The sequence below is a fragment of the Vulpes lagopus genome, chromosome 11, assembly GCF_018345385.1.
Source record: "Vulpes lagopus strain Blue_001 chromosome 11, ASM1834538v1, whole genome shotgun sequence".
Lineage (NCBI taxonomy): Eukaryota > Metazoa > Chordata > Mammalia > Carnivora > Canidae > Vulpes > Vulpes lagopus.
This window is the reverse complement of record NC_054834.1, coordinates 75,018,817-75,082,927: the sequence shown is the minus strand read 5'-3', so window position 1 is coordinate 75,082,927 and position 64,111 is coordinate 75,018,817. Positions and strand designations below refer to the sequence as shown.

Below are 64,111 nucleotides of genomic sequence, written 5' to 3'. Positions count from 1 at the left end.
CTACTGTTCTTGCCCTCTCCTGAGCGAGCCATGTAGGCCCAGGTCACTGTATCTCAGCAATCTTCTTCTTTCTGCTGAGAATGTTTGTTTGTCCTCTCCTCATCCAGTGTTGACCCCATTCTCTCACTATTCTTCTCACTAGTCCAGCCCCAAGTGGTCACCTCCATGAGGAAGCCCCCCTAAATAGTTTTATGGCCAGGTCCTCCCTCTTCTGCAGTTCCACCACACTTAGTACCTAGCACTTTCCTAGCCCACCTCGCAACGCACAGACATCTACTTGTAGAGATGTTTGTCTCAACAAGAGGAATGAGGCCAAAGGCAAGAATCTGGTCTTATACATTTGTTACATTCCTTACTGGCACATAGTAAGTGTTCAGTGTTTGTTAAATAAATTAATGGGACTAGCAAAGGGAACATTTGAACTAAATCCAAACAATAATGTCATTTTTAGCACTTGTTGCAAGGCACAGGAATCTCTGGGAATATCCAAAGAAAGACTAGAATACTGGAGACACAGGGGCACCCAGATAGCTCAACTGGTTAAGCATCTGCCTTTCGCTCAGGTCATGAGGCCCCATGTTGGGCTGTCTGTTCAGGGGGGTGCCTGTTTCTCCCTCTCCTGCTCCCGCAGCTTGTGCTCTCTCTCTCTCTCTCTCTCTCTCTCTGTCAAATAAATAAATAAAATCTTAAAAAAAAAAAAAGAATACTGGAGATACATAGAATCACTCAGAAGCCCTCAATTATCTCAAATTTGTTCATTTTGGTTAATTTTAGTAAAAAAGGATATTATATATATAAAGTTCTAGTTACCTAGATGATTGAAAACATCTGCACTTACAAGGTGGCGGTGTTGTGGTGTCTTGATCTTCATTTTTTCTTTCTGTGGCCTCAGTGGAATGCATCTGATATCCCAGGAGAAAAATGTAATCCAGCCAAAGAACAAGTCTGGTTATTTGGTTCATAATTTACATACCGTGCAATGCAATCTGAGAGACCTACACAACTGTCCTGACCTTGTGCCTGCATAGGCTTCCTATAAGAGAAGCAACAATTTCTTGGTCCTCAGAGAATCACCGGAGGAGGTTAGGAGTAGACTATCTTGGGAACGTAGAGATCTGGGAAAGAAAATAAACATCATTGCTTTTTGGCATTTATGTTCTTAAAAACTTGCCATGAAGTATTCATTCAACAAGCTTTACTGAATAGATGGAAGGGTTATTACCCAGCCTCATTCCTCATCCCCTAGGCAGGACTGCAGTCCTTGCTTTGGCAGGCTGGGAAACTGAATAGTGGGGCTTGTCTAGTAGGAACAGAGGGGGCAGTTCATGAGAGTGGTTTCCAGTGCAACTCTGAAATCAGGCTGCCTGGGCTCAGGGCATGGCCCTGGCAGTTTCTAGCTGGTAGAGTTGACGGAGTAATAGTTCCCATTTCAGAGAGTTGTTGGAAGGATTAAATGATAGACAGCATGTAAAGTGCTTAGCATGGTGCCTATGAAGCTATTTAGATTATTATAAGTATTTAGTGAGTGTTAGCTGTCATCACTTGCCAAAAAGATTCTACTACTAGGTTTGAGCCTTCTGAAGCTTATCTTTACAACTCTGCCCACACCCAGTACCTCTACTTTATTGTTCAACTATGGGATCAGAGTTCCTAGAGAATGGAAGAAAGAGTAACCTATAAACTTCTGATCAATAAATAAGCAGAAATAAAAAGGCAAGGAGAAGAAAGCAGACTACATATACAAATCAGCTGGTCATGTGCAATGACTCAAGCATAAAAATGGAAGTGGACTCTCAATGGCCATGCATGAAGGGAGAAAACAAAGGGACATGTCTTCAAACTACTGAGGGAAAATTCTATATACCTAGACAAACCTCAAGAATGAAATAAAGACATTTTCAGGCATTTGAGGCTTCAAAAAATATATTAAGGAACAGGGTAAAGTAGTACAGCAATTTCTACTAGATGTGAAATAGTATTGACACAGGTAAAGTCACTGAATGTGACTTTAATTCATACCACAAATACATGCTGAATGTCTACTATGTGTTGGTTAGACAGCAGATTAGTACAGATAACCCAACAGGTACGTATTGATTTCCCCATGGAGCTCACATTCTAGAGGGGAGAGATAATTAACAATGACAGAAAGCAGGATGCCTGGGTGGCTCAGTGGTTAAGCATCTGCCTTTGGCTCAGGGTATGATCCCAGAGTCCAGGCATAGAGTCCCAAGTCAGGCTCCTTGAAAAAAGCCTGCTTCTCCCTCTGCCTCTCTCATGACTAAGATTTTATTTATTTATTCATGAGAGACACACAAAGAGAGGCAGAGACATAGGCAGAAGGAGAAGCAAGCTCCATGCAGGAAGCCCAATATGGGACTCCAGGATCACGCCCTGAGCCAAAGGCAGACGCTCAACTGCTGAGCCACCCAGGCGTCCCAATAAATAAAATCTTAAAAAAAAAAAAAAAAAAAAGCTTAAAAAAATTTAAAGGTAAAAAAAAGAAACAACGACAGAAGGTAAACTCTGAGTCAGTAGGTGATAAGTGCTACAGAGAAAGAAACCAGGGCCTATAGCTCCAACTTCAAGTACATAAGAACTACAGTGGATAGAAGAATGAACTAAATGACACCATCTGGACACAATCAGATAAATAAAAAAATGCTGGACATCTATAAGCAAATAGGTTTGAATTCTTTTAAAAGTCAAAGTTGTTGGGCAGCCCAGGTGGCACAGCGGTTTAGCACCTCCGTCAGCTCAGGGCATGATCCTGGAGTCCTGGAATTGAGTCCCACGTCAGGCTCCCTGCATGGAGCCTGCTTCTCCCTCTGCCTGTGTCTCTGCCTCTCTCTCTCTGTGTCTCTCATGAATAAATAAATAAAATCTTTAAAAAAAAGTTGGATAAAAAGGAATGGAGAAGATTAAAAAAAGCATAGACCACTTTTTAGAGAAATTCTGCTATAAAAGGAATGTATTCATTTCCTAAAGCTGTTATAACAAATTACTACAAACTGCATGGCTTAAAAAAAAAAACAGAAATGTATTCTCTCTGGAGAATAGAGTTCTGGAAACCAAAAGTCCAAAATCAAGGTGTTGGCAAAGGCTACACACAGTCTCTACAAGTCTCTAAGGAAGAATCCATTATTTAACCCTTCCAACTTCCAGTGGCTCCAGAATACTGCTTGACTTGTAGCTGAATCTGCGCAGCCTCTGCCTTTGGGGTCACACGGCTTCCTCCTCTTCTGTGTGTCTGATCTTCTTTATCTCTCTCTTACAAGGACACTTGTGATAGCATTTAGGGTTCATCCCCAGATTATCCAGAATAATCTCTTTATCTCAAGATCTTTTACTTAATCACATATTTTGCCATGTAAGGTAATCACTCTTCTGCCATACGAAGCAATATGCAGAGGCTCCTGGGACTAGAAAGTGAGTATGTCTTTGGGAGGTCACTTTTGTGCCTACCACAGGGAGCAAGGAAAATAGGACAGTAGGTAAAGGGGAATGTGGAGTCAAGAGAGGTTTTGTGCTTTTTCAAAGATGAGAGCAATTACAGCATGATTATAACTGATGTAGCAGTTTGCTGTATGCCAAGGTTTATTTGTTCATTGTGCTACTCACTTTCACCTAGGAAAATTCATAAAGGAAATAGCAAGTTACCTTCAAGATGAAAATCAGGGCTACCCTTGAGAAATCAATTAAGAACAATCAAAATGAAATGGAGACTTTTTGTCAAACTTGGCAGACTGAACACACACATACATTTATCTCCAAACCCCACCAAGATGAAAATAAGGGATAAATACAATATAAAACAATAAAGAATGAAGACCATCAATTAACAAGTCCTATCAGTGCACACGGAGTAAGATCAAACATTTGAGGAAAACCTCCAACACACACACACACACACACACACACACACATACACACACATGAGAAAAGGGGGAGGAGAATTCAGGGGAAATAATATGAAAAGCAGAGCACTTAGAAACAAAAAAAGAGAACATGTACACAAAACAAAAACAGAAATGCCATATAGAAAAAGAGAAGCGATCAATGAACAAGGGATTTGAAATTAAAAAAACAAAAACAAAAAATTCTGGGATGCCTGGGTGGCTCAGCTGTTGAGCATCTGCCTTTGACTCAGGTCGTGATCCCTGGGTCCTGGGATCGAATCCCACATCAGGCTCCCTGCAGGGAGCCTGCTTCTCCCTCTGCCTATGTCTCTGCCAATCTGTGTGTCTCTCATGAATAAATAAAATCTTTAAAAAAAGAAAAAGAACAAAACTGCAATTATAAACAGCAACATTCAGAAGTTAGAAGAGAGTGGGGAAATGACTTTACATTTTCTAAGGGGAAAATATTTCCAACCTAGAGTCCCATAACAGCTAACCCTAGTAGCTCTTCATCCCATTCCCTCCTCACAGATTCAGATGCTTTCCCTTCCTCTCAAATTTACCCATTCAACATCAATATGTTATGCTTGGCTCTAATTGCTCCTCTTTGTCTTGCAATAAATCGATCAAATATGAGAAAAGAATCAATATTTCAGGCAGATAAGGTATCACAAAGTTTACCTCCCATGGTCACTTTCTCTGTGAAGCTCTTAGCTAATGTGGTTGGCCAAAATGAGGCTGGCTGAAAAACAAGAAAGAGGGAGAAGATCTAAGATCCAGGCAGTAGGAGATCAGATCCAACACAGAGGAACAGAGAAAAGTGTTAAAGGCCCAGGAAAGCAGCTATGGAGCAAGCCTAGAACACAGTCACTCTACATCAGACCCAGGGGACAAAGGACTCAAAGAAAAAAATTGCCAAGGAACAAATGAAATCAATGAATTATCATTAGGTTTCACTACATGAACAAAAATATGGCATCAGGTTCACAGATCTGTTGGAGACTGTAGGGAAAATCAGCAAAGTGTATGTAGAAAACTTGAAAAACATGACCCTATTATAAATTTGTGTCATGACATTTATGATATAATGAAGTTTCTACTCAGAAATATTATAGAGGGGCAGCCCGGGTGGCTCAGTGGTTTAGCGCTGCCTTCAGCCCAGGCCCTGATCCTGGAGACCCGGGATCGAGTCCCACGTCAGGCAGGGTCCCTCTCTCTCTCTCTCTCTCTCATTAATAAATTAATAAAATCAGGGATCCCTGGGTGGCGCAGCGGTTTGGCGCCTGCCTTTGGCCCAGGGCGCGATCCTGGAGACCCGGGATCGAATCCCACATCAGGCTCCCGGTGCATGGAGCCTGCTTCTCCCTCCGCCTGTGTCTCTGCCTCTCTCTCTCTCTCTCTGTGACTATCATAAATAAAAAAAAAAAAAAAAAAATCTCTTTAAAAAAAAAATTAATTAATAAAATCTTAAAAAATAAAGAAATATTATAGACTTTAAAAGTACATGGAGGGGCAGCTGGATGGCTCGGTAGATTGAGTGTCCAACTCTTGGTTTCAGCTCAGCTCATGATCTTAGGGTCATGAGATGGAGTCCCAAAACGGGCTCCATCCTGGGAGTGGAGCTGCTTAAGATTCTCTCTCTCCCTCTGCTCCCCACCCACACTCTCTCTCTCCCCACTTAAAAAAAAAGTATATGGAGGGAAAACAGTGAAATATTTCTTTCATCCGAATTATCTATGGCTGCTTTTTGTCATTTCTTACATCCCCATCCAAGAGACAAACAGGATCTAAGAGCCTAAGTTTTGGGATGCCTGGGTGGCTCAGCAGTTGGGCACCTGCCTTTGGCTCAGGTTGTGATCCCGGGATCCCGGATCGAGTCCTGCATCCGGCTCCCTGCAAGGAGCCTGCTTCTCTCTCTACCTATGTCTCTGCCTTTCTCTCTCAGTCTGTATCTCTCATGAATAAATAAATAAATCTTAAAAAAAAAAAAAAAGCCTAAGTTTTGACATTGATGTCTTGACAGTAGGCACTTAGGGAGTCTTCTCTGTTCCCTGGGATGAAAGTGGATGATGGATGGCATGTGAAAGTCATAGAAGAAAGCTCCAAAAGAAACTTACACAAGGGGGAAAGTCCATGTGATTAGATGAATAATTAAGTCAAAGATGGAAACAATAATAACACAAACCATTGAGGTAACTTCAAATCGAGTATGAGCAACTCATATTTGATGTGTGGAGGTGAAGGAAACCCATGGAAATAGTGATCATGGTGAGGCAAGCCCAGCAATTATTCTGGCTACAGAATCATCTGGAATATTCTGGTCCAGATATACAGGGCCCTGTGAGAGGCCTGTCCCATTCAATTGTAAAATTGACTTACATGGGAAGAAGGGCAAACAAAGAGTAAAGGAAAGAACTTTAAAACACAACTACATAAATCATTATGATAGGACTTGACTTCTTACTTTTTTTCCTCATTTCTTTCTCTTCTCTTGCTTGGGTCACTTTGGAGCCCCTCATCCCTTTTCAGGATCCTCTCAGAAGTGTTCTTTGCTCACTATAGCTTGCATCTTCTTTCACAACCTTATCTACCCTTTATCCTGCTATAATTTCCCATTTTTCTCATTATGTTTTCTATCTTATAAACCCAATCACAGTTTTTAAACTAAATCCTCTAGCCCCTCCCAAACCCATTTCTCAAATATTTCAAAACAAGCCCTTCAGTCACAGCTCTTCTCCAAAATAATCTCTACCTTTCCTTGACGTAGCAACACATTATCATCTTTTCATTCTCCTCAAAATGTTTCCATTTCTCTCTCACTCTTCTTCATTTCCTTTGGTCCTAGCCTCCACCTTCATCCTGAAAAGTTCTTCATTCCCATGTTCTCCTTTCCTCTCTTATATTTACTTATTCAGGGCCATAATTCTCTGTTTGGCTCTAATTTCTCCTCCTTGACTTACAACACTTCCTCTATCTGCCTCTCTTTTCTTCCTTAGCTTCAATCTTTCATCTAACTCATTCACTATCACCTTCATCTATAACCTCTCTCTCTTCCATAGAAACAGATTCATCAGCTGTATCATTCACTCCACCCAAGACATCCTCCTCAACCACCACTTCCCCCTTGGTCCCTTCTAGCTCTTCATCACTCCCTTCCACCCTTTCCAAAGGAATTTCCATCTCTGCATCCGTAACTTTAATCAATTTTTCATCACCAGCAACTTCTACTACTCTTTCATCTGTCTCTTCATTTATGCTTCCCATCCCTGAATCCTCCAGCTTCTCCGCACTTGACTGCAGTTTATCTCCAGTGGATCTCAAATCGTTTCCACTACTTTCCAGCTTCTCTCCCCTGGATCCCTGCTTCTCTCCACTTGACCTCAGGTTCTCTTCACTCAGACTCAGCTTCTCACCACTTGATCTCAGCTTCTCTCCACTCAGCTTCTCTCCATTTGACCTCAGCTTCTCTCCACTTGACCTCAGTTTCTCTCCACTTGACCTCAGCTTCTCTCCACTTGACCTCAGCTTCCCTCCACTTGACCTCAGCATCTCTCCACTTGACCTCAGCTTCTCTCCACTTGACCTCAGCTTCTCTCTGCTTGACCTCAGCTTCTCTCGACTCAGCTTCTCTCCACTGGACCTCAGCTCCTCCTCATTCTGTCGGAGTGTATGTGGTCTGGATCTCAAGTCCCCTCCTTTGGTCCCCACCCCAGTAAGCTTCAACCTCTCTTTAAACCCAGACCCCCTCCTAGACCCTTCGGTAGTCCTTGCTATCTCAGATTCATCGTCTATTTTGCCTCTAACGTCTTCCTTTCCCCACAACTCCTTTGCGGTATTTTTCCGCAAACCTGCTGAAGCCTGTAATGCACTTGCTACACTGTGCAGTAGCTTCACATCCATCCTTTCCTGATTCTGGCCTAACTTCGCTTTCAAGACCATCTTTTCCACATCTTCCAGACCCCAGTACTCAGAGTCAAGCTTTGGGTCCCACATCCTGGACTTTTGCGTATTTCTACCCAGGAGCTCCATTCTCTTCCCGATCACAATGAGCCCGTTCCAGGGCACCCACAATTTTTCTCGCAGCATCTGCGCCCCTCTGCTTCTTGGCTCCAGATACCACCGCCCGTGGACCCGGGCCTGGCACCGGGCGCCCTGGCCGCCGGCCTTGCCGCGTCTCTTCACGGCTCTGTGAGGCTTACCCCGCAGCTCTCGCATGCCCCAGAGCGAAAATTTAACGGAACCCCCTTCTCCCAGACATCAACCCTCACCCTAGTCCCTGGCCCACTAACCCCCCCTCCTCCCCACCCCCGCCCCACCCTCCCACCCTGCCCACCGACCCGCCGCCTCGCCCACCGCCGGGAGGGCGCGCCACTGGGCTGGTGCGCACGCGCAGCTCGCGCGAGGCGGTTGGAGGGCGCCGCCGGGAGACGCGGTCCGCGGCCGGCGGCCAGCCTGGGGGCGGGGGCTGACGTGGCTCGCGACCTCCGTAACCCCAGGGCCCCCGACCCCAGCCCTTTGCGGTCTCGGGTTCCCGGCCCTAGGTTCCGCGCTTCCTCCTAAAAGCTGGGGCCAAACACAGGAACGATAGGCGCTGCAGCCAATGGTGTCGCTCATGGCGAACCTGATACCCAATCGAAAGGCGTGGCTGCGAAGGGCCGGCGGGAGCCACGCCTGCCCCCAGGTGACTCCAGGCGGGGAGGGGAGAGCCGCTCCGTCAGCTGGTAGGGTCCCGAGCCTCGGGCCCGCTCCCGGGGACGAAACTGCTGGAGCGGGCCGGCATTGGCCAGCCGCGCAATACTCGTGTGCTGCAGCCAAGAAGAAGGGTGATGGAAGGGCGTCAGGCTGGGAAGGAGAGCAAGGTAAAGGAAGGATGCAAACCCTCTCCCAACCTCCATCTCACTCCGTGATACCCAGTGATGGCCCAATCAGGGAGTTGGGCGTGTGTGCGTGTGTTCGCGCGCACGCGTTGAGCTGGAAGAGACCTGAGCAAGGGGATACGGGGGTGCGGCGCCTCTGTGGCACCTGCGTGGGGGCTGGCGAGGATGCCAAAGGAGGCAGGGTTTGCCTTTGCCCTGACAGATGTAAAGGGACCTGTCACTGCCACTCCTTTCCTCGCCAGGACCAATTAACTCATGATTCTGGCTTAATGGGGAAGAAGAGGGGAGAGGGAGAGAGACTGAGAAGGGGATGGAGTAAGTTTCTCCTTTGCCAAGGTAGGAGGAATCCAGTTCAGCACTAATGCCTTCACTTGTGTATCTGTGTTCATTTAATCATAAGATCATTAATTCTTCACTTTTTCCTCTTGATTTCATCCAACAAATACTTATCGAGCATCCTTGAGTTCACAGAGGTGCACACTTTTGAGAGTTGGAGGCACGTGCAAAGTAGGCTGTGGCTGAGGATAAGAATGGAGTAGCTGTGGTCCATACTTAAAGTCCCATCTCCCTCAAGCAGTTACCAAACAGTACAGGTTAGAGTAGAGATACTAAGGCGGCAGGAGGGAGACAAGGGACTTAGGGGCCCATTTACCAGTGAGTCAGATTGTGTGTATAAGGGGCGATTTGCAGTTGGACAAAAGGGGAGGCTGCCCTGAGGATGTCAGAGAAGCCAAGAAGTGAGGAGTGGGGTTCAAGTGGAGTTTGGAGAGGTGAGAGGGGCTGAACGACACAAAGTATGGAGTAGGAAATATCAGTTTCAATGTTTATATTCATATTCCTGGTTAATATATGTAAAATGCTTAGATCAGTGCCTGGCATATAGGAAGCTCAAGTAAAAGTGTTAGCTATTATATCTGACTATTTAGACAAGTCATTGTTGCTGTTGTTGTTACTGTTGTCATATGAGATGTGTACTGGGCTTTTAAAAAAAAAAAAAACATTTCATTTATTTATTCATAGACACAGAGAGAGAGGCAGAGACACAGGCGGAGGGAGAAGCAGGCTCACTGCGGGGAGCCCGATGTGGGACTCGATTCCAGGACTCCGGGATCATGCCCTGGATTGAAGGCAGCGCTAAACCGCTGCACCACCAGGGCTGCCCTGTACTGGGTTTTCAAACTGATGGTTGCATCCCCAAACTTTGTAGGTGCCAGACTCTCTGACAGTCCACTATTAGATCTTGTCCTCTAGAGTAATCATTGCCTTCTTTAAGACTCTCCTTTAAATAGAGAGAAATGGAAAGAATACTATGAAGATGTAAACAAAAATAGAAGAGAAAATGAAATAATATAAAAAACATTTGAAAAATTTGACTAACAGAACGCAAGGAAAAAAGAGTAAAGAAACAACAACAACAACAAAAAAAAAAACAGATGAGGCAAATAAAAAAACAAAAAGCAAGATGGTAGGTTTATAGCTTATGTCAGTAATTACAGTAATTATGAATAGACCAAACACTCCAATTAAAAACATATTCAGGCGGCGCCTGGCTGGCTCAGTTGGTAGAACATGCAACTCTTGATCTTGGGGTTGAGAGTTTGAGCCATACCTTGAATGTAAGGTTACTTAAAAAAAAAGTTCGACTGGATTTTTTTCAGATTGGATTCTTTTTTTTTTTTTTTTTTTTTTTTTTTTTTTTTAAGTAGGCCTCATGCCCAGTGTGGAGCATGGTGTGGAGCCCATCATGGGGCTTGAACTCACAATCCCAGATCAAGACCTGAGCTGATGGGCAGCCGGGGTGGCTCAGCGGTTTAGCACTGCCTTCAGCCCAGGGCTTGATCCTGGAGACCTGGGATTGAGTCCCACGTCAGGCTCCCTGCATGGAGCCTGCTTCTCCCTCTGCCTGTGTCTCTGCCTCTCTCTCTCTCTCTCTGTGTCTTTCATGAATAAATAAATAAAATCTTTTTTTTTAAATTTTTTTTATTTATTTATGATAGTCACACATAGAGAGAGAGAGAGGCAGAGACATAGGCAGAGGGAGAAGCAGGCTCCATGCACCAGGAGCCTGACGTGGGATTCAATCCCGGGTCTCCAGGATCGCGCCCTGGGCGAAAGGCAGGTGCTAAACCGCTGTGCCACCCAGGGATCCCAATAAATAAAATCTTAAAAAAAAAAAAAAAAAAAAAAGATCTGATCTGAGACCAAGATTCTGACACCTAACCAACTGAGCCGCACAGGCGCCCCTCAAATTGGATTTTTTTTTTCAGATTGGATTTTTAAAGGACAACTATATTCTCTTAAAAGACACATGCTTTAGGGGCGCCTGAGTGGCTCAGTTGGTTAAACATCTGACTCTTGATTTTGGCTCTGGTCATGATCTTGGGGGATTGTGGGATTGAGCCTCTTACTGGGCTCTGTGTTCAGCAGTGAGTCAGCTTGAGATTCTCTCTCTCTCTTCTCCCTCTACAACCCCCTGCTTGTGCATGCACATGTGCACACACTCTCTCTTAAATAAATAAGTATTTTTTAAGAGACATACTTTATAAGGACACAGAAAGAATGCTAACCAAAAGAATGCTGGCATGGCTATATTAATTTCAGACAAAGTAGACTAAGACAAGAAGTATAAGAAATAAAGAGGGACATTTTATAATGATTAAAGAGTCAACTGAACAGGAAGATAAAAATCCTAAATTTGTATGCAACTAATAGCATTGTTTCAAAATATGCAGAGTAAAAGATTACAGAATTAAAAGGAGAAATAGACAAACCCACAATTACAATTAGAGGTTTAACACAACTCTTTCAACTGTTAGAACAAGCAGACCAAAAACCAAAAGAAAAAATCAGTAAGGATTTTGAATCCTTAAAATTTTTAAAATACCATGATTAATTAACTTGATCTAATTGGTTTAATTAGAGCTCTGTACCTAACAACTGCAGGAAACACATCCTTTTCAAGTGCACTGGAAACATTTACCAAAATACATTATATGTTAGGTTATAAAGCAACTATCAACAAGTTTTGAAACATTGAAACCAGACAGGATGAAATCTCTGTCCCAGTAGAATTAATAAGGAATCAAAACAAAAAGATAGATTCCAAAATATTCAGAAAGTAAGCAGTGTGCTTCTAAGTAATTCATAGGTCAAAGAAGAAATTATAATGAAAATTAGAAAATTTTTTTAAAGATTTATTTATTTATTTATTTATTTATTTATTTATTTATTTGAGAGAGAGAGCACAAGCAGGGGGAGCAGGAGAGGGAGAAGCAGACTCCCCACTGAGCAGGGAACCTGATGTGGGACTTGATCCCAGGACCCTGGGATTATGACCTGAGCCAAAGGCAGACTCTAAACCAACTAAGCCACCCAGGAGCCCCTAAAATTAGAAAAAATTTTTAAAGAAATGAATTTGAGGGATGCCTGGGTAGCTCAGCGATTGAGTGTCTGCTTGAGAGTTTGCTCAGGGTGTGATCCCGGAATCCCGGGACCAAGTCCCGCATCGGGCTTCCTGCATGGAGCCTGCTTTTCCCTCTGCTTATGTCTCTGCCTCTCTCTCTCTCTCTCTATGTCTCTCATGAATAAATAAATAAATAATCTTTTTAAAAAATTATTTTGAAAATATGATAAACCTGGAGATGCAGCTAAAGAAGTATCCAGGGGAAATTTATACCTTCAAACGCATTTTTTAGAGAAGTTGAAAAGTCAGTGATCTACATTTCAATCTCAAGAAACTAGAAAAAGAAGAACAACTTAAATCCCAAGAAAGTAAAAGGAAGGAAATAATAAAGAGCAGAAATCAATAGAAGATAAATAAACAAATATAGAAAATCAATAATGCCAAAAATAGTTTGTTTAAAATACTAATAAAAATTGATAAGCATCTAGCAAGACTGATAAAAGTGAGAGAAAGGGAGAGAGAAAGAGAGAGAACAGGAGGGAGACTGAGAGGGAGGAAGGGAGAAAATGTTAATTACCAGTATCAGGAATGATCAAGTGCACATTGGTAGAGATGTTTCAGCCCTTATAAAGATAAGAGTATTTAAGAACAAGTTTATGCCAACAAATGAGAGAATTTTGATAAAATGGACGAACTACTTGAAAAATGCAACTTACCAAACCTGAAATAAGAAACCGAAAATCTGAATAGTCATATATCTATTATAGGAAGTAAATCTATAATTAAGAACTTTTGCAAAAATACCTTTCTGAGCAATAAATTTCACAAGCATTTAATGCTTCTTTGAAGCATTAAAGGATGACTAATACCATTCTCATATAAATTATCCCCAAAACAAAGAGAAGGCACAATTCCAACTTATTTTAGGAGGACAACATAACCTTGATACAAAAACCTGTCAAGAGGAGGTGGACAATGATGGATAACTGAATATACTTAATACCAATATATTGTATACTTTAAAATGGCTAAAATGAAAAAAAAAAATTAAAAAAAAAATAAAATAAAATGGCTAAAATGGTAAATTTTGTGTTATGTATATTTTACCACAAAAAATCCTGTCAAAAACATTAAAAGAGGGGCCTGGGTGGCTCTCAATTAAGCAACTGGCTTTGGCACAGGTCATGATCCCAGGGTCTTGGGATCAAGCCCTACATTGGGCTCCTTGCTCAGCAAGAAACCTGCTTCTCCCTCTCCTGCCTGCCATTCCCCCTGCTTGTGCTCTCTTTTTCTCTGTCAGATAAATAAATGAAATCTTAAAAAATAAATAAATAAAAATACAGGTTAATCTCTCTTGTGAACATAAATGGAAAATCGCAAACAATATTATCAAGTTGAATAAGCAGTATGTAAAAAGATAATACTTTGGAGTACCTGGGTGGCTCAGTTGGTCCAGCTCTTGATTTCTGCTCAGGTCATGATCTCAGGGTTGTGGAATTAAGTCCTGCATTGGGCTTCATAATCAATGCAGAGTCTGCTTGTCTCTCTCCCTCTGCTCCTCTCCTTAATCAAACACTCACGCTCTCTCTCTCTCAAATAAATAAATAAATAAAATATTTTAAAAATTAAAACTAAAAAACAGAAACTAAAAAATACTTCATGATGAAGGCCTTATTCCAGGAATGCAGGGTAGTTCAATATTTGAAAATCATTAAATGAAATTTGGGACATATACAGAAAAACCCATTTGATATTTCAATAAAGGAAGGAAACATTGATAAAAATCAATGTTCTTACCAAACTAGGCATAGAAGGTGGTCTCATTAATCTAATTCAGGTTTAATCATCTTCAGGATTACATTTTGTTTTGTTTTGTTTTTTTAATTTTATTTATTTATTCATGAGGGACACAGAGACAGAGAGGCAGAGACACAGGCAGAAGGAGAAGCAGGCTCCATGTAGGGAGCCCGACATGGGACTTGACCCCAGGTCTCCAGGATCACACCCTAGGCTGAAGGCGGCACTAAACTGCTGAGCCACCGGGGCTGCCCCAGGATTACATTTTGAATGCATTCTCTCTGAGATAAAGACAAGTCAGGGATTTCCTTTTTCACCATGTCACCATTTCTGCATTGTACTAGAGGTTCTAGCAAGTGCAATAAGGCAAGAAAAAGAAATAAGGTATACGGCTGGAAAGGAAAAACTAAAACTGTCATTATTTTATAGTATAGGATTGTATACAGAGGAAATCCAAAATAATCTACAAACTATTAAAAGCAGTAAGAAAATATAGCAAGGTTCTTGGACACAAAGGTAGTATATAAAGATCAATTGTGTGTTTCTACATACTAGCAAAAATAACCAGGGGATGAAATTTTTAAAAATGTTATTTCATTTTTTTTTAATTTTTATTTATTTATGATAGTCACACACACACACATACACAGAGAGAGAGAGAGAGAGAGGCAGAGACACAGGCAGAAGCAAGCTCCATGCACCGGGAGCCCGACGTGGGACTCGATCCTGGGTCTCCAGGATCCCGCCCTGGGCCAAAAGCAGGCGCCAAACCACTGCGCCACCCAGGGATCCCTAAAAATGTTATTTCAAATAGCAACAATAATTTTTAAAAAATCATAAAATACCTAGGAGTAAATCTAACAAAAGATATGCAAAACCTTTACAGAGAATACAACAAAACATTACCGAGAAACATTAAAGAATATCTAAATAATTGGGGAGATATTTCATGTTGATTGGAAGATTCAAAATTGTAAAAATGTCTATCCTTCCCAAATTGATCTGTAGATTCAATTTAATCTCAATCAAAATCTCAGTAAGTTTTGGGGATCCCTGGGTGGCTCAGCGGTTTAGAGCCTTTGGCCCATGGCGCGATCCTGGAGTCCCGGTATTGAGTCCCACATCGGGCGCCCGGCGTGGAGCCTGCTTCTCCCTCCTGTGTCTCTGCCTCTCTCTATATATCATAAATAAATAAATAAATAAATAAATAAATAAATAAATCTTAAAAATTTTTAAAAAAAATCTCTAAGTTTTTTTTTTGGTTGGAAATTAACAAGCTGAGTCTATAATTTTTCAAAAGATTTTATTAATTTTTGAATGAGAGCGAGAACACAAGTGGTGTGGGCAGAGGGAGAAGAAGATTCCCCACTGAGCAGGGATTCTGATGTGGGACTTGATTCCAGGACCCTGGGATCATAACCTGAGTCAAAGGCAAACCCTTAACTGACTGCGCCACCCAGGCACCCCTGAGTCTACAATTTTTTAAAAAGATTTTATTTATTTACTAGATACAGAAAAAGAAAGAGAGAGAGAGAGACAGGCAGAGGGAGAAGCAGGCTCCATACAGGGAGCCGGATTAGAACCCGATCCTTGGTCTCCAGGATAACGCCCCAGGCTGAAGGCGGCACCAAACCGCTAAGCCACCAGGGCTGCCCAGGAGTCTACAATTTTTTTTAAACATTTATTTTTTTTAAGATTTTATTTATTTATTCATGAGAATACACAGAGAGGAGAGAGAGAGGCAGAGACATAGGCAGAGGGAGAAACAGGCTCCATGCAGGGAGCCCGACGTGGGACTCGATCCCAGGTCCCCAGGATCACCCCTGAGCTGCAGGCGGCGCTAAACCGCTGAGCCACCAGGGCTGCCCAAGGAGTCTACAATTTATACAGAAATTCAAAGACCTATAATAGCCAAAATGATTTTGAAAAAGAACAAAATTAATTCTATCTGATTTCAAGTTTGTCAATTACAGGAATCAAGAGTGTGATATATCAAAAGTGCAGACATATGATCAGTGGAACAGAATAGATACAGAACTGATAACATTTATGAAATCAGTTTATTTTCTTTTTTTAAAGATTTTATTTATTCATGAGACACACACACACACACAGAGAGAGAGAGAGAGAGAGAGAGAGAGAGAGAGAGGCAGAGATACAGACACAGGTAGAGGGAGAAGCAGCCTCCATGCAGGGAACCCAACATGGGACTCCATCCTGGAACCCCGTGGGATCATGCCCTGGGCTGGAGGAGGCGCCAAACCGCTGAGCCACCCAGGCTGCCCTGAAGTCAGTTTATTTTCTACCAAAGCAAATAAATACTCAAAAGATTTTTTTTAACACATCAGTGCTAAAATGACTGGCTATTATATGGCAAAAATGAGTCATAACCTATACCTGACACTGTATACAAAATGAAATGAAAGTGGATCTAAATATAGACCTAAATATAAAAGCTAAAATTATTAAATCTAGAGGAAAAGAAAATATATTATCTTCATGACCTGAAGGTAGGCAAAATTTCTTCGAGAGTACACAAATATCCTTAATCATAAAAGAAAAGACTGATATGCTGGAGCTTGTAAAACTGTAAGCAATTAAGAGAGTGAAAAGGCAACTGAAAGAGTAGGAGATAATGGCAACACATATAACTGGGAAAGGACTTGTCTCCAGGTTATATAAAGAGTTCCTACAAATCAAAAAGAAAAAGACGATCTTATTTTTAAAAGGGGGGAGAGGAGGATCAAAAGACTTGGATAGGCACTTTATAAAAGATCTCCAAATGTGGGATCCCTGGGTGGCGCAGTGGTTTGGCGCTTGCCTTTGGCCCAGGGCGCGATCCTGGAGACCCGGGATCGAATCCCACGTCAGGCTCCCGGTGCATGGAGCCTGTTTCTCCCTCTGCCTATGTCTCTGCCTCTCTGTGTGTCTCTCTGTGACTATCATAAATAAATAAAAAATTTAAAAAAAAAAGATCTCCAAATGGGCAATAGATACATAAAATGGTGTTCAATGTCATTTCTCACCAGGAAATACAAGTTAAAGCCACAATGGGCAATTACTATACCCCCATCAGTATGGTTAACATAAAAAGGACTAACAATTCTAAGTATTGGTGTTGGCAAAGATATGGTACAACTGGAATTTTCATACAATACTGGCAGGAATATAAATTTGTACAATCACCTTGAAAAACCGGCAGTTTAAAGCATTTAAACACATGCCTACCCTATAAAAGGCATATGCAAAAATGTTCATGGCAGCTTTATTCATAACACGCCAATCTTGAAATAACCTAATGACTACCAACAGTAGAACAGATACATAAGTTATGACATTCATATGAATACAATACAGCAATGAAAGAGAATTACTGCTGCACTCAATAATGTGGATGGATCTCCCTAAAGACCATGGATACAAGAGTGTATACTGTATAATTGCACTCACATGAAGTTTAAGTTGAGGCAAAAATAATATGTGGTGAGAGAAGTCAGAATAGTTGTACATAGTGTGTGCCAAATCTGTGCCAAAGCCTGTGAGAGGAGAGACTGAGGGGATGGGAGAGGGGCACAGGTGCCAGTTTATATATTGGGAGCTACACTTGAAGGGAGAATGGCTTCTTCCTTTCACTTGGCACAGTGGTATAGACATCGTAGGTGTTCAATAAATGTGTGTTGAAAAGCTCAATGCAAGGGACACGTGGGTGGCTCAGTGGTTGAGCATCTGCCTTTGACTCAGGTAGTGATCCTGGGTCCTGGGATCGAGTTCCGCATCGGACTCCCTGTGGGGAGCCTGCTTCTCCCTCTGCCTGTGTCTCTGCCTCTCTCTGTGTGTCTCTCATGAATAAATAAATAAAATCTTGAAAGAAAGAAAGAAAAGAAAAGAAGGAAAGAAAATGGGATCCTTGGGTGGCGCCGCAGTTTAGCGCCTGCCTTTGGCCCAGGGCGCGATCCTGGAGACCCGGGATCGAATCCCACGTCGGGCTCCCGGTGCATGGAGCCTGCTTCTCCCTCTGCCTGTGTCTCTGCCTCTCACTCTCTCACTGTGTGCCTATCATAAATAAATAAATAAAATTTAAAAAAAAAAGAAGGAAAGAAAAGAAAGGAAAAGAAAGGAAGGAAAGGAAGGGAAGGAAAGGAAGGAAAGGAAGGAAGGAAGGAAGGAAGGAAGGAAGGAAGGAAGGAAGGAAAGGAAGCAAAGCTCGGGATCCCTGGGTGCCTCAGCAGTTAGAGCGTCTGCCTTCGGCTCAGGGCGTGATCCTGGAGTCTTGGGATCGAGTCCCGCATCAGGTTCCCTGTGAGGTGCCTGCTTCTCCCTCTGCTTGTGTGCCTGTGCCTTTCTCTCTCTGTGCCTCTCATGAATAAATAAGTAAAATCTTAAAAAGAAGAAGGAGGAGGAGGAGGAGGAGAAGAAGAGGAGCTCAATGCAAGAATGATCTAGTAGTTTGGTGCCTCATGGATCTTTTCTCTTTTAGAGAAATCCATGTGTTTTGTTGACAAGCCAATGCCTCTTGGCACTAAAAGCAGCGAATGGAGTGGTCTCAGGATCCCCTCAAAAGGGGTGAGAACTTGTTATTGAACTCACGTTAGGCCCTGGTGAAAGGGTACCAGCTTCTACCAGTAACCAGTTGGGGAAAAGGTGAACGGGTAGTTGAGAAAGTAGTTGGGGTTTGGAATTTGAGAAACTGGGTTCAAATCTCGCCCTGCCACTTTGCAGCTGTGTGATTTGGGGCAACATATTTCACTTTTGGAGGTGTCAGTTTCCATATCTGTAAAGCAGGCAGAATTCTGCCTCCTTCTAAGGATGAAAGTGTGGAGTAACTGGAAAGCCCTGAGCAGTGACTTACCAGGATCCCTCCAGGGGTGGCCACCCCAGGGCATTGAAGAAGCAATGCTGCTGAGCTGGGCTTGGCAGGAGGACGTGACATCTGCGGTGAGGATGCAGTAAGGGGCTGTGGTCAGCCATGTCAGAGGCCTCCCCTCCCCAGCAGCCCTCCTCCGTGTCAGTGGATCTGCAGGGAGACAGCTCCTTACAGGTGGAGATCTCTGATGCAGTGAGCGAGCGGGACAAGGTGAAGTTCACCGTTCAAACCAAGGTGAGGCTGCCAGGGGAGTGAGAGGGCAGTTTGGACAGCTGCCTCAGGAGGCTTCAAGAGCTTGAGAAGCCTACTTCCCCCAGCCTTGCTAGCCTGGGGTGGGGGGTGGGGGGGAGATGCCAACTTGTACTTTGGGCCCTGTTCCTCAACCTAGCTCCTGCTCCCTGCCCCATGGAGAAAACAAGCATCTTGTCTAGTCTCCAACTGCCTTTTGCCTCCAACACCAAGTCCTAAGCATCCCCCATCCTTCGTCCTGATGGAAATCACCAACACCTGAACCACCCAGGCCCACCTTGGGCCTCACCTGGGATGTGGGGTTGGGGAAGCCCCACAGTGGGTGCTCAGGATAGTGCAGGGTTTGGAAGGGGAGGACAGACACCTCAGACAGGCTTCCTGGCTTCCAGAGCTGCCTCCCTCACTTGACCCAGATGGAGTTCTCAGTTGTGCGACAGCATGAGGAGTTCATCTGGCTACATGATGCCTACGTGGAAAATGAGGAGTACGCCGGTCTCATTGTGAGAAAGGGCTAGGTGGGCCTGGGGCAGGGAGGGGCAGCCCTGGGTGCTTGGGTGGGGGTGGAAGACTGGGCCACACTTCCGGGTGTGGGTGATGGCCTTCTCAGCAATGAGAGAACTGCCAGCTCTGTCCTTCCTTTGAGCAGATCCCCCCAGCCCCTCCAAGGCCAGACTTTGAGGCTTCAAGGGAAAAGCTGCAGAAGTTGGGTGAGGGGGACAGCTCCATCACGAGGGAAGAGTTTGCCAAAATGAAGCAGGAGCTGGAAGCGTGAGTGCTACTTTCTTTCCTTGTCTATGATGAAGCTCCAGGTCCACTCCCCCCTCCTGGGAATCCCTAGATTTCATCACCTATGGTTAGAGACCCTGATCTCTGACTCCTGGGCTTCTGAGGGGAAGGGAGCAGGATAATCAGAGGCAAGGAGGGCCCTTCAGCTGCTTGCCATTTTCTGCAGGGAGTATCTTGCCATCTTTAAGAAGACAGTTGCAATGCATGAGGTCTTTCTGCAGCGCCTGGCGGCCCACCCTACCCTGCGCCAAGACCACAACTTCTTTGTCTTTTTGGAATATGGCCAGGATGTGAGCTGGGCCAGAGCACTGGGGTCACTCTTGGGGGCAGGGGGCTGGGTGCTAGATGGGCTCAAGCCTCTGTCTCATCAGCGCCATAAGTGGCATGAGCCTGGGGTGAGAAGTGCAAATGCCTACCCCAACATCCTACTCTCTGTGTGTGCGGCAGCTGAGTGTCCGAGGAAAGAACAGGAAGGAGCTCCTTGGGGGATTTCTGAGGAATATCGTTAAATCTGCAGATGAAGCCCTCATCACCAGGATGTCAGGGCTTAAGGTAATCCCTGGGACCCCTCTGTGGATTAACCCAGGACCTCAATCTGCAGCAAAGATGGAGGCCCAGGGTGGTTGTGGGAGGGAAACCACTGGTGGGGCATGGCCTAGAGGAAAGTTGTGCCACCCCTTCGTGTCCATGGCTTCCATGTTCCTGCTGACTCAATATAAGTGGCTCCTGTCTGGCTCCCTTAGGAGGTGGATGACTTCTTTGAGCATGAGAGGACCTTCCTGCTGGAGTACCACACCCGCATCCGGGACGCCTGCCTGCGGGCAGACCGTGTCATGTACTCCCACAAGTGTATGCAGAGCCCAAGGGGCCCTGGGTTCTCTGTCCCTTCTCCTGGGCATTCCTACTTCCTGCAGGGAGAGAAAAGAGCAGGACACAAACACCAGGGGTGGGGCTTGATGTGCAGACCAAGAGGGGTCTGATGGAGGGCTGTTCCCAACAGGCCTGGCAGACAATTATATTCCTATCTCTGCTGCACTGAATAGTCTGGGAGTACAAGAAGTCAACCAGCTGAAGATGTGAGGACTCCCTCTCACTCCTGTCCTCTCCCTATGCCTGTAATACTGTGTCTGCCCATGAGGGGTCACTGTGGAGATATACTATCAGCTGTAGGTGGGAGGTGCAGAAGTTCCTGCTGGGATTTGGGAAAGGGAAAATTTCCCCACTGCAGGCCATTGGGAGGGGGAAAGCGCTAAAGAGAGGGAGGCTTTAAGCAACACCCCTTCAAGACCCCTGCCCTAACTCTTCCCCACTGCCTCCTAGGAGCTTCCTCAAACTGGCAGAATTCTTCGAAAGGCTAAGGGTGAGTCCTGCCTTCGGTATTGGAAGGGCACCCTATCAGTGATCCTTTGCAGAAATGAAAATTTGTCCTCCTGAAAGAGGAGAAAGCTCCAGGATCATTTTGGAATGTTTGGTGAAAAGCTGGGCCCAGTGATACCCTGGACTCCCCTTCAGTTTAACCCTAGTTTAATAAGATGGGAGTAGGGACAGGGATACAACTTCAGGTGTGTGTATGTGGGGGGGGGAGGTAATGGGGGCAGGGGTGGGAACCAGGCCTGGCACGGCATTTACAAGGATGTGCCACGTGCCTCTGGCAAGCTGCACCGCATTGTCAACATCCCACCCCAGACACACACTTCCTAAACTCTTCTGAGAGTCACTACAGTGTGCCAATCTTTCTCAGCTGTCTATTGGATCACATCTCTTCTCTGCTCAAGGCCCTTCAGTGACCCTGCCAGTCCCAGAAACTGCCCTTAGCTTGCATTTTAGGTTTGGGATCCAAGTGCTCCCATTGATTTCATGGTTCCCTGAACACTTAGAAGGTTTGCACACCTGCACAGCCTTTGGCTGTTGTCTGATTCCTACTCAACCCCCGAGATCCAGATCAGAAGCCATTCCTCTGTGAAGTTTTCCTTGGCCTGGTCTGAACATCAGGGTTTGACCTCAAGTGGTTATCAGGTGACTCTCGGATATTGAGAGGAGAGCAACAGCACCCCAGCCCTTAGCTTCTCCTCTGCAAGCTCCCTCCCTAGCCTCCAAACTTCCTGATTCAGAAGCTGGAGGGCCGAGTGGCATCTGATGAGGACCTTAAGCTGTCAGACATGCTGAAATACTACATGCGAGACTCACAGGCAGCTAAGGTGAGATGTGGCCCCAGAGCAAACCTCAGGCCGGAGGACAAGACTGAAGCAGCAGGGGAGGGCAGGTAGATGAGGCCTCGGGCAACAGTGATCCTGTGTCCCTGCTGACCCTAGGACTTGCTGTACCGGCGGCTCCGAGCACTGGCTGACTATGAGAACGCCAACAAGGCACTGGACAAAGCACGCACCAGGAACCGCGAAGTGCGGACTGCTGAGAGCTACCAGCAGCGATGCTGCCAACGCTTCGAGCGCCTCTCCGACTCAGCCAAGCAGGGTAAGTCTCATGGCCCCAGAGCCTCAGCAACTGGGTTGCCTACCCTGCCAGGGTCCCCATTTCTCCTCCCTCCCCTCTCCAGAGCTCATGGATTTCAAGTCCCGCCGTGTCATCTCCTTCCGCAAGAATCTCATAGAGTTGGCAGAGCTGGAGCTCAAACACGCCAAGGTGAGCCCTCCACCCTCACTATGGTCTCTCGCTGCCTTTCTGCCACCCAGTCCCAGACTCTAGGTTCTTACCAAGTGTTGGCAAGCAGGTGTTGGGGAAGGAGGTCTGGCAGCCCTGAGCAGCCATTGACTTTTCAGGGCTGTTTCATCTTGGAGCAGGACCCTTCCCTCCTCATTACTAAGCCCTGAATAAATGGCAGCTATTATTGCTGAGGATAGGAATGTAAGGAAGGGGGTGGTGACAGGAGCTAGAAATATGGAAAGAACAGCACTCTATCAAGGACCTCTCCTCCTGTGCAGGCCAGCACCCTACTTCTCTGGAACACCCTTCTCACCCTCAAGGGGGAGCCTTAGAGCTGCCAGAGCCTGTTGTGGGCCCTTTGGAGACAAAAGTCCCCCAGATTTCCCACAAGATGCCACCTTCCCCACCACAGCAGCCACTAGCCATGCCCCATCATCTCCCAGGGCAAGCCCAAGCCCCACCCCCACCCAAAGGTGCCAGGTCTTTCAAGAGAAGATAGGGCAAAATGAGTACCAGACTTGGCCACAGGTAAGAACCCCAGCCTAGGGGAGGCCAGGGGCCTGGACCTTTCTCTTCTCCTAGAGTCTGAGGGGCAGCCCTGGCCCACCCTATCATCCCCCCTACCCCCTGGAGTTTGTCCCCAGCCTCTTCAAATAAAAAGCCTGGTTTATATAGCAAACAGGCCTGTTTGTCCTGACTTCCCTCAGCGCCAGGGCCCACCATTTACCTTTACACACTTTACCAGGGCACTATGGAGACCAGACCCTGGGCACCACTCCTGCAGTATCAAAATACCCCTTCCTCCTTTCCTCTTAAGAGATACTGGCAAGCTCCAAAAAACTTAGGAACCAGCTTTAACAGGATGCCTTTTTTTCCCCCAATTTGGGCGAGGAGGTGGGGGAGATAATAAATCCTGCATTCACACCCTTAGGTTGAGAATTCTAGAATACCTTTAACCTCCTAAGCAAGTGAAAACCCAAAGTACAGGTTGGAGAGAACCTGCAGCTATGCTGGTAAAAGGCTTGTGGGGCTCCAGCCAACACCCTCTTGGTTAAATACAAGGAGGTGGAACCCAAGACACTTGGGTCTGAAGTCCTGGGCTCCACCTGACTCAGCCCCACCCTGGACTCCAGTCACATCTGCAGAAGGCCAAAGGCTCAACTTGGCTTCTGACTCATAGAAGCAACTGGACCCGGCCCTCTTAGAGGAGTCAGTCATCCATGAAAGCAAGCAGACGAAAACCAGAGAGAACCCCAAAGACAGAAAAGTTCAAGAGGAACTCTGTACTTGCAATCTCACAGCCTACCCATTAGGCAGGCCTGAGCATGGGGTCAGAGAATAGGCCTCACTGCCCAGCTGTCCACCTGGGTAAGAAGTTACAGGGGAAAGAGTTCAGGCAAAACACTTCTGCCCAAAGGGCTCTTGCAGCCAGCAGCAGACACACCCTCATTCAGCTACCTCCTATACCTCCTAAACAGTTTGGCCCCAACTGAGGCACCACCTATGAGTGGTGACCATCAGGAGACTTAGCCGATCTCTGGGGCCCAATGAAGGGGGTGGATGGAGGCCAGGTGGATAGATGCTCCTCATTACCTCAGCAGACCTTCCCCCGCAAGATCCCTTGGGCCCCAACCCTGAAACAAACATCCCATTAGTGAGCCTTTTTATTGTTGTGTGTGTTGTTGTTTTTTTTTTAATTGAAGGTCCCTTACTGGTCCTGTTTCCATGAGTGCCAAGACCAGGGGAAAAGGGGAGGGGAACCAGGTGGCGCAAAGAAGGGTCATCTCCACAACATTCCATTTATACACAGAACTAAACAGACAAGCACAGAGTCACTATTGCGGTTAGAAGTTGGCAGCATGGGAAAAGGGAGGAACAGGTGAGGAACTGGGGTGTCGTTAAAAAAAATACAGGCCCCCCCCAAACTGGGGTGCCTGGGGGGAACTTGGTCTGCTTCAACCCAAGAGGAATCAGAAGATCAAAAGCGGTTTGGGAAAGCCAGAACCGTCAGGGATAGAGGGAGGAGGAAGGTCCAGGGGGTGAGGGGGCTGTTTGGCAACTGGGGTGAAGGGATTGCCCTCCCCCTGCTGGGATCCCCCCAGCCCCTCCGGTCTGGCAGGAAGGGGGCAGCCTGCAACCCCCATGGGCAGGTCTGGGGCTGCCAGATGCTCCAGGCAGGGGGCTGGAGGGGGCTCACAAAGGCTTGCCCTCCAGAGAGATGACGGCACTGCCCCCCAGTTTCTCTGCCAGGGTGCAGCGGTCCTTGACCTCCTCGTAGCAGTTTGCTTGTAACTCATGCTTGATCCCTGTGAGGAAGAAGGGGAGCATCTGTGAGCAGGATGCATTGGGGGAAGGGAAGTCAGGGCTGGGAAGGAGCCAATCAGAACAGATGGAAGGGACAAGGTTACCTTCTAGCAGGCAGGGAAGAGGAGGAGGAGGAATCTCATATACCACGGCATTCATCCCACCCTGCAGCCAAAACCTGAGTGAAAAGGTGCATGGCACCAATGCTGGCCCTTACCAGTCAGCTTTTTCTTGATGGCATCCTTGGAGCTGGCATAAATCATTTTGCTCTTAAGGGGTGCAGACTCAGGTGCCCTGAAGGAAAACAACAGAGAATATGCAACAAAGTTCCCTCTCCAAGTCTAGCAAGTGCCGTCAAATAATAGAGAACTTCAAGAAACCCTTGAGCTGGTCTCCAGCATTCAAGCTTTTATCAAGTTCCTCATTGACAAGTGTTTTGTTACAATACCCTCCCTCCGAATTCCATTAACTGGGAACCACAGAGGTTCCCATCCTAAGAAAGTAGGGTGGGGCAGAGCCAGAGCAGGTAACAGGAAGAAAGTGCCTGCAGAGAAGCTCACCAGAAGATAAACACCAGGTCCTCCTTCTTGCTCTCCTTGGTCTCATAGGTTGCGTCATAGAGGGCATAGCGGCAGTCCTTGTCTGGTAGCATCTTGACAAAGGTGGCGTAGGGGTCATCTACAGTCTGGCCCACATCACCTACCAGGATCTCCTTGCCCTCCTCGAGGATGATGTTCTTCTTGTCCTCGCTCAGGCAGAAAAGAACTGCCTTCTTGCGCTTCTTCACCTCCTCGGGTGTTGAAGACTTACGCACCTTCATGTCATTGAACACTTTGATGACACCATCAGAAACCGCCACGCCAGAGGCCTGGGGGACAAGCCACATATTTTTCATGAAGGAAAGACTTCTGGACGCCCCCTGAAGTCCCTCCTTTGCAATCTTAAGAAATATACCTCGGATGCCAACAAGTTCTCAACCCGAGGAGATCATTAATCCCCTTCCCAAGACAAGAGTCACTATTTTCCACCCAAACCACTGTCCAAGGACCAAATGAGACACAACTCCAGAATGGCAGCCACAGAAGAAACCTCTTATCTAATTTAACATAATTCCTCCTCATCCAACACTTTACAGCCTAGAAACTGAAGATCTCTGAGAGGCAGAACCTTGGCTTTGATGTGAGCCCAGAATCAAAAGAATCCATAGGCTATTGACTCAATCTCAGCTTTAGGGTAACAGTGCCGACTTAAAACTTCACGGATAGGAAAAGGAGACCCAGGCACCCAGGGAATAAACACCTCTTCTGGAAACAGAACCAGAACGCCACAATGGCAGGGCACAAAGAAATTTAACGGTTCTCGTTAAATCTGTCATAACTATTCAGTACAGTTGTTCACAAACCATCCTTTTTCTTGGGTTTTCTTCAAAGCAAAAATCACAATCTCCAATTAAAACCATAACCAGTCTTATGGGAAAAATGTAGGACCTAAAGGTGGCTGACAGAAGTCAGCAGGTCAAACCCAAATGCGCACCGTCCTCAAGAGCTCTTTTAACGTCTATTTTGGGTCGTGTTGGGTGGGGACACGATAGCCAAGAGAGGGGCTACTGACCAAAGGGAAATATGCCGCGCCCCCCACTCCCGGAACTGCAGAGGAAGCCGGCCACGTGACTCAGCCGCTTCCGGAGTAGGCGGGAGAAAACGTTCGCCTGGGCCCGACCAGGACTCGGAGAGAAAGCAGTACCTGGAGGCAGTAGCACCCCCGGGCCTCAAGACCGAAGAATCGCTTTACCGACCGGCGTATCTGTCCCCTCCGCTGCCGGTCGGAGGATGGACAAGTTACACAACCTTCAGTTCTCGTAGCCCTGGGGCTGAACACAGGGGGCGGGGTGGTTTCCGGGCGGTGCCCGCCTGGGTCACTTCCCTAAACTCGGCTCCACCCTCAGGCCCCATCCGGGAAAGCCGAAGGCCCCGCTTGTCCAGGGCTTCGGGCCCAGTAGTGGGGCCAGTGCGTGTGCGCAGGCGCCAGCCGACGGTGCCTTTCCAGCCTTTGCCGGATGTACAGAGCAGAGAACCCAGATCGCTTCGTGGGCTCCCTCGCAGGGCCGTGATACCTCCGCGGTGCAAACCTGCGGCTCCGGTGGCGTGGTGCAGGCTTCTAATCCTCAGCGCTAGCACGCAGACCCCTCCGCCCCCGCATCCCCCCTTGGCCCTCTGCCCCCGCCCCTCCTGGGCGCAGACATCCCTGCCACCTGCTCTCAACAGACCCGCCAGCCGAGGGAGGGTGACGCGGAAACAGGAACAGCCCTTGGGTGGGGCGCGCACGCCGAGACCGCTCGCGCGCTTTTCCTTCGACACCCCCGGGAAGGGTTCGGATGCCGCGTGCTCCGCCGAACGCGCGCCCCCGTGAACCGACTAGCCTCAGCGCGCGTCACCGGCTGCTCCGCGAGGGGCGGGCGCGCGCGCGCGCACCACAGACCCCTCCCCCACCGCCGGTATCCGCGCGGGCGCACCAGCGCGGTGGGGGAGGGGAAAGGAGCCCAGGGGGCGCGCGAGCGACGGCCGAGCTAGCCCTCCCCAGCGCCCTCGGGCGCGCACGCGCGTCCCAACACTACCCGCCCCTCAGCCCGAGACCCTTATCCCGCCCGGGGCGCTGGGGGAGGGGGTGCAGATGTCGCTCCCCCGTTCCTTCCCCCGCGCGCAGACGAGCGACTTGCAGACGCCTCCCCTCAGTCGCCATGGCCTGCTGCTCACCATGTTTCCGGAAGCGAAAGGGAGACAGCAAAAAGGGTCAGAAGAGATGAGAGCCGCTGCAGCTGCCGCCGGGATCCGACTGAACGCGGCCTCTCCCGGCCCCTTCCGTTTAGTAGGAGCCGCACAATGAGGGGCGGGGCGGGCTTCCGGCGCTCCCCCCACGGGGCGACGGGAAATGAAGTCCAAGGGTCCTGCGCCGTCTTTTTGGCCAGCCAGCCTCTCAGGGCCCTATTACATGCTGGGTAACGTAGTTCGAGACAGCCAAGGGGGGCGGTGCTGTGGCGCGGAGAGCACGCCCATTGGTCCACTTTTCCAGGAAACGCTCCGCTGGGCAGAGGCCCCTAGCTCTAGGTAATGTGACCCGAAAATGAGCCCTCGACTTCGCCGCTCTTTAACCGCCACGAAACTGTTTCTTAAGATCCATCTTGGCACCTTCTGGCCTGAAAATTTTGAGTTTAGTATTTTGCTTTTCTGAACCGAAGTAACTATTTATTGGCCTGGAATCCAGTCCTGGAGCAAGAGGAATCGCAAGTGTAAAGCGTGTTCAACCCGATAAACAATTCGTTGGGCACCCTTCATATGCAAAGCCACTCGTTTCCTGAGAAAGACCATATGCAACTTCAATAAAATTAAAATAAGACACAAGAGAGACTCTACAAGGAAGTCTTTAAGAATATAGCTTTGTTCTTGTTTTAAAGATAGATGGCAAATTCACGAAACGGGTTTATGTCAATATAAAGACTGCGCCTTTTACTAGACACGGTGAAAAGAATAGATATTAAGCCAGACTCGAATCACGTCCTCTAGTTAACAGTCATGCATACGGTTAACTTAAAACTCGGAAAAATTAAGGCACAGCTGTGTTAGCTTAAGTTTCTGAAAAAGAAGCCGGTGGGGACTACGGAAAGTTTTCCTTGGCCTCGAACAACGACCATGCCTTAGTCTTTGCCGAAAGGGTCGCAAATCAGGGAACTGAAGGCCTAGATCCCATCAGCGGAATAAAGAGTGTAAATGAAGAGCTGGAAGCCCGGTCTTCAAGATCCGGAGTGGGGGACTTCGCAGAGCATGCTGGGGATTGTAGTCAAGGACGTCCCGCTGCATCGCTCACCCTCCGAGTTCCCGGAAGCCCCAGGTGGAGGTCGCCGCTCGACCCACAGCCCTGTAAACGACCCTGCCAGAAAAGGAGACTGGCTCCACTTTTTTTCAAGCCTCGGAGTTTCCAAGAGCAACGAGGAGGGGCAGAGAGACTTCGAAGTTACCCTGGAGACACGCTCCCGCCCGCCCCTAGCCACGGGATGCCCTAGATGTCCTTATTAGGACAAGAGACTAGAGGGGGTGGGGCCAACCCGCACACTCGATGGAGGCTCCTTATAAGGCAGCCTCGGGAGGGAGGCGGGAGTTCGGAGCTGGCTTGGGCGCGCGCGGGGCGGGGGCGGGGGGGGGGGTGCGTTCGCGGCTGGGCGGAGTCTGGAGGGGCGGGCCTAGAGCTAGGGTGCCAGCCTCCGTACTCCTCGAAGGCCGCAGACCATCTCCTCGCGACTTCAGTATAACAGCTGGGTGGAGGCTGTCACTCTCTGGTGACATCTTCAAGCCGAACTCAGCTGTACGTGTCCCTCAACCTGGGACCCTTTTGCATAAGCCTAAACCTAAACTTCCTTGAGAGTCTCCCACCTCCAATGAGTTACAAAAATGACTGTGTTCTCCCCTTCCACCTTTGTCCGGGCCTTTACCTTCAGTCTGCTCCCCTGAATCTAACCACGTGCCCATCTCAGACCCCCACCTCGGGCTGAGGCCCAGCACCTCCCATTTGCCCCCCTTCTATTTGCCCTCTGTTCCCTTCTGTTCTCCTAGCTTTAACCTTCCCTGAAAGTCCCAGACTTCGTGCCCTCCCCCACTGCTGGATCTCCACATCTCCCCGCCCCTCACCCAGCTCGGAATCACCATTTCTTCAGAGTCCTTGAGCTCCTCCTACATTACCTTTGTATCTTCATCCCTTATACTTCTTTCTAGATGTCCTTCCTACAAATATGCCTGCACTTACTTGCCCCACCCTCCACCTCTTGGGCTTTTCAGAAGCCCAGCGTCTCTCCAGCATCCTCAGCAAAGGTGAGACAAACTGACAACCTCAGGTTCCTCGGTGTTAAGGATTACTGCCATCCAGCCCTCCTATCCACACGGGGGCGCTGTCTGTCTTTCTGTCCGCACGAAGAGTACCCCGCTCTCCAATCTGGGCTAGGAGGAAGGGGCGGGTCAAGGCTCCGGGGGTCTGGGTGGGGCCGATCCAAAAGACTGGTCTGGGCCGGGAGGGGCGAGGGGGCGAGAGGCCGTAGAAAAAGCGCTTGGTACCAACCACTTAAGGCAGTGCAGGAGCGGGGAGGGCAGCTGGAGGCTGTTCTCTAGTAATTGCCCCGCGTGGGGCCACGTGATTGGAGAGGTGCCGCCCTCACTCTCTCGAGCCAGGTGTTCGAATCCCGTCTCCAGAACTGGCGGCGCCCCAGCCTGGTCGGCGCGAAGCGCCAGAGGACCCGCCCTGGGGCTCATGGCAGCGTCGGTCCGCCTGGGCCGGAAACGCCCGCTGCCCGTTTGCCCCAACCCACTCTTCGTTCGCTGGCTAACCGAATGGCGGGACGAGGCAGCCAGTAGGGGGCGCCGCACGCAATTCGTATTTCAGAAGGTGGGTCTTGGCTCGACGCGGACTGGTACGGGTGGAGCCGGACAACCAGGCCTGCCCTGACCCCAGTACGGTACCCCCGCCCCCGCCAGGCGCTGCGCTCCCTCCGGCGGTACCCACTGCCCCTGCGCAGCGGCAAGGAAGCTAAGATCTTGCAGCACTTCGGAGACAGGCTGTGCCGTATGCTGGACCAGCGGCTGCAGCAGCACAAAGCATCGGGGGGTGAGCGCTGGAGTCAGGGTCGGTGGTCCCCTGAACCTCCCCCAGGCGCAGCCTCCGAAACCACCTGGGATACCTTAGCTTCAGGCTCCCCCCTCATGTCCTAGTTGTTTGACCGCAGGCTAGTGGCTGGCTTGCAAAACGTCACCCCTCTTACCTACCACATGAACTGGCAGCGTTCCAGACCTTCCTGCCTGCTGGATTCCGTGGGATTGACGCTCTTCTGCTCCCGCAGGTGACCATGCCCGGAGTTCACCTTCTGGAGAGAAGAGTTCAACCCCAGAAGGGCCACCTGCGAGAGTCCGAGACTCTTCCATGCCAGTGAGAACTGGGCGAGGGGAGTGAGAAGGAAAGTGGGAGAAGGAGCAGTAAGATTTTCTGGCTTGTGGGGACTTAGCAGCCCTGAGTCCAGATCTGCCACCAGTGACGCTTGGCCCTGGGCAAATGACTTATTCTGGTACTTAGTTTTCTTCTCTGTAGGTGGAGATATTGTATAATAATAGTTGAGAGTTCTGTTATTGGGCTATTCAGGGAGCCAAGACCAGTAAGCCCTGAGGATTGCTGTTATTGGCTTTTGTTGCCTTAGCACTTCTGTAGCGAATGGGAGAACTGAGGCTGGGTCAGGCAGATGAGACCCCTCGGCCCACTCCCATCCCGGCAACCATCCACCGTCTCATCCCAGCCTTACAGGCCATCCCATCATCCCACCCATCTTACAGACAGGGAATCTGAGAGGTGGCTGAGTGACTTGTTCAGGGCCATGTAGCCTGCTGAGATACAACCTGAACCTCAGCCCTTCCAGGGATTCAGTCCACGATGGCTGATTGGTTTTCATGTTCAAAACGTCTTGTCTTTCAGATTCCAGCCCAGCCCAAAGCAGGAGGCTCTGGCAGCTACTGGCCAGCTCGGCACTCAGGAGCACGAGCAGTACTGCTGCTGCTTTACCGGGAACACTTGGTGAGCACTTGGCTGTCCCAGGAGTTAGGAGAAGCCAGGTGGTGAGGCTCCTGGAGGAGACTGGCCCCTGCGCTGAACCTGCCTTGGCTACATTTCTGTCCTGGTTACAGAATGCTAGTGGCCATAGTTTCCTAACGAAGGAGGAGCTGCTGCAGAGATGTGCCCAGAAAGCTCCCAGGGTGAGTGCTGAGATGGGAAAGGATAGAGCCGAGTGGCTTTGAAACAGACCCTAAGTCCACCAGAGATTTCTCTTCTTGGGAGCAAGCAGTGGTATGGGGCCCACCGAGTTGGACATGTGGTAGCACCAGGAGGTTTCTAAGGGTCTCCTCTCCTATGGACAGGTGGCTCTTGGGCGTACTCGACCCTGGCCAGCCCTCCGCTCCCTCCTCCACAGGAACCTGGTTCTCAGGACACACCAGCCAGCCAGGTGGGGTCAACTACAGGGGGATACAGGAGGTGTGTGTGTGTGTGTGTAGGGCGAGGGGAGAATGTGTGTGATGTTCTGAGTGGGGCCCTACAGTCACCCAGCAAATCTCAGGCCTCATGCTATTGAGATAGGGATAGGAAGGGAGGCCTTACTCCTAGGAGCCCACATTGGTGGAGTACCATGAGGATCTGAGAGACCAAGCAGTAGATGAGAGGAGGAGGAGGTGTCACAGGTTATTTAAAGAGCAGAAAGGCTTTGCTGAGGACACAGCGTTTTGACGTGTCTTAGAATTTATCAAGGAGAGATGTAGGAACAGCACTCCAGAGAGGAGGAAGAAGTTTGTCTGAAATGTGCTTGTTGCAGACTAGGAAACATTCCTGGGCAGGTCCAAAAGAAGCTGATCTGAGGAGCAAGAGCACAGCCTGGCGGTGGAGGTGGGGGTGGAAGCCACTGGACTTGTTTGTGCAGGGTCGCCAAGGCTGGTGAGACCAGCTTAGCTGGGGGCAAGCAGGAGAGCCTGCCAGGTCTGGGTGAAAAAGGGAGATCTGTGTTCATCTACCAGGTACTCGCTGACTCCGGAGGGTCTGGAGCTGGCCCAGAAGCTGGCTGAGTCAGAGGGCCTGAGCTCACTGGATGTGGGCTTCAGGCCAGAGGAGCCCCCTGGGAAGGAGCCAGAAGTGCCAGGAGCGGCCTCTGCTGAGCTGTGAGGAGGAGGGGGAGGGGACAGAGGAGCCAGAAGGGTCCCAGAAATGAGGCCCAACCCTATCTCCATCATCTCTAGCTAAGCTGCCCCACCCAGTGTGGGTTGCAGGGGGGAGAGGGGGTACTGCCTGGCACTGGCGTTCTGGCCTTAAAACACACCAACACCTCCCTCTCCTCCTTGTAGTGGTGCTAGTGAAGGGAGTGTCCAGCAGCTGCCACTGGAGCTTGGGCCTGGAGAGTACAGGGTGCTGTTGTGTGTGGACGTTGGCGAAGCCAAGGGGTGAGTGGGGTGAGAGAAGCAAGAGAGAGGATGCTGGGGCGGGTGGCAGGGGCCTGCCCTGATCTAGGCCTACTGTCTCACCATTCTAGGGCAGGGCACAGGCCAAAATTGCTCCTGGAGCTACAGCGGCTGCATGTGACCCATGTAGTGCGCAAGTTGCATGTCGGGGACTTCGTGTGGCTGGCTCAGGAGACCAGGCCCAGAGACCCAGGTAAGGGGTGTAGACAGAGGAGCAGATATAACAGGAAGGGCCTGGGGGGGGGGGAGGGGCACAAGCCAATAGAACCCTTCTTGGTCTCCTGACAGCAAGACCTGGGGAGCTCGTCCTGGACCACATCGTGGAGCGCAAACGGCTAGATGATCTGTGTAGCAGCATCGTAGATGGCCGCTTCCGAGAGCAGAAGGTTCCTAGACTGGCCTCACCGTGCTCCCCATTTCCTGTCCACTTTAGGGCCCCTCCACAGCCCAGAGGTGTCCTCAAGGCAGAGCTCCCATAGCTCCAGCCACACCTCCATTAGAGCTACACCCAGGCAGCCCAAACATCAGACCCCTTGCGCTCCTACAGGTGCATGGTAGGTGTGCAGGGTGACTGAACTGGTTGAGGAGCATATTCAAGACCCCTTGGGCAGCCAGCCCCTACAACCTAGGATAAATAAGACCCAGACCTCCAGGAGTGGGACCACACAGCTCAGGTTAGGTACTGGCTGCTGGGCTGACTGCATAGTCACAGAGGCTATGTGTAGGCCAAGAGAGGTTTGAAGAATGGACATCATTCAGAGATGGTGGAAGGCTTTTCCAGGCAATGGTAACAGTGTGAGCAGAGGTGGGGGCCCTTTGAGACAGGCAGAGAAGCTAGGGAGGACGAAGAGGTGGATTGGTGAGACTAGGGTCCCGTGATGATTTTGAGTGACATGCTGGACAGCCAGCATATGGGCATCCAGGCCTGACCCTCCCTGCCTCTCTACCTCCCCAGTTCCGGCTGAAGCGCTGTGGTCTGGGGCACAGAGTATACCTGGTGGAGGAGCATGGCTCTGCACACCACCTTAGCCTTCCTGAGAGCACGCTGCTGCAGGCTGTCACCAACACTCAGGTGAGCCAAGAGAACAAGGCGAGGCTTGCAGGAACTCCATGGTCCACAGCTCTGGCCAAGAATTCCCATCATCTCTTGGGTGGGTTCCTCTTCCCCAGGTCATCGATGGCTTCTTTGTGAAGCGCACAGCAGACATCAAGGAGTCAGCTGCCTACCTGGCCCTCTTGACGCTGGGCTTGCAGAGGCTCTACCAGGTGAGCAAGTGATTTGTCCTTGGGTCCTGTGCTCCCCCAAGGAAGTGAAGTGAGCAAGATCCCAATTTTTCAGACTGGCCTCCTGAGGCCAAGGATTAGGCAAGGAATGGCAGGGAGTTGTCCCCTAGAGCTCTGTCCTGGCCTCAGTTCCCTCTTCCTTCAGGGCCATACCCTACGCAGTCGCCCCTGGGGAACCTCAGGGGATCCTGAATCAAGGCCTGGGCCCTCCCCACATCCTCTCTGCTCACTCCTCACCTTCAGTGACTTCAACGCGGGAGCCATGAAGAACAAGGTACAGCCTGTACCCCATGCCTCCTTACTCGGGCCAGCCCAGGCCATGCCTGACACCATTCCCCTCGCCCAATCCCAGGCCCAGTGTGTGCAGGAGGTGTTCCTCAGGCAGCTGATGCAGGTGCGGGGAGTGAGTGGGGAGAAGGCAGCAGCCATAGTGGGCCAGTACAGCACCCCTGCCAGGTGAGTGCTTTGCGGAGGGGTCTGGCTCTGCCAGGGTGCATGGACCTGACTGAGTGGACAGAGGGGAGTTGGTGGAGGTCAGGTGATAAGGAAGACGAGGTCAGCTAGAAGTAGACAGTATCTCAGGGTCAACTAGGAGTAGACAGTATCTCAGCGGCCAGGGAAGCCAACAGGAGGGAGCGAGCGCTTCTGCCTGGTGCAGTGGAGAAGGCTTCTGGATGAGGGGGTTGGGCCATGAAGACTAGGCCAAGAATAGTCACACTTGGAGAACATTTGCAGCTGCATGAAGGGAGGGTGAGCTGGATGGAAGGCTCAGGAAGTACAGCAGCAGTCCTGACTCCTCTCCTCCATGCTGACCCCTTCTGCCTGTCTCCCGTAATGGTGGCCTAGCCACTCAAGAGTGGGCCAGCTGTCCGCTGTTGGCAAGCTTTAGAAACTCAAACACCCTACCCCACCCCCAGCCTCCTGGCCGCCTATGATGCCTGTGTCACCCCCAAGGAACAGGAAATGCTGCTGAGCACCATCAAGTGTGGTCGACTGCAGAGGTGATGGCAAGGAAAAAGGACCTACAGGGAGTGGCTGGGGCAGGGTTGCTCTGGCTCATGGTCTGACCCTCACCTGCATTTCTCTTTGTGCAGGAATCTGGGGCCTGCTCTGAGCAGAATCTTTTCCCAGCTCTACTGCTGCTACAGCCCTCTGACCTGAGCCATCCCGTGAGGCCAACTACACCACCCCCCCCCCCGCCTTCATGGGCTAGCCAGCCTTTTAAGCCACTGGTCTACAATAAAAATATAAGTATTTGCAGCTTGATGTATTATGGAGGTGATGCCAGGGACTTTGTGAAGTATCCAGGCAGAAATTGGGGAGACCAACAGATCCAGTGGCTTTTAAACTGAGCTCTAAGGACCCTGGGGTTCCCTGGGAGAGCACTGAGACCACCAAGGAGATGGAGTCAGTGAGGCGTTACAACTTTGAATCTAGTTTATATCATCAGAGTTCCCTGATAGGATCAAATATCCTTCCATAATAAGTTCTGTGTTTTGGAAAAGAAATATGTGGAAAGCACTAATCTTAATTACCTCATTTTATGGATTGGAAAACTGATGCCCAGGAAGAATCTACTAGGGTTTAGTCAAATTGATAGTTTGAGGCCAAACTGGGATTAGAACCCAAGGCCTCCAATGTCTACAGTAGAGTTTCCCAGGTCTCTTATAAACCAAACTCCAGTTCCTGGGCTGGGTCCCTGGAGTCTGTAGCCTTATTATCTCCTCCATTCTCAGAGAGACCGATTCTGATGTGCATGGTACATGGATCAATCCCGGTCTTGGGGACACAGTTCCCAACTTCTATCTGTGGGGCACCCTGAGCCCGAATGGAGATACCCCCCTTTAGGTGATTGGCCTGCCTCCCACAGCCTGGCCACTTCCCCAGTCCAGGGGTTCACTACAGTGTTACCCACCCACCTCAGCCACCAGGACTCCTTCTTTCTCCCTTTATTGCCTTTCTCTTTCTACTCTTCACAACAGCATCTGCCCTTGCAGCCGAGCACAGTCATCCCTGAGCCCCAAGCTCTTGGGCCACAGGAAGCCTCTCCCTCCCTGAGGGCTCCCCACCCCCACCTCAGAAAGTATAGGCCCCCACGAAGACGGTGAGTCTCAGTACAGAACTGGCCCGGTAGCTCATGAGGGAATTCATGGTGACCATCTCCAGATCCAGCACGTACTCCCGGGGGCCCGTCACAGGCCGGGCGAGGACCAGCATGGCGCTGACATTGTTGATTTGCTGCAGGGCATAGTGGGTGGGGGACATGTAGATTGTGTCAACCTACATGCCAAGACCCCTGCCCCAGCCTCACCTCCCCATCCCATATCTTGAGCCCACAATCAGTTGGCTGTGAAATGGAGAGTCCTAGCAGGCTGTGACCCCAGGCTCTCATCCAGCTCTGATACCCTTGACATCTTGTCACTGATGCACCCAGGCTCCTGCCCTCAGAAATTTCCCACTGGTGCCTTCCCACACTTTCCATCTAGTTCTTTTGTCTAATCAGGGTCAACTGATGATGCAAGGCCAGGTGGGAAACTTGGGAGTGGTGGGGTCTTTGGTGACCTGGAGCTAGCTGACTTCCCTTCAGAGCATCCAATTGCAGAAAGAGAAAACAAGGACTAATATCAGATAAACCCTTGGCCCCCTCTCATCGTGAGTCATGCCTGGACCTCTCCTTCCTAATAGCTCCACCAGCAGCGAGCTGGATTCTTGGATGCCAGACCCCTGCACCAACCCCTGCTGCCTCTCTCTCCAAGGCCCAGCTCCATCTGCTTGTGTTCCCCAGACCCTGTTGTGTCCTGTTACCTGGGCAGGCTTCTCATGCCAGTGCCTTATTCTAAGAGTGAACAAATCAGAGGCCAGATATGGAAACCAGTGCCAGGACTCAAACCCCAGTGTCCAAGTGCCTCGTTGGAACTGCATTTAACAACCTGTAGTTTGTAGCAAGGGAATTTAGAATACCCCTACCTTTCTGCGGAAATTCCACCTCCTGGGGGGACAGGGCTTTGAGAAAAGGGGCGGGACATGGTGGTAGAGCCAAATCTCCCACTTAAGGTTTCCTGGAATTCAGTTTTGGATTATGCATGTCACTTGAGGGGTGCAATTAGGGGAAAGCCTTACCCTAATGTAGAAATCCCCTTGCGAGTTTCCCGCACGGATCTGAAAGGCATTGTAGGCGCCAGGGTAGACAGAGGTCGCTTGGATCTGGAACACATCGGCGGGCACACTCCGCTCTGAGGTGATGCTCATGTATCGGTGCACAATAGACGAGGGCTGCTCCCGGCACAGGGGGTTGGAGGCCGGACAGAGGCAGCGACTAGAAACCCCAAAATGGGGACACAAGTGAGGTCCTAGCCTATAAGTTTGGTTCCATTCCTAAAACTAGGTATCCCCAAAGGATTCTCCCACTCCTTCTAGAACTGTTTGCATAGTTTAGTCATGAAAGACTACAATTCCCATAGGCCCTGGAGCACTAGACAGCCTGCACAGCAGCCAGTCAGCCACAGAGCCCTCTGAGAGTTGCAGTTTCGGGGGGGGGGGGGGGGCGGGGAGGGTATCTGGTATCCCATGGACTCACTTGTCAGACACCTGGACGTAGGGTTCCACGCAACGGTTGGTATCCACGCAGCGGTAGCCTCCATGGAAGTTGACACAAGTTTGGGCCTCAGAGCACTGGTGCGCGCCTGACTCACACTCATCAATGTCTGCGTCAGGGGAAAGGGGCTGGAACCCAGATGTCAGGCCACCAGCCCCTGATACCACCCTACCTGCTCCACTGGGGCAACCTGTACCTTGGCAGAGGCGTGTGGCCAGCAGCTGGTAGCCCTGCGGGCAATGGCAGGAGAAGCGGCCAGGTTCGTTGACACAGCGGTACTGGCAGAGGTAACTAGAGTAGCTGCACTCATCAATATCTGAGGAAGAGTGGGGATGAGGGCTCTGGGCCAAGGGCAAGCCTCTCAATTCATTCCCACAAAGCTTTACAGAGAGAGCCTGGCCATATGTTAGGCTCAGTATGGAAAGACAGGGGGATGCAAAGCTCAGTAAGGAGACAGGATTCAAATAAAGATCTGCCCAGACTGCCCAGCTCCCAGACCTCTGCCCCAGCTCTGCAATACAAGACCTCATGGAAGCACTGTGAATCTAGAGGCTTGGGTGTAAGTCCTGATTGAATTTGGGGAACCTTGATTTCCCTGTCAATAAAATGAGCAGGTTGGACTAGATGAGACTTTAAGGCCCAGCCTGTTAAAGCTTTCGGTAACTTGCCCAATTCCTGCAACCCACAACCAGCCTCAGTGTACAGTCCCCTCCTGCCAACAGGTAGTTTATAGGCAAGAGCCAGGGTTTCTGCTCTGGTTAGCCTCATGCTGTCTAGCGCTGAGCCAGGTACCAATGGGGCCATACAACCCCAAAGCACAACATAAACAAGGTACCTGGCCAGCTGACAAGGAATGAGCGATCCAGAGTGGAACCCTGGTGCAACCTCACCCTAGCTGTATGACCTTGGGCAAGTCACTTAACCTCTTTGCTGAATTTGTGCTTATTATTTTCTTTAACAATCGTCGCCAAAAACCTCAAGGGAGAGATTACCATCCTCGTTTTGCAGAGGAAGGAAAAATTCATACTTACAGCCTAGGATTGTTGGCAGGATTAAATGAGGCCAAGTACGTAGGGGAAATTAATGCCCTACACAGGGAAGGTGCTCAATAAATGATAGTTCACTTTAAAACGTCGTGGCTTGGGACTTGACAAAGCCTGTCTTGTCATTTTCCCACTTCATCCTCAAGACGATCCATTTTACAGAAGAAATGGGCTCAAAAGAGTGGCTGGCCCTAGTCCAGGATGCAGGTCCACCTAACTCCCAAGAGGGGAGCAGCCGCATCCTTTGTCAGTCTCCCCACTGAGCTTCAATGCTCCCTACTGAGTCCTCCCTACTGTGCCTTCCCCTCCATCCCAGACTGGAAGTTCTGTAGGTGCCCTGCAATCAACCTGGGGTGGAACACAGAGGATGTACATGGGTGCAGAATGGATGGGATGGGAAGGCATCAAATGGAGGACTGTGTGGCAGGAACAGGGCCTGGGAGACTCATAGAGGAGCACAGCGGAGAGGGGGAGCTCTCACCATTGCAGGAGAAGCCATCCCGATGCAGCTCATAGCCCTGGTGGCAGCGACACAGGAAAGTCCCATAGGAATTGAAGCAGCGCTGCTCACATGGAGCCCCCATGTCGCATTCGTTCACGTCTGAGGGTTCAGGGAAAAACAGGAAGGGTGAAAGCCAAGGAGCAGCCCAGAGTGCCCACCTTCCCCAGGTGGGTCAGAAAGAGAACTCCTGCGCCCCACACCACCCTGCCCAGGATCCAGGAGCCTGGCCTGGCCCAGCCTCACCTACACAGGAGCGGTTGTTGGGCCCCAGCTGGAAGCCTGGTTCACATTGGCAGCGAAAGGAGCCAGGCAGGTTGACACAGCGGTGCTGGCAGTAGCGGTAGCGGCACTCGTCTATATCTGGGAGGGAGTCAAGGGAAAGGGGCAGAGGGCATGGATTGGCTGGGACTCAAGTCCTCACCACCCATACGTAGTCTTGCCTGTGTCTGGGGGTCTGAGCTCGGTCAGGTGAGCCAGGACTCACACACAGATCCTCACAGTTCTGTGACTGGTGACAGGAAGGCAGAGGTGGCAGGGGGGGTTGTCAGGTGCTAGGGGGAGAGCTGGGCCAAGGGCACAGAGCAGAGACTAGATAGGCTGTCCTCCAGACTTACCCACACACTCAGGCCCAATCTTGCGGTAGCCATCTGGGCAGGTGCACTGGTAGGAGCCGGGCAGGTTATGGCACTCCTGGCTGGGGCGGCAGTCATGCAGGGCCTGGGCACACTCGTCCACGTCTGCAGGAGACACCACTCAGCCCCCACCTGGGAGCCCACGCACCACCCATCATGCCAGATGCCTCAGCACAGGAGGATACAGGTCAGGTACCGTGCACGTCAGTTACGTGGATAACTGGCACCGCCTCCCCCAAAAAGGAGCACATGGATTAGACCCTCCCAACAGCACAATAACAGCCCATCAGCCTGGGAGCCAACAGGAAAGGCACCCTTGATCTGTGAGATACCCTACCAGAGATGCATAGGAAATAAGGCCCTGCCCAGACTCCCAGGAACACCAATTCCAGGGCCTTCCTCCAAGGACCATGGCACCCACGGGTGGGAAGTGGGTAGAGGGCAGAAGCTAAGAGGCAGAGCTCTTGCCTGCCCTTGCAGTGTGTCTCTAGCAGTTGAGAGGGGGATCCAGATGTTGGCTAGAGCACTGAGACAAGAGCTGGGGCCACCTGTGGCAGGCACCTCACAGAGTGAGGATCTGGATGGCAATCCCAATAGCTCTGAAGAGGCTTTTGAGCAAGAGAGCAATTGAGGTCTGAGTTTTTAAGTTGCAGTGATAGATGCTTAGTAGGTGGATTGAAAGCCCTAGTGCCAAGGTGACCCTCACTCACCCACACAGCGCTCTTGCTCGTCAGGTTCATAGCCTGGTAGGCAGGGGTTGGGGTATTCAGCAGGGGGCACTGGTGGTGGTGGTCCCTCGCCATGCAGATCATTGATGACAGCGGCTGAGCGGGGCAGGCACAAGTAGCCCCCATAGTGGTTGATGCATTTCATCTCTCCCTTGCAGGCCTCGGGGATGGTCAGGCACTCATTGACATCTGCAGAGAGGGGTCTGCTGGGCACAGCCGGTCTCCTGGGCTGGCTGTGAAGTGGGTGGCAGGTGGGAGCCCAGCCCGGCCTTCTATAAGCTGTGTGACCCAGGCAGGGCCTTCTCTCTCGACTCAACAAGCTAAGGTTCCCTGCTCAGAACCCCTCTTCAAGGCCTGCCTGGGCAAATGGTGGGGCAGGGGGCTATTCTCATAGTCACCCCCATTCTCTTGTCCCCAAGAAGCTATCTACCCCTCCCCATAGCCTGGGCCCTGGCTCAGCCCAAGAGTGACGGGCAGGACTCCCTACCCATCCCGCAGACACTGTCCTCCCAGGACGTGATGGGGCAAAGCCAGACGGGAGAGTAGTTCGAGGTATCTAAGACCCAGCTCCTCTGGGCAGTGCCCTGCTGCTCTCCTGCCCACCGAGTGGTGGGGACAGGATGTCCTGGGCTTCTCTAAGAGGGAGGGGCCTGCATGGCTTCTCCACCCCTAGCTGAGCTGGCCCCCAGAGAATCAGAGCTGGCCTCCGCCAAGCCAAGCTGGGCAGAGGACAGGTCTTCGGGCTCCCCGATGCTGCTCTTGGAGCTGAGCTTGCAATCCCTTTCCCAGTTCCTGGGGGTGGGTCAGTTCCCCAGTTCCCTGGGCACACTCACCCCGGCAGTGCTGGCTGTCGGGGTCCCACTCATAGCCATCTGTGCATTCCTACAAAGGGACCAGAGATGACCAGTAGTCATCCCCAGTCCCCTTCAGATGACCAGGCCAAGATCAGGGCCTGAGTCTGGCCACCCTCCCAGCCTGCTCCAAACAATGGCCCCCAGCTGCTTCCTACACCAATCAGGGGAGGGGACAATCTCCCCCAGCAGCAGCCACCCCAGGATCCTGATCTCTGTGTCCCAACCCAGCCCGGCCCAGGCCAGTGGCCCCACTGTCCCCACCGTGTAGCTGTCGGGCTCCTCCGAATCCTGGGGAGACGCTGCTCCCAAAAGCAACAGCAGCAGCGCCCAGAGCAGTAGAGACCCGGGGAGGCAGGAGGCGAAGGGGAGCATCCTGGGGGCTGGGAGGTGGTGGAGGGGTAGTGGAGGGAAGGGGGGTCAGGGCGCTTCCGCCACGCACCCCCACCCCCCATTCCCTGTACCAGAACTCAGAACCCTGGCCCCTGCCGCCCCCCGCTCCGTTCCGTGCCTGGGGCCCCGGAGCTTCCCAGGACCCAGGGCCCACTCCACCCTCAGGCCGGGGTTCGGGGCCCATCCGCCCGGGGCCGCCCCGCCCCCGCCCGGTCCCCCAGTGGCGCGGGCGGAGGAGCGCGGGCCTCTCGGCTCTGCGCTGACGCCGACTCGGCCGAGACTCCGGCTCGCGCCCTCCCCACACGGACAGCCACTCACTTGAGCCCGTGACGCCCCCGCGGCCCGCGTCTCCGGCGGCTCGGCTGGTTCGGGCAGTGCCTGCGGGCAGACGGACGGGCGGACGGCGCAGCTCCCTGGACGCGCGGCCCCAGGAAGCGCCCCCCGCTCGCCCGCCCGCCGCGGCGCGGCCCACCCCGGCGCCTCCGCCCGCCCCTCGGCGGATTCCTGAGCCCGCGCCAGGGGGAGGGACCCCGACCCCCCGCTTCTCCGCCCCCGGCCAGCCACAGGCCCCCACCCGGTCCCCCGCGGCGCTGCCCGGAGCCGCCTCCTGGCGCAGGGCCAGGGTCCCCCTAGATCCCCATCCCGGGTGTATGGCCTTGATGTCAGGCCCCCAAACTCACCCGAGAGCCTCTGGGCCCTCACTTTGTGCACCCCACTATGTCACCCTGCGCACCTGGACCCTACAAATCTGGGCTCCTGGAATTCCGCCCTGCGCACCCACAAATTAATGCCTGGGCCTTCACGCTCTGCGCCTGCCAGAATGTCATCCTCGGTTCCTGGACCCCATCTAATCCTGGGGCTTCCAGACCGTCGCTCTATGCCCTGCAGACCTTTACTCTGTGCACCTTGTACAGTCATACTGGGAACACCAAAATTTCATTCAGGGGCCCCAGACCCTCGCCCGAGGACGAGACGCTCCCCGGCCCAGAACTGTTCAGGCGCGTCCCTTCTCTCCTCCATCTCTAGGGCTGTCAGCCGCAGGTGGTCCCTTCACTCCTGGACGGCCTCCTCCCAACAATCGTTCTGCGAAACCACAACGGTTTGGGAGCGGGGTCTGCAGTTGCCTTTTGGCCCAGAATGAATGGAAGCTCCTGAGAAGGCAGGTAGGACTGAACTGGCGCGTACAGGACGCCAGGGTCGGGTGCCAGTGCCTCAGCCGCTCTCCTCCCCAACGCGTCCCCACCCCCAACCTCGGGGTTTCTGCCTTCTTTCATGAGCCGAGGGCGAGGGCGCGCCTTTCGGGGAGGAGATTGGGCGGAGTTGGCTCCCAGGAAGGGGCGGGGCCTCCTCCTGCCCACGTTTCAGGGCGGGACCAGACGGGAAAAGGCCGCGTGTCCAGGGATCTCCCGCCGGGGGGCAGACGAAGTGCGGGAATCGCTGAGCCCTCCCCTCCCCTTCCCACCCGGGGTTTAGCCTCACGATCGGCCCCAGTGCAGCCCCGCCCAGGGAGAGGGTGTGCTGACGGGGGCAAATGGGTCCGGAGGTCAGCCCTTGGGGTTCAAGGTGACTTGGAGAGTGCACCCCTCAACCCCCAGATCCTTCACATCCACGGGGGCGAGGATGCTAAACCAAAAAGACAGGCATTAACAAGTGTTGGTGAGGAAATGGAGAAATTGGAATCTTCCTTCACTGCAGGTGGGAATTTAAGATGGTCCTCTTTGGGAAACGGTTTGGCAGGACCTCAGAATGTTACATGACCCAGAAATTTCACCCCCATGTACATGCCCAAGGGAATTGAAAACATGTCCGTACAAAAAGATCTATACACAACATTCATAGCAATGCTATTCATAAGATCCAAAATGTAGAAACAATCTAATGTTCATTAATTGATGAATGGATAAACAAAATGTGGTAATATGATGAAATGTCACTCAGTCATAAAAAGGAAGTACTGATGTGTGTGCTAAAACCAAGGAAGAATCTTGAAAGTATTACCCTAAGTGAAAGAAGCCAGACATACATCCTCATATTCCACTAATACGACACATCAGAATTAGACAAATCTAGGAGACAAATTCACGTTTGCCAAGGGAAGGGGTGACTGCTGACATGGTTTCTTTTGGGGGTATGAAAATACTCTGAAATCAAATGGTGGTGATGATTACACAGTTAAGCAAGTACACTAAAGCAATTGAATTATATAAAGTTTTTTTTAAAAATTTATTTATTCAAGTAATCTCTACACCCAGTATAGGGCTCAAACTTATAACCTCAAGATCAAGAGTCCTGTGCTCTTCTGACTGAACCAGCCAGGCATCCAGTGAATTGTATATATATTTTTTAAGATTTTATTTATTTGAGAGAGAGAGAGAGGCAGAGACACAGGCAGAGGGAGAAGCAGGTTCCATGCAGGGAGCCGGACGTGGGACTTGATCCTGGGAATCCAGGATCACGCCCTGGGCCAAAGGCAGACGCTAAACTGCTGAACCACCCAGGGATCCCCTGAATTAAATACTTTAAAAGGCTGAATTTTATGGAATGTGAACTATGACTCAATAAAGTTGTTTTTAAAAATAATAAGAGTTCTTAATTTTCAAGATATAAACTTTCCAGCCACCAGCATGCACTTCATGTAATCCTCCTGCCAGGGAAGGGGTACTTGTATCATCCTATTTCACTGATGAGAGTGTGCCTGAGATTTGTCCAGGCACAGCCAGAGTGGTAAGGAAAGGATGTGGACTTAAGTCATTGTGATTCCAAGACTCTCTGGGCTCTTTGCCTCCCAAGTAGAGTATTAAGGACCTACCATTTGAACATCATTCTGTGCCAGCCAGGGTCATGGGTGCCCACAGTCACTCCACTCAAAGGAATTGTTGCCACTTAGAGATGAGGATCTGAGGTCCAGAGGGGAATGGCTGGGTGCATAGCCAGTTACTCAGTTTTGAGACTGTACTGTTGGATGTGGGTGTAGCTGCCATTTGCAATTGCCTCCTTGCAACACTTCTCCTGACCTCTGGGATTGACTTTCCCTGCTCTCATCTCTTCAGCAGTCAATCTGGCCCCTCAAGCCCACCCAACCCCCACATCCCCATCCCCAGACTGTGATAAGAATGAGGAACAGGGGGATCCCTGGGTGGCTCAGCGGTTTAGCGCCTGCCTTTGGCCCAGGGTGCAATCCTGGAGTCCCGGGATTGAGTCCAACGTCGGGCTCCTGGCATGGAGCCTGCTTCTCCCTCCTCCTGTGTCTCTGCCTCTCTATGTCTATCATAAATAAATAAATCTTAAAAAAAAAAAAAGAATGAGGTACAGAATGAGGCAGTAGCTGCCACTTACTGTACCCCAGACCCTGAACTTTCCTATTTAAAACCCAGGACAACCAATTGTTAGGTCTACAAACACCCAGCGAGCCTGCTCCCTGCCCAGCCCCATCCTGGGTGCTGAGGATACAGGCACATCAGATGCTACTGGTGTGAGTGGGAGTCAGATACCAAGTGGGTACAGGCACGGCAGGATGCCAGAGAGCTGCCCCTGACACCAGGGGATGGGCGGCAGGGAAGGCTTCTTGGAGGGTGACCCTTGAGCTGTCTCATTTTTCCAGGACAAGCAAGAGTGCTTCCCCAGGGGGCAATGACCACCCTCCATCCCCACCCAGAGCCTCCTGGCCTTCCCTGTCATGACACCAATGGCCATACACGGTAACTGCTCACTTAGGATCTCTCTATTCCTATTTCCTTAAGGAAAAGTCCATCTCTTTATCCCTAGAATCTTCCAGAACGGGGTGGGCAGAGGGTCTCTGCTAAAGAAAGAAAAAGGGTAGAGGGGAAACAGGCAGGCTGAGGGCTGTATAGGACAGAAGACTGAAGGCCTGAGCCAGCCCCTGTGCTCAAGGGGTCCACCTCCTCCTCCCAACATGGTTTCCACTTTGTGGTTTCTCTAGCTCCACCCTCTCAGCCCCTCCAGTGTGGTTTGCTCAGCTTCCTGCTACCCACTCTTGCCTGCAACACCATGGCACTAACCATCTACCTTTCCTGCCTCCTGGCCCTGTTGGTGGCAAGCCTGGCCCATGGCATCAAGAGATCCCTCAAGAACCAGGTAAGTGTCTCTCCTTTGCTTTCCATGCTCTTCCTCCACAAGTTTCATGCCTGGGGCTCACCCTTTCAGAAACAACTGCCTTATTCCCATTTCTCAGAGCAACTGAAGCTGTAGAGGTGATTGACATATGCCTAAGATAACATAGGGAGACAGAACAGGCTAAGCAGCTGATCCCTTAGTCTGATCCCTGTTTCAGGGAAGGCAAGGTGTGATTCCAGCAATGACCCTTCACCTGCTCTTCCCCACCCCCTCAATTTCTTGCCAGGACCCAGGTCCCCAGCCACTGGAGCTGAAACAGGTCTTTGTGTTGTTCCAGATCCAGTACAACCGGAGTTACTCAAACCCAGAAGGTATCATGGGGCATGTGCATCTCTGGTCCCACTCCCCCTTCTCCCATTTAATAGATGAGGAGATTGAGATTCAGGGTGGGGAGTGGGCTTGGCCAAAGCCACTCAGCATAACTGACAGGGTATACTCCCTGGTTTCCTAAGTGCATAAGTGGGGACAGGATCATTCTTTGCTATGAACTCAGAAGGCAGGCAGCAGCTGTCTGGGGGTGGGGGTGGGGGTGGGGAGACTACCCAGTCTCAGGGTATCGTTTCCATAGCCACTTTCTTGTCACTCCACACAGAAGGTAGACTAGCTTCTAGACATGAGTTCATTCAGAAACACCAAGGATACTTATTTTGTGCTCAAGCTGGGACTCTCTCTCCATGCCCATGAGGTCTGAGCCCTGCTCCTGCCCTCTCTCTGGGTCTTATCCTCTGTATAGGGGGATCATCTGAAGGGACCTTTCTGCCCAGGCTGCCCAAGCCATGGACCCATATCCCCCCACCCCCCATCCTTCCCCACCTTCATGTTCCAGCTCTGAAGCTACAGTTAGAGGTGTAAAATGTAGGCAGAGAGGGATGCCTGGGTGGCTCAGTGGTTGAGTCTGCCTTTGGCTCAGGGCGTGATCCTGGAGATCCGGGATTGAGTCCCACATCAGGATCCCTGCATGGAGCCTGCTTCTCCCTCTGCCTCTGTGTCTCTCATGAATAAATAAATAAAATCTTAAAAAAAAAAAAAATGGAGGCAGAGAAAGTAACCCAGCAGGAAACCAGTCTCCTCTGATTACGCCCCTTTCTGAGTCACTCTGCTTTCAGACCCTTTACTTGTCTTCTCTGTGGGTGGGTAGAGATGTCCCCCTTACTGCTTCTGGGGGAATCCCAGCCCTAGAGAGGCTGAGGAGCCACTTCCTTGGCCCAGACGTCTGCAGTGTGGCCTGCAAGGGCCACAGGAAAGGAAGCAATGCTCACCTGGGTGGGTGTGGGTGCGGATGCCCTGGCAGTGGCCACTTCCTGCCTCTGGGGTCTTAGGAGGGAACTTAGGACAACCCCCTTCTGGTACAGAATATGCTCGTCGTCTGGACATCTTTGCACACAACCTGGCCCAGGCTCAGCAGCTGGAGGAGGAAGATTTGGGTACAGCCGAGTTTGGGGTGACTCCATTCAGTGACCTCACAGGTACTGGACCCTTCCTGGGCCCTAGGTAGTAGGAGGGGAAACAGAGACTTCTCCAGGGATACTGGCAGATGGGCAGGGCAGACCTTTAGCTTTCATTTTCCAGAGAGAGACCCTGAGGACCAGAGGCCTGGTTGCTTGCCCCAAGTCACAAAAAACAGGGACAGGTCTAGGTCCCAGTCTAGCTCAGGGGTGAGGCAACAAGTACAAGGGAACGCATCCCAAGAAGAAACTTGGCGCTTTCTGCCATCTCTCCGAGCCGCCACAATGGTGCGCATGAATGTCCTGGCAGATGCTCTCAAGAGCATCAACAACGCTGAAAAGATAGGCAAGTGCCAGGTTATCAGGCCATGCTCCAAAGTCATTGTCCGATTTCTCACTGTGATGATGAAGCATGGTTACATTGGCGAATTTGAAATCATCGATGATCACAGAGCTGGGAAAATTGTTGTGAACCTCACAGGCAGGTTAAACAAGTGTGATCAGCCCCAGATTTGATATACAACTGAAAGATCTAGAAATGGCAGAATAACCTGCTCCCATCCCGCCAGTTTGGTTTCATTGTACTGACAACCTCAGCTGGCATCATGGACCACAAAGAAGCAAGATGAAAACACACAGGAGGGAAAATCCTCGGATTCTTTTTCTAGGGATGTAATTCATATGTGCAAATAAAATGCCTCAATGGAAAAAAAGAAAAAGAAAGAAACTTGGCTTTTCTCTGGGTCTCCATATCAGTGCATCTCCCAGGGTATCATGGGGATTTAACAGGATGTGGATGGTTGGAGTGGGAGAAGCAGAAATATGGGGAAGTGGTCAAACTTGTGACTCTGGTGGCCCCATCTACCCTCCAGAGGAGGAGTTTGGCCAGTTCTATGGGCATCAGAGGATGGCTGGAGAGGCTCCCAGCGTGGGCAGAAAGGTAGGGTCTGAAGAGTGGGGGGAGCCAGTGCCTCCCACCTGTGACTGGAGGAAGTTGCCCGGCATCATCTCACCCATCAAGCAGCAGGTATCTGCCCCCAGCTGGCCCAATCTAACTTTGGTGGTGGGAGGGGGTGGGGGGCAATGGCCAGACATATGCTCACTAACTCCCTTCCCTGCTAGGGAAACTGCCGCTGCTGCTGGGCCATGGCAGCGGCAGGCAACATTGAGGCTCTGTGGGGCATCAGATACCACCAGCCTGTGGAAGTCTCTGTGCAGGGTATGGCTCAATGAGGGGTGCATGTGAAGGGGTAGAGGGGAAGCACAGGGCAGGGGGGCAGGGTGCAGTCAACCCACATTGTTCCTTCTCACACCAGAGCTGCTTGACTGTGGCCGCTGTGGGGATGGCTGCAAGGGCGGCTTCACCTGGGACGCATTCATAACTGTCCTCAACAACAGTGAGTGCACTGCCTCTCTGGGCGGCTTTTGGGGGGTAGAGGGTGAGGGGTGGGGTGTTCAGGAGCTGAGCCTCTGCCCTGTTTTATCTCCAGGTGGGTTGGCCAGCGCAAAGGACTACCCATTCTTGGGGAACACCAAACCCCACAGGTGCCTGGCCAAAAAATATAAGAAGGTGGCCTGGATCCAGGACTTCATCATGCTGCAGGGCAATGAGCAGGGTGCGGGCAGAGTGGAGACATGGGCAGGCCTAGGGGTGGGGGAGTGAGGGGGTGAATAACAGGGAGAGACAGACCAGGATAGAGGACAGATGAGACTGGGTTAGAGACAGATGAAGGAACAGAGAGGTGGGGGGTGGGGTGAAGGTAGAGCCAAAAGCAGGGGGCACAGAGCAAGCGGGGCCTAATGGCACTTTCCACCCCCAGCAATCGCCTGGTACCTGGCCACCAAAGGCCCCATCACTGTGACCATCAACATGAAGCTACTGCAGGTGGGACAGGGTCAGGCCTTGGAGGCGAGGGACCCCTGGAGGAGGGGGGAGGGCCCCAGACTCAGCCCCTCTGCCCCTGCAGCATTACCAGAGGGGTGTGATCCAGGCCATGCATACCACCTGTGACCCCCAGCGTGTGGACCACTCTGTCCTGCTTGTGGGTTTTGGGAAGAGCAAGTCAGTAGCAGGAAGGCAGGCAGAGGGAGGCTCATTCCGGCCTCGTCCTCACCACCCAATTCCGTACTGGATCCTGAAGAACTCCTGGGGTGCTGAATGGGGTGAGGAGGTGAGTGTGATCTACTCAGGGGACAGGGAAGGACAAGCCCCTCCCCACCTTCTGGCCCTGATGTCCCCTTGACTTCCTAGGGCTACTTTCGGCTGCACCGTGGGAACAATACGTGTGGCATCACTAAGTACCCAGTCACGGCCCGTGTGGACCTGCGGGTGAAGAAGCGCCTGGTGTCCTGTCCACCCTGAGCCTGTGAGGGAGGCCCTCAGCTCTCTCCTGCTATGCCCACAGCCTCCTTGCTGCCTCCACCCATGGCTTTTACCTGTTCTCCTAATCTTGCTATGGCTTGAATAAACCAAGATGAGCTCTCCTGTCTTGTATGTGAACTCAGGTGGGGTGGGGAGAGCACAGACACCCCATACTCTGACAAGTCTCCATGGGGTGCCCCCCAAGCACATACATCCCTATACACGTTCACCGTGATGCTCAGAGACAGATTCGTGGGCTCCTGTGTGTCCGTGCACAGGTTCCTCCAAAGTCACAGCAGCTTTATTGTCAATGTGAGTAGGGTGGCGGGAGCAGGCCTCAATCATGATAGAGGCGCAAGAGGCAGCCACGGAGGGTGCCCATGTAGCGGTCCCAGAGGGCCTGGTGCCTGCAACAGAAAGTGACAGCAACCATTGCCTGAATTTTCACCACATCAGACACACTGCTCTAAGAGCTTCATATACCCAAGGCTGTTTCACTCCTCACATTGTTCTTATGATCATTATCACCATTATCCTCTGGTTCTACAGGGGAAACTGAGGTGTGAAGAGGTTCAGGAACCTATCCAAGGTCAGGTCACAGCCTCTAATGGGGGTGAGGGACACACAGAGAGACTCCCCCCACCAGGGTACAACGGAGAACCCAGAGTTTGCAGGAGGGCTAGGCTCTGGCAGGAGACTGGCTACAGCAAGGCCAAGCTGCAGGGGAAGCCTGGGATCTCTCACCGGAAGCCATCTAGGGAGTGGACAGATGCTGAATACTGATTCAAGAAGAGCCGCACATCATTCAGTGGCCAGTGGTCAGAACGGCAGGGTTCCACGAACTGTGGGCCCAAGGAAACATCTAGCACTGGTACAGCCCAGGGACGGGCTGGGTTGGGGATCAGAGGGCGATGGGCAGGCCAGCTCACCTTCTCCACAAGGTCCACAAACAGGTCTCGGACATCCTTATTGTGGGTCAGCTTGGCAGCCACATTCACCAGCCCCCGGGATAGGTTCTATGAAGCAGAGAGCCTGGAAGGTCTGTCTTCTGTCCCAGAGGCTAGAGGCTGAGCCCAGGGGCTGCAGGAGGGGCAGGCCCTTCCCCAGATCTATCCACCTCCCTCAATCAAATAGCTCCCCAATGTTCCTCCAGCAGGTGGGTAGGAGCAACAGGGCTACCTGCTGGTCAATCCCCAGCATGAGCAAAGGTGCCCAGTGGGGACAATGCAGGGAGGGTGAAGATGCCCAAGGGACAGAGGCTGGATTGGATCACAGACCTTGAAGTTGGCTTCCATTTCCGAGAAGACACCAAGCTTTCCCCGAAGAGCAGTACACACCAGGCTACAGGGAGACAAGGGTAAGCCCAGAGGTGCCTGGGCCCGGATGCAGGCCCTATCCTGTGGCCTCCCCAGGATCACCTCTTGTGCAGGTCCAGAAGGTCCTTGTCAGCCACAAGCATTTTGAGCTCCTTCAAGTCCTGGAGAAACTCCTTGTCTAGATCCACGTCCATGTCATCCACTTGGGAGTCTGGGGGAGGCCCAGCAAGGTAATTGGGGTGGGGTAAAAACCCCTCCAGTGATATCCGGAGCCTTACACACCCACCACCTCAACAAACCCCAAGACAGAAAAGGAAGGATCAGAAAGGTGAAGTGACACCCCAGACCACAGACCAGCAGCAGGTCCTTTGTGCATAGACAAGCTGGGTGTGGGACACTGGGTTATGAGCAGTGGCGGCTGTGGTGTGGGCACTGAAGAAAGGATGCCCGAAAATGGGGCCCGCAGGATAAAGTGCTGGTGGGGAACCAGGCTCTGAGAGCGTGGAGAGGCATCCGGGCACCTGGGTGAGTGGGGGCCTCACCGACGGCTCCGAGGGTCCAGTTCTGGATCATGAGCTCAGCACAGAAGGCAAAGTCACCAAAGCTCAGATACTGCAGTTTTTTCTTCCCTGTCTCGAAGCGGTTGTTGGCAAAGAAGACAATGGCTGCGTAGTCCCTGCAGGAAGGGGAAAGTGGGCCTGTCAGGGTTTCAAATTCCCTTTTAGCAAGCAGCTTGCACCTGCGACATTGGCCAGACATCCGACTTCTGGCCTGTCTCTGCCCCAGCTCACTGCATGACATGCTTCAGGCCACTTTCCTCTGGGCCTCCTTGTTTGTGTACAGAGGTTTCAGCCCAGGTCTCCTAAGGGGTACAGAAGAAGACCTGAGGATAACAGTTACCATTTACTGAGCACTTCCTAAGCCCCAGGGGTTATACCATGGGCTTTATGTGTGGCACCTCACAACAGTTCCATTGGTAAATGGCCAGGCTGGGATCTGAAGCCAGGCCAGCTTGATCCAAAGTGCAGGCCAGGCGTAGGATAGCCATCCCCCCAGTGCAGCAGGGAGGTCAAGTGGGTTGGGGTGGGGAAGGTGGTCCTGCTTCACGGCCCAAGGAAGGAGGGTGCAGGAAGGGGAGATGGCTGGTTCCTTGCCCGACCCCCCTCACCTGGCCAACCGGTCAGACAGAAGGAAGTGTTGCTGAATGTTATCCACCAGGGAACCCCGCATTTCCTCCACCACCTTGAAGACTCGCTTAAAGTTGTCAAACTGTAGGGCAGTTAGGGGAGGAGGGAGGACTGGTCAGAGATTGGTTATCCAATAAACTGATTATTAAACAAACCTCCCTTACCTAGCCATCTATCCAGTCAACAGACTTAGCATGTGGTATTCTTCGATAAACTATTAACTGTTGATACCTGTTACCAATTCAACCATTTTGCCTTGGATAAATGTTTACTCATTTCTATGTCTGAATTCCCCTATTTTAGCATCATGCTCTCCAGTTCTTCATGAACTTGTGTTGAAACTGATCCTCCTGGCTAAGGTCCAGGAAGTAAAAAATGAGCAAATGCTAAACTGTAAAGAGAGAGTGCACAAAAGACACAGAAAAAATACTATAGGACCAGAAGGGTTACTTCTCCTTGGGCCACCAGAAAGGTTTGCATAGAAGGTGGCATCTGGCTCCCTGCTTTGTATTTCAAGGGGTAAATAAGGCCAAGAATAGTACCCTCCAGGGAAGAGTAGCTGGAGCAAAAAGAAAGGCAGGGGCGCTGGAGAAATATAAGCTGAGAATGGCTGGCAGAGACCAGACCATGGATGAGTATGAAGGTCAAGGCCACGGAATGTGGCTACTATCCAGAATGGAGTGGGAGAGCCAATTAAAGTTTCTGAGGAGTGAAAAGCTATGGTCAGATCTGAGCTTCTGAAAGAGTAGCTCCCACAGGAGAGTAGGAGATGCTTTGGAGGAGCAAAAGAAGGGACAGGAGACTGGGTATGAAGCCCCTCCCACAATCAGAGGTGAGGGAGGAGAATGGAGCTGGGGCAGTGACCAAAGGGATGGAGTGAAGGGGCAGACTGGACATGGGATGTTGCATTGGGGAGCAGGGGTGCAGTGCCCACTTGTCTCCGGCAGCTCTTGAGGGTGATGCCTGTTTTGGTGCTGATGTCATCCAGGTCTTTCTTGGTGCCCTTGGACAGCTTCTTGCCCAGGACCTCCCGCACAAAGGCCTCGTCAAAGGCATAGTACCTGCGTGGAGGCAGAGGACACCACTGACTTTCCACATAGGAGGGGAAAGGGGGTCCGGCAGGGCCCAGGTTTGGTCCCTCCTGAGACCATCTCAGTTGAGAAGGTCTCAACTTTCTTAGACCTTGTGTAAGTCCCATCCCATCCCGGGCCTCAGTTTCGGCCTGCAAAATGGGTATATGGTCAGTTCGGTTGGCATCCCCACCTCTCAATGAGCAGCGCCTGTCGAGAGGGCGGGATCTGGAAGATTAGCTGGTGCAACAGCTTGGGCGGTGCGTGCAGTAGGCGCTCGAGCATGTGGAAAGTACGGTAGTGGTCCATGGTGTCGCTCTGCAGCACCGCTGCCGTGGCGCCTGTCTGCTCCAGGATTCCCGAGCGCACCCTCAGGGCCACTGCGTCACTTACTGGGGAGTGGGCGATAGCATTAGGCCCCGCTCCGCGAACCCACAGGCCCTCCGGGGATCCCAACTCCAAGTCCAACTCCTAAACATCCCTCACTCCCTCTGCCCAGTTCCCCACAGGACGGAATTCCCGGCCCCGCTCCGTCTCCCATCCCAAACAATCGCTCTTCTAACCCGCTCCGCAGACGGCCCCCCACACACCCGAGTAACCATCCAGCCAGAGGCGATACACGTCCTCGTCGATGAGGGTCGTGTTCCCCACGAAGATGTCCAGCTCGCTGGTCATGGCGACGCCCGGACCCGGGCGCAGCCGCAGCGCCCCAGCTGGAGCGAGCACTCCCCGGGTCCGGCGCGCCGCCGGCAGGCTACTTCCGGGAGCGCGGGGCTTCGGCTCCCGGCACCCGGAGCCAGAGAAGGACCACTTCCGGGACAGAGAGGGTGGGGAAGAAGCGGCGAAGGAGGAGGAGTAGCCCCTCCTCCCAGCGGGAGGGGCAACCCCCGGGTCCCCGCCCCCCGTCCCCACCCCCGCGCGTCTCCTGGTGGGGGTTGCAGGAAGGCGCAGGGGAGTCGAGGCCAACAGCTAGTGGCCCCAGCGCCGGCCACCTTCCCCCATCTCCCCCTTTCTCTGCCCTTTTCTGGGCCTCCCTACTTTGACTTGTGTCTTAAATGTAGGAGTTTCACAGACCTCTGTCCTGAATCTTTTCACTGCAAAAAGTATGTCTGACCTAATGTCCAAGGGCCATTGCTGGGAGCTCCTCAGTCCATCCTGCGGGTGAGACTTCTTCTGGGCATGGGGCCCCTGCTCCTTTGGTTTTAACCCTCGTGGCCCACATCCCACCCCGCCCCGCACTAATGACTTCTCTTACTCGGAGCTCGGAGCTCTGCCTGGGAAGTCCACATCAGGAGGGCTGCCTAGCTGCTTGTTTTTCTACGCTGTTTCCCTACAGGCCCCTCAAAAGCTAGACAGCCTTTTTTCCAATTTGTTTCTTTCCTGCGTTTCTATCTCAGTGATAGTCCCAACATTTACCCAGTTCTCATGCCAGAACCCTGGGTTTTCTCCCAGAGTCCTCTTTCCTCACATTCAGTTCTGCTGATTTGCTTCCTGAATATTTCTAGGATGTTTCGTCCTCTCCACCCCTACGGGCACCTCTCCAGCCCAGTCCTGCATAGCTCTACCTTGCCCATTGACACAGTGTTTTTTACTAATCTCCCTGCCTACATCTCTTCCCCATGGTGCATCCCACATAGAACAGCCTGAATAATTTTTTTAATGTATATTTTATTTTATTTATTTATTTTTTAAATTATTTATTTATGATAGTCATACAGAGAGAGAGAGGCAGAGACACAGGCAGAGGGAGAAGCAGGCTCCATGCACCGGGAGCCCAACGTGGGATTCGATCCCAGGTCTCCAGGATCGCGCCCTGGGCCAAAGGCAGGCGCCAAACCAATGCGCCACCCAGGGATCCCTTTTTAATGTATATTTTAAAATGTTACTCCCCTGCTTAAAATCCTACTTGCCTGTGGCAACGTTCCGTTTTTGCCAACTACCTTTGTGGCTTCTCTCCCTCAGGTTACCATTTTCTCCACACACCCATCTTTTGAAAACAATGAGCTACTCTCAGGGTTCCTAAAGCAGCTAGGCCCCCAGGGTGTTTCACCATGCTATTCCTGCTTGCTGAAATAGCTCTCTACTCATCAAAGTCCTATACATCTTTCAGGACCCCTCAGATTACCACCTCTTCGGGGAAACCTTTCTGGACCATGTCTCTCCCCGCGTTTACTTCTTGTTTAACACAGCCTGTCTCCCCCACTAAATTATGATCTCTTTGTTTTTTTTTTAAACAAATTTTATTTTATTAAGATTTATTTATGATAGACCTAGAGAGAGAGAGGCAGAGACACAGGAGGAGGGAGAAGCAGGCTCCATTCCAGGAGCCCGAGGTGGGACTCGATCCCAGGACTCCAGGATCGCGCCCTGGGTCAAAGGCAGACGCTAAACCGCTGAGCCACCCAGGGATCCCCAATTATGACCTCTTTGAGGACAGGATCAGAATCTTAGTCAAGTTTATTTCTGCCCGAGCTTTGCACACAATAAAAGTTTACTGAATAAATGAATCCCTGTATGTGCCTCCCCACCCTCCGCCCCCACCCTGGACAGGAAACCATCCTTAAGAGGGTAGCCTGATGGTGAGCCAGGCACGTTTGGACTCCGGGTTCCGAAGAGCTGGAAGTGATGTTCAATGAGCCGAAACTCTCGAGCATGAATTAAGCTAGAAAAGTTGGAGACGAGACCCCTCTGGGTTCCGTCAGGGGTGGGCTTGAGAGTCGGTGGCCGACACTGGAGTCTAAGTTCTCAGAAAGAGTCGAGAGGCCTAGGCTAGAGCTTGAGGAAGTTTGGAACTGGGAAGTACGAAGCGCCTAGTTTAGGGTTACCTGTCGCGGAGAGTGGTGGCGCTGGGACCCAGCGTGTGGAAGGGTCACTCCCCTGTCTGGAGTGGGCGGGGAAGGGGCTCGCTCTTTCTCTGTGTCCCATGCTCAAGCCCCGCCCCTTTCAGGAGAGCCTTCTCTGGATTGGCTGTCGTTCCTTAGCGTCATACGGCCCCGCCCCAGCGCGCGCCCCGCCGCGTGCCCACGCCCGGGCGGCTGCTTGCAGCCTACGCTACCCCGCCACAGCCTGCCGCCCGCGGAGCCGGAGCCCGACCCCGAGCGCGCAGAGCTCGACGTGGGCTCCTGGGCCGCGGCGGCGGACAGGCGATGCTCCAGAGGCCTGAGCAGCCATGGAGGCCGAGGCGGGCGGCCTGGAGGAGCTGACGGACGAGGAGATGGCGGCTCTAGGCAAGGAAGAGCTGGTGCGGCGCCTGCGGCGGGAGGAGGCGGCACGCCTGGCGGCTCTGGTGCAGCGCGGCCGCCTCATGCAGGAGGTGAATCGGCAGCTGCAGGGTCACCTGGGCGAGATCCGCGAGCTCAAGCAGCTCAACCGGCGCTTACAGGCGGAGAACCGCGAGCTGCGCGACCTCTGCTGCTTCCTGGACTCGGAGCGCCAGCGCGGGCGGCGCGCCGCGCGCCAGTGGCAGCTCTTCGGGACCCAAGCATCCCGAGCCGTGCGCGAGGACTTGGGCGGTTGTTGGCAGAAGCTGGCCGAGCTGGAGGGCCGCCAGGAGGAGCTGCTGCGGGAGAACCTGGCGCTTAAGGAGCTCTGCCTGGCTCTGGGTGAGGAGTGGGGCCCCCGGGGCGGCCCCGGCGGCGCTGGCGGCTCAAGCTCCGGGCCGACACCCGAGCTCGCCTTGCCCCCCTGCGGGCCCCGCGACCTGGGCGATGGAAGCTCCAGCACCGGCAGCGTGGGCAGTCCAGATCAGTTGCCCCTGGCCTGCTCCCCGGATGACTGAGGCTCATCTTCCTTCACGTCGACGCCCGACCAGACTGCTTCCCAAGCGCCGGGACTGCGGTGGACCTCCGGACCTGGACGCCGTCCCGCCTGTGCACGAGGGGCCGCTGGCATGGATTTGGAAACTCTGGCACTGAGGAGGGCCCCTTGCTCTCTCTTGGTGGGGCAGCAGGGAGACTGGAGGCTGGAGCGGAGGGACGTGCTGGGAGCGGGGTGGGGGCTAATAAACTGGAACGGAAGCAGAGCCCCTGGCCTGGGCTGCGTCTGTTTGGGACTCCCCGGGGTGGGACGAGGGCGGGGACGTTGAGACGGGGTACCATTACCGTCCGGAGGGGCTGCAGAACTAAGGTGGCTGACTCCCCCACTCCCTCAAGCCTGGGGCAGGATGTGGGACGGTGGTAAGCCCCTAGCTCCCCCCATTAGACCTCCGGAGGGGCCGTAATCCGGCCCCTGAAGTGGCTCCAGCTCCCTTCCCGGCTCCTTCCTGTCCAAGACAATGGGGCAGGAAGCAGGTGTTGGGGGCCTAGAACCCACTCAGCGGCCTCCCCCGAGGCTGAAAAGGGCATAAGAGCGCCCTCCTGTGGCGCACGCAGGCGAGCTGTGGGCCCCCATCAGGAGAAAGACAGATAATCCTTTTAGTTTGCACCCAGCAGCACTCCATTCCTCCTTTCAATCCTGGAGATGAGGCATAGCAGATGTAACAATTCCTCAGATAAGACAACTGAGGTCCAGATATCAAATAATTTTCCAAAGTCATGCAGTAAGTCTGTAGAACTGAGACCGGAGCCTAGGGCTTCTGGTTCGAAATGTTCTCCCTTTTGCTTCTGGGTTCAGTGAGACCAGGACAGAGCTTCGAGCTTTTTATTCCATTTTGGCAGGTTTGTATAAAAATACTCTCTGTAGGAAAATAAATAGCAGCTGCCTTCGTTGTGGAGGCTTGGATTCCCTGGAGCTAAAGTCTTCTCAGAGCTGGTGGGGGGAGGGGGGCTGCAGTTCAGCTCGTCACAGAAGCCTCTGGCACTCTCCTACCATTCAGGAGGGTCAGCAGAATGCCCTGGTTCAATCACTTGGTGCTGCTGGCAGTGTGGGGCTGGGCGAGTTAGTGTTCTAGGCTGGTAGAATACCACCTTCTGTCAGAGTAGGATTGGGTGGATCACAGGAAGAGGGTGATGAAGACTATAGGTGTGGTGGTCTGAAGGGGGTTAGGGCTCTAGAGGACCCTGAGGGATCTACAAAGTCCTTTTTGGTTGCCAGGAGTTTTCTCGCACAAATGGGAAATATTTTGTCTCTGGTTTAGTGCAAATTGTGCTAAAGAAGCCAGCTCTGGAAAAACAGTGGGCAGTTACATGACCCCAAGCTGGCTCTACTAGGAAGCAAAATATGCTCAGTGTCATCTGGAGGAATGGAGAAGAACCTGCTGAAGAGGGCATGGGATTATGGTCCAGACCAGCTGGACCAATGGGTGGGGAGACATTGGCTTAGAGTGGCATCCCCTGGTACCGGGGCTGAGGTGCCTCATAAGGCAAGGAGGGTGGGGGAGCCGAGAGGGTCAGAGGATGGGTCCCCGCTGCTACTGCTGCTCCTGCGATGGGCTGAGGCGCAGGGCTCAGGGGTGCTAGGGTAAGTGAAGACCGGACTAGGGGTGAAAGGAGTCAGGGAGGGTGTGGTCATGAGTGTGGGGGTGTGCAATGCTTCGGGTTCAAGCACAGGCCCCGAGGAAAGAGAGATACAAGGTACAGGGCCGGAGGTGGCTGGTGGGCTGCTAGGACCGCCCGCGCCGCCAGTGTCGCTCTCCGTGGCCCCTTCCGGGATTTTGCAGATGGGGCGGTGGGCTTCAAGCACGAGCTCCAGGCGCTCCTTCTGCTTCTGAAGCTCCTCAATCTCTCGCTGCAGACCGGATTTTTCGTCCTCCAGTTTGTCGGTCTCCTGCAGAGGGTTAGGAGAGGAGTTAGAAGATGAGGGCTGAGTACCGCGTAGCCTCAGGAGGTGGTGGTAATTGGGGGAATGGGGGTTGGGGGGTGGGGTCTCCAGGGTGTCTGGACTACAACTCCCATGAGCCCTTGGAAGAAAATGGTCACGACTCCCTTCGGGCCCGGGAGCATCTTAGAAGGAGATTGTCCGCGGAAGCTTTGACTCTCCTCTGCTTTTCTGGGAGTGAGACGCGCGGTAACTAATTTCTAATCGCATTTTTCTCGTCGTTTTCTCCGAAGGACTGCTCCTCCAGCGGGGACTGGGGGAAGGGGACTTAATATACCGGCGCCCCTCTGGGGCCCTGCAAGCTCAGGGGAGCCGCGCCCGTCTGAGGTTCGGTGAGCCGCGGCCTGGACACCCTCCGCACCGGTGGGTGCTCACCGCCTGCAGGAAGTCGGTCAGTTCCTTCCTCCGGTTCCTGCACTTGGCCGCGGCCAGCTTGTTCCGCTCGCGCCTCACTCGACGGCGCTCCTCCTCCTCGGGGCTGATCTGGACGGGTAGAGGGAATAGTGAGGTAGACCCTGGGCCTCTGGTTGCCCGGCACTCGCCCTGTGCAGTGGCCCAGTGCTAGGACCCTGCGGTGGGCATGGCAGTGCCGGGGACCCGCGAGCCTGCGCTTCAGGTATCACAGCGCCGCTTCAGGGATCACAGCGCCGCGACTGGTTCTCCGCACTCACGCTTTAGTAAGATTGAATTAATCAGATTTCTTCCTCCTCGGACCCAGCTTTTGCCTCCTTTGGTTCCTCTTTCAGAAGCATCCCCCCCCCCCCCCCCCCCCCCCGCCCATCGCCACCACATACTCCGTAAACCTTTACCCCCGTCATTTCTCAGTACTCAACTAAGATCTCTTACAGGGAGCTTCCTCTCGTTGCCCAGCCAGAAGTAGCCTTTATTACTCTGAGCCTCTGGGACCCAGCTGCTCTTTCTCGAAGGACCCTCATTCTCCACCCCCCCTTAAAAAAAAAAAAGATTTTATTTGTTCATGAGAGACAGAGTCAGAGACATAGGCAGAGGGAGAAGCAGGCTCCCCGCGGGGCGCCTGATGCGGAACTCAATCCCAGGACCCTGGGATCACCAGCAAGCCCAAGGCAGACACTCAACCACTGAGCCACCCAAGTGTCCTCTTCCCCAGGGGTTTGTAAGCACTAAGAGGAGTTCATGAGTGTTGCTGCTGAGTAAGTTTTTTATTTTTTAAATTTTATTTATTTATTTATTTATTTATTTATTTATTTATTTATTTAGTAAGTTGTTTTTTATTAGGAACCTATTACGTGCCAGCTAAGAACTTTACACAGATTCTTTACCCAACTTTCCATATAAGGAACTGAAGCCCAGAGAGGATAGATAACTCCTTTATGGTCCCAGAGCAGAAATTAAAATCCACTCACTCTATTCAATATTGAGAGGCCTGCTGATGGGGACCAGCCCCCCACAAAGAACCCCACTTAGAGCTCATAGCCCCTGTCTAGGAGTCCCAGAAACAAATAGCTACCCTCAGGTCAGGGCTAAAGAAGTCCAGGAGCCTGCCTCTGGGACCTCACAGCATGGTCCTCTTCTCCAGTTGGTCACACTGCCAATCCTGCTGTTTCTGGGAAAGCCACTCCTGTCTAACTGTTCATCTTTGCAAGATCCTGACTTCTCATCTACCCTGCTGTCAGGGGTACTTACTCCTTAATGAGTAAGTCTCACTCCAGTACAGTCTCATAAACCAAAATGAAAGAGGAGCAACTCCCTTAAAGACCCTCTATCTCTTATTTATGTTGGTAAAGATTTTTTTTTTTTTTTAAAGCAGTGTGAAGGCAGGAGCCCTGGTTGGGGAGTCAAGAGTTCCCAACTCACTCTGCTTCAAGCCTCTGATAGCTCTGGATGAAATAGTGTGGCTTGATGGTTAGGATCTCACTTTAGAATTGAAAAGACTGGGCAGCCCCAGTGGCGCAGTGGTTTAGCGCCGCCTGCAGCCCAGGGCGTGATCCTGGAGACCCGGGATCGAGTCCCACCTCAGGCTCTCTGTGTGGTACCTGCTTCTCCCTCTGCCTGTGTCTCTGCCTCTCTCTGTCTCTATATATAAAATAAAATTAGAAAAAAAAAAAAAAAGAATTATTCCCAGAATTGAAAAGACCTGTCTCATTACTTACTACTTGTGTAATCTGGGCAAGTGATTACCTCTGTGCCTTCATTTCCCAGCTGTAAAGTGGAGAAAACCAGAGTGCATCCCTAGAGGCTATTTGTAAAGATTAAATGAGATAGGGAAACAGCCCCAGAGAGTAGCTACAGGGAACCCTCCCCAGCACATAGACAGCATGCATCTCAGCAGGTGGAGACCCTCTACCAGTCCACACACCTTTCCACATGTACACCTTACACATTCTCACCTCCACCTCTATTCTTGTTCCTGCCATCCTCTCTCCCTGAAATGTCTTTTCTTTCATCTCTATCTATGAAGATCCTACCCATCCTTCTGGGCTAATATACCTCCAGCTTCAAAAAGCTTTCCCTAGCCTAGAATCACCTCTTGCCCTCTGGATCACCCCAAGGGCTCCTATTACTCTCGGCCTTGGCCAGGAGTCATCAGTGGCTCTTCTTCCCCAGCACTCCCTTTCTAAGCCTGTGTTTTTGTTTTGTTTTTGTTTTTGTTTTTGTTTTGTTTTGTTTTAGATTTTATTTACTTATTCATGAGAAAGAGAGAGAGGCAGAGACACAGGCAGAGGGAGAAGCAGGCTCCATGCAGGGAGCCCGACATGGGACTCGATCATGGGTCTTCAGGATCATGCCCTGGGCTGAAGGCAGTGCTAAACTGCTGAGCCACCCGGACTGCCTTGCCTGTGTTCTTTTGGCCAAGAACTTGTCCTCTGCACCTCAGCACCCCTATGGGCATCAGAACCAGTGCAATGCCTTTGCTACCTTACCTGTTCACAGGGTCGGCGACGTACCCCTGGAGGTGGCCCTAGGGCCCGGATGACTCCTGGCCGGGGCTGTGGGGGGCTGTACTGGGGGTAGGTCAGAGGCCTGGGGTAGCTGCTGGGTCCCAGGAAGTGGGGTTGCACCATCCACTGCAGGTCCTGGCTGCCACTCACAGCATTGATGCTTGGCACGAGGTGGAACTTCTGAGGCATAAGAAATGGAAAGCCAAGGATGAAGTCTGTGTAGATTGAGGGGCTTCAACAGGACAGAAGCCACAATTTCATCCACCGTCAATGCAGCTGCTCGTTCCGTATGACCAGAAAGAGCACAACTTGACAGAGAGACTAACTTGGTGACAAATCCCTGCTTGGGAGCTGTGTGACTTTGGGTCTCATAACCTTGCTGTGCCTTCATTTCCCTGTCAGAACTAATACATATAACATATGAATTCCAGGCACTGTCCCAACCACTTTACAAATACTGACTCATAATTTGCACAACAGTGTCTTCATTTTCAGACAGAAAAACAGTTGTCCATAGATCCATAGCCAGTAAGTAGGAAGTGGAGTTTGGCCCTGGCACCTAGGCTCTCAGCTACTCCTGTACTCTGCCTGAGTCCCATCTGCATAGAAAAATTCCAGCTCCTAACTCCAGGGGTGGCTGTGAGAATCCAGTGAGAGAATGTGTGTGTCAGTGCCTAGTAAGTGGCAGGTGTCCAATGCACAGAGGCTGTGGTGGCAAGAACCACTGCCCTGGGTTTAGGCTGTCCCAGTTAGCTCTTAGCTCAGCCACTTACTGGCTATGACTCTGGGCAAGTTATTTAACCTCAATGTGCCTGGGTTTCCTTGTTTTTAATATTGGTGTAAGTGAGGATTATGGCATTTCATTGATGCTAAGAAATGCCTTTTAATAGCTCTAAATCATAGTTGGATTGGCAACTTTAGGAAAATTTAGTGACATAAAACAATGGTGTGGGTTTTCAAATCAATGAATTCTTCGATTCTGTGAAATACAATATGGTTAATGAGGTAGAAACCTCCCCGAACCATCCAAGCTGCACTGTATGTACTCTATGTATTACCTGCCAAGATTTTCTTTCAGCCAGAAATCTGAGGAAAGAGTTGAGATGGGGGATCAGTGTTCCGGGAAGAGAACTGGGTTCAAGCCTTGGGGCTGGGCTCTGGCGCCCAAGCGTCCCGGAAGCGTGCCACAAGCCCAGGCAAGTCCAGGCAGCGGTGTCCCAAGCCCGGCGCTGCGGGCCCAGTGGCCCAGTGACCCCAGTTCCGGGACGAAGGCACCCCTGGCGGCACCTCTCGCTCCCGATGTAGCCCGGGCCAGGGCCGCTCCGGGCCAGGAAGGGAGGGGCGCCCCGGGTGAGTCAGCCACCGTGACTCGGCCGCTGTGACTCGGCAGAACGGACGCCGCTCCTTCCCTCCCCTAGCGACACGTGCGCGCTGCCCCTCGACAGGAAATGGGCACCTGCAACCACCCGAGTCCCCCCAGCCTGCAGCAGGGCGCCGTTCGGTGCCGAGAGGTGGGGGCGCGGGAGCTGCCGGCTGCAAGACCACGCGCGCGTCCCGGCATCTCGCAGTCTCCCCTGGCCCCAGCCTGTAAAGGTGAGGAGCACCAGTTTCCCGGAGCCCACCGGGCTGCACTGCCCCGAGAAGGGGATAAGGGCGACGCGGTAGAGAGGGACAGACAAATGGACACACTGACTCTCAGACAGTGCTGAGGATTCCCAGTCTGTGGGATCCCGCCTCCCTTCGGTGTGGGGACTTCTCGGCCTCAGCCCAGGTACGGGATCCCGGGAATTTAGTCCGAGATGGATCAGACCCTCTGATCCCGTCCGAGCCAGGACTAATCTCAGACTAAGGGGCGCCCTTCTGACGCAGACAGAACAAAGAAATTAGGCGTGGACGAGAGGAAAGAAAGAAGGTGACAGAGACGGCGGGACAGATGACAGCAGACAGCGAAGGAAAAAGGGGCGAGCGAGAGGAGACGGTCGCAGATCCTGGCTCCAGACGGTGGAGAACGAGCAGCATCCGCGGCCACA

General features: G+C 51.8%; 8 protein-coding genes and 1 pseudogene across 19 annotated transcripts in view; 5 read left to right on the top strand and 4 right to left on the bottom strand.

Annotated features, from left to right (window-relative positions):
* The first annotated feature begins 8,381 nt into the window (after window positions 1–8,381).
* On the top strand, window positions 8,382–23,907 carry SNX32 (sorting nexin 32). Of its 7 annotated transcripts, none has more exons than XM_041721805.1 (14): window positions 8,382–8,758; window positions 18,454–18,539; window positions 18,967–19,074; window positions 19,479–19,589; window positions 19,736–19,857; window positions 20,042–20,165; window positions 20,323–20,427; window positions 20,619–20,724; window positions 20,876–20,951; window positions 21,196–21,235; window positions 21,987–22,073; window positions 22,188–22,347; window positions 22,430–22,515; window positions 22,980–23,907. In XM_041721805.1, the coding sequence occupies exons 1-14, from the start codon at window positions 8,500–8,502 to the stop codon at window positions 23,043–23,045; spliced, it is 1,536 nt and encodes a 511-aa protein (XP_041577739.1). In that variant the 5' UTR covers window positions 8,382–8,499; the 3' UTR covers window positions 23,046–23,907. The 7 variants fall into 7 exon arrangements, with proteins under 7 accessions (XP_041577739.1, XP_041577740.1, XP_041577737.1 ...); XM_041721806.1 differs by having other exon boundaries at window positions 22,815–23,009; XM_041721803.1 differs by having other exon boundaries at window positions 19,503–19,589; window positions 22,188–22,515; window positions 22,815–23,907.
* A 290-nt stretch (window positions 23,908–24,197) lies between these two features.
* On the bottom strand, window positions 24,198–27,750 carry CFL1 (cofilin 1). The gene is made up of 4 exons (XM_041721816.1): window positions 27,594–27,750; window positions 25,401–25,708; window positions 25,058–25,134; window positions 24,198–24,842 (listed from the first exon to the last, which is right to left on the bottom strand). The coding sequence occupies exons 1-4, from the start codon at window positions 27,594–27,596 to the stop codon at window positions 24,730–24,732; spliced, it is 501 nt and encodes a 166-aa protein (XP_041577750.1). The 5' UTR covers window positions 27,597–27,750; the 3' UTR covers window positions 24,198–24,729.
* Window positions 27,751–29,834: 2,084 nt separating this feature from the next.
* On the top strand, window positions 29,835–35,436 carry MUS81 (MUS81 structure-specific endonuclease subunit). Of its 5 annotated transcripts, XM_041721811.1 has the most exons (16): window positions 29,837–30,267; window positions 30,357–30,486; window positions 30,719–30,804; window positions 31,342–31,440; window positions 31,551–31,619; window positions 31,782–31,867; window positions 32,430–32,570; window positions 32,754–32,849; window positions 32,939–33,060; window positions 33,156–33,253; window positions 33,823–33,939; window positions 34,038–34,133; window positions 34,297–34,425; window positions 34,504–34,607; window positions 35,069–35,152; window positions 35,246–35,431. In XM_041721811.1, the coding sequence occupies exons 1-16, from the start codon at window positions 30,133–30,135 to the stop codon at window positions 35,310–35,312; spliced, it is 1,659 nt and encodes a 552-aa protein (XP_041577745.1). In that variant the 5' UTR covers window positions 29,837–30,132; the 3' UTR covers window positions 35,313–35,431. The 5 variants fall into 5 exon arrangements, with proteins under 5 accessions (XP_041577746.1, XP_041577747.1, XP_041577745.1 ...); XM_041721813.1 differs by lacking the exon at window positions 35,246–35,431 and having other exon boundaries at window positions 29,836–30,267; window positions 34,998–35,136; XM_041721810.1 differs by having other exon boundaries at window positions 34,297–34,607; window positions 35,246–35,434.
* A 649-nt stretch (window positions 35,437–36,085) lies between these two features.
* EFEMP2 (EGF containing fibulin extracellular matrix protein 2) lies at window positions 36,086–42,448 on the bottom strand. Its single transcript, XM_041721815.1, has 11 exons — window positions 42,214–42,448; window positions 41,767–41,885; window positions 41,485–41,533; window positions 40,634–40,840; window positions 39,906–40,028; window positions 39,535–39,651; window positions 39,271–39,390; window positions 37,943–38,062; window positions 37,729–37,855; window positions 37,272–37,467; window positions 36,086–36,389 (listed from the first exon to the last, which is right to left on the bottom strand). The coding sequence occupies exons 2-11, from the start codon at window positions 41,875–41,877 to the stop codon at window positions 36,228–36,230; spliced, it is 1,332 nt and encodes a 443-aa protein (XP_041577749.1). The 5' UTR covers window positions 41,878–41,885; window positions 42,214–42,448; the 3' UTR covers window positions 36,086–36,227.
* A 3,122-nt stretch (window positions 42,449–45,570) lies between these two features.
* Window positions 45,571–50,035, top strand: CTSW (cathepsin W). 2 transcript variants are annotated; one of them, XM_041723464.1, is made up of 10 exons: window positions 45,571–45,990; window positions 46,256–46,340; window positions 47,382–47,495; window positions 48,347–48,501; window positions 48,597–48,693; window positions 48,791–48,871; window positions 48,965–49,090; window positions 49,295–49,359; window positions 49,442–49,645; window positions 49,726–50,035. In XM_041723464.1, the coding sequence occupies exons 1-10, from the start codon at window positions 45,904–45,906 to the stop codon at window positions 49,834–49,836; spliced, it is 1,125 nt and encodes a 374-aa protein (XP_041579398.1). In that variant the 5' UTR covers window positions 45,571–45,903; the 3' UTR covers window positions 49,837–50,035. The 2 variants fall into 2 exon arrangements, with proteins under 2 accessions (XP_041579398.1, XP_041579399.1); XM_041723465.1 differs by lacking the exon at window positions 48,965–49,090.
* Window positions 47,760–48,361, top strand: LOC121472239 (annotated as a pseudogene).
* Window positions 50,036–50,121: 86 nt separating the features above from the next.
* Window positions 50,122–54,196, bottom strand: LOC121472238 (FGF1 intracellular binding protein). Its single transcript, XM_041723466.1, has 10 exons — window positions 54,000–54,196; window positions 53,603–53,801; window positions 53,274–53,400; window positions 52,321–52,421; window positions 51,695–51,828; window positions 51,255–51,363; window positions 51,114–51,177; window positions 50,766–50,852; window positions 50,581–50,678; window positions 50,122–50,243 (listed from the first exon to the last, which is right to left on the bottom strand). The coding sequence occupies exons 1-10, from the start codon at window positions 54,082–54,084 to the stop codon at window positions 50,174–50,176; spliced, it is 1,074 nt and encodes a 357-aa protein (XP_041579400.1). The 5' UTR covers window positions 54,085–54,196; the 3' UTR covers window positions 50,122–50,173.
* Window positions 54,197–56,307: 2,111 nt separating this feature from the next.
* CCDC85B (coiled-coil domain containing 85B) lies at window positions 56,308–57,430 on the top strand. The gene has a single exon (XM_041723569.1). The coding sequence runs from the start codon at window positions 56,579–56,581 to the stop codon at window positions 57,185–57,187; it is 609 nt and encodes a 202-aa protein (XP_041579503.1). The 5' UTR covers window positions 56,308–56,578; the 3' UTR covers window positions 57,188–57,430.
* A 530-nt stretch (window positions 57,431–57,960) lies between these two features.
* FOSL1 (FOS like 1, AP-1 transcription factor subunit) overlaps window positions 57,961–64,111 on the bottom strand; it is a 7,055-nt gene continuing 904 nt past the window's right edge. Inside the window, exons 2-4 of the mRNA XM_041723568.1 lie at window positions 62,064–62,261; window positions 59,539–59,646; window positions 57,961–59,112 (exon numbers count right to left, since the gene is read on the bottom strand). Of these exons, the coding sequence (XP_041579502.1) occupies window positions 58,702–59,112; window positions 59,539–59,646; window positions 62,064–62,261 (717 nt within the window). The 3' untranslated portion in view covers window positions 57,961–58,701. The remainder of the gene's footprint in view (window positions 59,113–59,538; window positions 59,647–62,063; window positions 62,262–64,111) is intronic.

Coding starts and splice junctions, on each gene's coding strand:
- SNX32 (XM_041721802.1), top strand. CDS start 8,500: ATGGTGTCGCTCATGGCGAACCTGATACCCAATCGAAAGGCGTGGCTG. Junction 20,166..20,322: donor TTTTGGAATATGGCCAGGAT/GTGAGCTGGGCC, acceptor TGTGTGCGGCAG/CTGAGTGTCCGAGGAAAGAA. Junction 20,952..21,195: donor GAAGTCAACCAGCTGAAGAT/GTGAGGACTCCC, acceptor ACTGCCTCCTAG/GAGCTTCCTCAAACTGGCAG.
- EFEMP2 (XM_041721815.1), bottom strand. CDS start 41,877: ATGCTCCCCTTCGCCTCCTGCCTCCCCGGGTCTCTACTGCTCTGGGCG. Junction 41,534..41,766: donor AGGAGCCCGACAGCTACACG/GTGGGGACAGTG, acceptor GTCCCTTTGTAG/GAATGCACAGATGGCTATGA. Junction 37,468..37,728: donor TACGTCCAGGTGTCTGACAA/GTGAGTCCATGG, acceptor TGGGGTTTCTAG/TCGCTGCCTCTGTCCGGCCT.
- CFL1 (XM_041721816.1), bottom strand. Junction 25,135..25,400: donor GACCTGGTGTTTATCTTCTG/GTGAGCTTCTCT, acceptor GTTTTCCTTCAG/GGCACCTGAGTCTGCACCCC. Junction 24,843..25,057: donor CATCAAGAAAAAGCTGACTG/GTAAGGGCCAGC, acceptor TCTTCCTCACAG/GGATCAAGCATGAGTTACAA.
- LOC121472238 (XM_041723466.1), bottom strand. CDS start 54,084: ATGACCAGCGAGCTGGACATCTTCGTGGGGAACACGACCCTCATCGAC. Junction 53,802..53,999: donor CTGGCTGGATGGTTACTCGG/GTGTGTGGGGGG, acceptor CCCACTCCCCAG/TAAGTGACGCAGTGGCCCTG. Junction 51,178..51,254: donor CTTCTGGACCTGCACAAGAG/GTGATCCTGGGG, acceptor GTCTCCCTGTAG/CCTGGTGTGTACTGCTCTTC.
- CTSW (XM_041723464.1), top strand. CDS start 45,904: ATGGCACTAACCATCTACCTTTCCTGCCTCCTGGCCCTGTTGGTGGCA. Junction 46,341..47,381: donor GAGTTACTCAAACCCAGAAG/GTATCATGGGGC, acceptor CTTCTGGTACAG/AATATGCTCGTCGTCTGGAC. Junction 49,091..49,294: donor GCTGCAGGGCAATGAGCAGG/GTGCGGGCAGAG, acceptor TTCCACCCCCAG/CAATCGCCTGGTACCTGGCC.
- CCDC85B (XM_041723569.1), top strand. CDS start 56,579: ATGGAGGCCGAGGCGGGCGGCCTGGAGGAGCTGACGGACGAGGAGATG.
- MUS81 (XM_041721810.1), top strand. CDS start 30,133: ATGGCAGCGTCGGTCCGCCTGGGCCGGAAACGCCCGCTGCCCGTTTGC. Junction 32,571..32,753: donor GGAGCGGCCTCTGCTGAGCT/GTGAGGAGGAGG, acceptor TCCTCCTTGTAG/TGGTGCTAGTGAAGGGAGTG. Junction 35,153..35,245: donor AAGTGTGGTCGACTGCAGAG/GTGATGGCAAGG, acceptor CTCTTTGTGCAG/GAATCTGGGGCCTGCTCTGA.